At 41.0% G+C, this 72,089-nt stretch overlaps 1 long non-coding RNA gene across 1 annotated transcript; it reads right to left on the bottom strand.

The window, feature by feature from the left end:
• Positions 1-19,899: 19,899 nt before the first annotated feature.
• On the bottom strand, positions 19,900-29,868 carry LOC109276589 (uncharacterized). The gene is made up of 3 exons (XR_002084744.2): positions 29,749-29,868; positions 29,583-29,637; positions 19,900-20,978 (listed from the first exon to the last, which is right to left on the bottom strand). It is a non-coding gene; the product is annotated as an uncharacterized LOC109276589 (long non-coding RNA).
• Between the last annotated feature and the right edge of the window lie 42,221 nt (positions 29,869-72,089).

Here is a 72,089-nt window from a genome sequence, read left to right as displayed (position 1 = left end):
TTTATGTGCCCCCAGACGCTGCCGAGCTCCCTACGGAAGAAAGGACGTACACAACAGGGTGTGGGGAAGGTCCTCCCTAGAATGGCAGGGCCCCCTTATCGGGCCTTCCCATTTCTTCCACTATCACTGCATTTCAGGTCTATTGTTACTCCTCAGGTTTGCAATAAATGCCAATATTCGATTTTAGCTTTCCTCTTCTCAGGCACCCCATGCTACATGAGTTTAAGTGATACAGTCCCCAAATGCTTGTGCTGTTTAGAGGGTCTAGCCCTGGAGAAAAAGGCATCAGTTGGGTACACGCCAGTGCCTTGGCACCCAACTGGCACAGAATGGAGCCTCGAAAATATTTGTTACAGATGAAAACATGGGGACTCACATTCCAGTGCTGCCATTTCCTAACTGTTGTCAAAACAGTTATCTGAGCCTTACTTTGTCCAGCCGTAATGTGGGCTAACACCCATTTTAGGAGACGGTGATCAGCTTTCTTCCCTGCCGGCGGAAGTAAATTTCTCTTTACCTTTGTGGAATAATTTCACCTGAGGCTTAGATAACTCCTCCTTCCATCTCTCCTACTGTTTTTGTTTTCAATGTTTATTTATTTTGTGAGAGAGAGAGAGTGGGGGAGGGGCAGAGAGCCAGGGGGCAGAGGATCTGAAGCAGGTGACAGCAGAGAGCCCCGTCTGGGGCTCAGACTCATGAACCTTGAGATCATGACCTGAGCCTAAATCGAGAGTCAGATGCTTAACCAACTGAGCCACCCGGATGCCCCATTTCTCCTATTTTTTTTTTTTTTTTTTTAATACAGATACTGGTTAGGTCACTTTTTCCTAGGAGGACTTTGCTATTTTTCATATACTTGTCATCACCCAAGCATATAGAGATATCTGAAGGGCCAGTTCAAAGGCCATTACAGTCCTTCCTTTCTTTATTCTTTCGCGTATTCGATAATGATTTGAGGGCTAAGTATACTGAAGCTCTGTGCAGGGCGCTGAGGATATAGCAGACGAGGGTGAACAACAACAGCAAAAGAGACCCCTGAAATCCAGTTGGTCCCCATGTCTCTTTAGGCTCCTCTTGGCTGTGAGTTTCTCGGTCTTTCCTCGTTTTTGTTGGCCTTGACAGTTTTGAGGAAGCCTGGTCGGGTATTTTGTAGAACGTCCCTCAATTGGGATTTGGCTGATGTTTTTCTCACGATTAGACTGGGGTTACAGGATTTTAGGAGGGAGAATACAGAGGTAAAGTAACATTGTTAGCACACCATACCACGGGTATATACTATTGATGTGATTTGTCCGTATTAATGTTAACCTGCTCACATGGCTGACATAGTGCTTGTCCACTTTCGCCACTGGGAAGTCACTCTCTTTCCCCCTTTCAAAGCCTTGCTTCCTGAAAGGAAGCCACTGTGGACATTTAAGGGGTGGGGGATCATGTTCCCCCTCCTTAAGGGCCATGTATTCACATAAATGATTGGGAGTTCCTCTGCATGAGAGACGTGTCTCTTCTATTACGTTGTGTTTGTTTTATGAGACGGCGGCCGCGTGAGCGTAACCACGGTGACGATTCACATCATTATTTCCGGACGGCGCCGATACTCTAAGACTTCAAAACTTTGTTGGGAAAAATAGAAACCTGCGAGAAAAACCCATGCAGAAGCTGAAAACAGTTTTCTCAATGGCAAGCCGTGGAGACCCGGTCTTTGGTGCTCCTTTTCTTGAACAAACCAGTGAAATGGGCCTATTGGTTATGCGTGCGTAGCAAAGACCATCCCTTGCGATGGAGATATTTGAGGGCTGCCGTGCTCGGGAAATGCCGTGTGTCACATTTCACAAAAGGTTGTCCAAGGTATGGGCAGATGTTTTGAGCAAGAATCTGCAAACAGAACCTTTAGTGTGCTGTAAACGGTGTGTTTATGCAAATCTGACGTGGAGTCTATTTAATCTCAGCTACTATTGGGTGTGACAGAAGCCCTGGAATTTCAGGCACTCCTTCCTCCCTGGGCACGACTAACGTGAATTCTTTGTCCCATTCCCACCTGGACTCTTCACGTCTGCTGGCTCGGCTGCCTGCATCCCATACTGGGGTGGAGGGCTCTTCCCCATGCAGTCATGTGCCAGAGCTCAGCTTTCTGAGGCATGCCGTGCAGTGATCCCTTGGGGGCCTCGCCCTGCACCCAGGGACCACCATGGTGCCCAAGCTGGCAGCCCCGGATGCTGTCACGAGGTGGGTGCGACTTTTGCCTTCTAGAATCAGGGATCACATGTGCAGCTGGTTCTTGCATGCTCTGCCCTAATTTCCCTTCTGCTCGGGACACTTCACAGGCTTCATTAATTAACCACAGTTGACAAAACAAACAGAATCCTGACTTCGCCAGCTCCTGCATTCTCCCCTGCAAAACATTTTGGGGTATGGGAATCCAAAATGCCCGCCTGCATCCGGGGGAATCAGGAAAGAAGGCAACAGGAGGGAGCTGCAAACTAAAATCTCAAAAGCCAGTTCTCCCGCCACATTCTCTGCTTATGAATCTATCTGGTTCAGCCGAGTGCGTGCTTCCCATTCCAATGTCCCCCACTGAGAGGCTGGACCCTAGGTCCTCCATCCAGAGTTGGTCAACTCCGCTCACAAATGAAAGATAGAGGAGAGCAATTCCCACGCACGAAGACCCCAGACTGTCTGGGTGCTATCTCCCTCAGGGTCTCCAGGCCCAGTGAGAATCAAACTTCCCCAGCCCTCCCAGCACTGGCTCCAGCCCAGCCTGGGGGCTCTGGCTTAGCCTTTGCTTAAGGATCGTTTGAGTATGTTTTCTAACAGTTTTTAGTTTTAGACAGTTTTAGGTTCACTGTAAAACTGAGCGAAAGATACGGAGATTTCCCATATACCTCCTGCCCCTACCCATGCGCAGGCTTCCCCACTATCAACACCCCCTGCCTGAGTGGCACGCTTGCTAAAAGAGATGAACGTATACTGCCACGTCACAATCGCCCCAAGTCCACACTTTACCTTAGGGTTCACTCTCAGCATCGTGCATTCTATCGGTTTTGACAAATGTTTATAATGACATGTGTCCACCGGAATATTTTCACTGCCCTAAAAATCCTCTGTATTCCGCCCATTCATCTCTCCCTCCTCCCGATCCCTGGCCACCACTGATCTTTTTACTGTCTTCAGTTTTGGCTTTTCTATAATGTCATATAATTCGAATCAAACAGTACGTAGCCTTCTCACATTGGTTTCTTTCACTTAATATGTACGTAAGGTTCCTCCGTGTCTTTTCGTGGCTTGATAGCTCGTTTCCTTTTTTTTAAAAAAATGTTTATTTCTTTTTGAGAGAGTGAAAGTGGGGGAGGGGCAGAGAGAGGGGGACGGAGGATCTGAAATGGGCTCTGCGCTGACAAGCTGACAGCAGCAAGCTGGATATGGGGCTCAAACCCACAACCCGTGAGATCATGACCCGAGCCGAAGTTGGGCGGTCAGAAAACTGAGCCACCCAGGTGCTCCAGATAGCTCATTTCTTTTCGGTGCTGTATAGTATTCCACCATCTGGATATAGCACAGTTTACACATTCACCTGCTGAAGGACATCTTTGTTCCTTCTAAGTGTGGGCAAGTGTGCAGAAAGCTTCTAAAATATCCATGTGCAGGTTTTTGTGTGAACATAAGTTTTCAGCTCATTTGGGTAAATACCAACACAATTGCTGGATTGTATGGTAATGGTATGTTTCGTTTTTTAAGAAGAATCTACCAAACTGTCTTCCAATTGTTTGAGGCCTGCAATCATGGCAGAAAGTCCAGCTGGTCTTCAACCAAATCTCCGGCCATATCTCTGCAATCCTTGGAGTCCCTCCCGCAGACGTTAAGAGTTAGTTCTCAGAATGTAAGAGGGAGAGCCAGTGAGTAGCTGCCTTGTGAGTGGCCAGCCACATGAGAGCCAGGCATTCATCACTCATGGAGTGTTCTGGCCTTGCTATCTTATCTTCCTGATTATTGGGAGAACAGAATGTTAATGACGGGGCCTGTGTTCATAAGAGACCAGAGTTGGTCTATACTCTGGTTCTCCTTTGGGCTTCTGAGCCCGCCATCCCAAATACGCACCCACATACACACAACTATGCTTTGGTTTCCACTTCCTTATCTTACACATTGTTAGATGACCCAGAAGGGTGCGTACAGACATTTCCCCTCTGAGGCTGGACCGTGGTCTCTCCAGTTACGCAACAGGATATGAAGTCCAGCCCCTGCACATGAGCTTCCACATGCATGGCAAGAAAGGTGACATATACGCAAATGACATGCAGTGTCTCTGTCATACGATTAGGGAGTCTCTGAAAGGACATATGTACACAGCCAGCTTCCCGAAGTCTAAAACGCAGTAACCAGGCCTCTTAATTATTTAGCCAAGTCTTCATGATACCCACCTGATAGTGTCAAAGCTGGTGCCAGAACCCGAAAAGCCAGGTCCCCTTACTTGGGGGAAGGAACGAGTTACCCCCAGTTCTTCCTCAGGCTTTCACATCTATAGTCGTGGTACAAGGTTCACAGGGGAGGGAGAGTCATTTTCGGCACAGACAGGAGTGTGGACCTGAGCAGGGACACTTGGGGTAAAGACCCCATGAGGAAAGATGCTGACCTGTGAACTCCAAGAACGACCATGTGAAGTAACAGATGTGAGTCACTCGCAGTGTTGAAATTTCATTTGTTACCCCAAAGGCTTCAGACAGGTCTTGTTAAACTTCAGAAAATCCAGAATTACAGTATTCAAGATTTAATTTCACCAAATAAAAAATTTGAGAAGATGTTGCCGTGCCAGCCAAGGTTATAATTTAAACATGTGCCCTCATAATTTGCACTCTATTTTCATTGCGTCTTCTACTTTTTCGTAATCCTGAGAAAAGACAATAGTCGTATTGCAAAATCAAGAATATTCTCAATTTCCATATGCTCCTAAAGTGGAGTTGGAAGCTGTTCATAGAAAGTAGAAATCACCCCCACCCCACCCCCTTAAAATTGTAATCTATAGTTTAGTTCAGAGCAGTTCAAATGTTGACGATGTTGTAAACCCCATGAGGAGCCTACCCATAGCCTAATTTTTCTTCTCCAGTGACTTGCTTTATAATTTGGTAATGTTGGCTTTGTAGGAGTAGGTTTGCCAATTGTTAATAAAATTGCTGACCACCTGCAAAAGAAATATTGAAGTGTCATGGAAAAACATATCTCAGAAAAGAAAAAAAAAAAGCACAATAATTAGAACCATGTATTTTTCCTTACTGTGGCATCTCATTTTATAACAACAAAACCCCACTAGAATAAATTCTGGGTTTCTAAAAGCTGGGAATTAATTGCAATGGTGGCTTGTATATAAATAGACGTAGCACGCTTTTTCAAAACAGTCAGAGGACTCTCAAGTTACTCTGAAATGTTGATTTTTTTTTCAGATTAATTTTTTTTAATTTAGGAACATATCACGTATTTCTAGAAGGAATCCACTTTGAGCAAACACTGCCTGGGAAATCTGTACTGGTTGTGAAATTTGGATTTTTAAATAAAAATTCAAGGGAGAAGTAAACAATTTGCCTGGCCATTTGACATGGCCAACAAAACAGAAAGACTTCCCAATACAATCTGAACTATTTCACAATTTTTGTGAATAAAGTGTAACCTTTTAGTATTAATTTTAAAATAAAGGATTAAGCCCAGTTATGAACATCTCAGTCGCCTAGTCAATCAGAGCTGAATGGCATGAACACAAAATGGACTTTCAGCTATTCAATGCAGTGGCATAGAATGTTTTTCAGGGTGAAAGTCAATGATATCACTGTAAGGAAATCAAAACATACGCAAACAAAATGAGGATCCTACCAGAGAACCCTGGGGAAAAGCACCATGGCAGCTGGAGCTACATTCATAGTCAATCCTACCATCGGCAGGCATTTGAGGAAGCCACCCAAGGTCCTAAGATCTCACGTAGATAACTTCACAAGGCTGGTGTGTTGTAAGACATTTTTCCTATTGAAAGTGAAGAATATATAAGCTAGCTTATATTAATTACATCATATTCTCAGGATAAAACCCGGACTTGGCCCCATCCTAAAGGCTTGTATTCAATTCCCAAGGCCATCAAAACACATTTAGAGATTCTAGTGAGCCGAAAGACAAATAAATATTGTTTGCCATAAGATGTATGCATGACAGAACAGAAGATGAGGAGGAATAATTGGAGGATGGGAGAAGAAAGGCAGGGTGAAATTTCAAGATGAGTTTATTTCTTGACAAAAAGATTTGGCTGATGATGCAAAACAATGTAATTAGGGGGCGCCTGGGTGGCTCAGTCGGTTAAGCACCCGGCTTCGGCTCAGGTCATGATCTCATGGTTCGTAAGCTCAAGCCCTGCGTCAAGCTCTGTGCTGACAGCTCAGAGCTTGGAACGTTGCTTCGATTCTGTATCTCCCTCTCGCTTTGCCCCTTCCCTGCCTCTCTCTCTCTCTCTCTCTCTCTCTCAAAAATAAACATTAAAAAAATCCAAAACAATGTAATGAGAAAGAATAGGAAACCCCTGAAAAGTTAAAGAATTACTAATTTTAAGTGGGTACATTTTATTATTATTCATCAAATAATCACTTACATTTTGTGTACTTCTGTTTCACCTACAAAGATCTGATTGTGCCCTTTCAAGATGAAAGTGACTCGTAAAATAATCTTTCCTAATGTGATCGGATTTGCTCAGTGAATTATCACAACCTGCTCTGATTCACTTCTTAGATATGCCCATATCGTATTTTTCTCCCCAAAATGAGCTATGAGATTTCCCTTTGGGAAATAGCTTCACTCTTAAGATCTGGACCAGGGGTCAGAAGATATTTTCTGTAAAGGGACAAAAAGTAAAATGTTAAGGCTTCTGGGACTTTGGTGCAACTCAACTCTGTCATTATAGTACAAAAGCAGACTTAGATCATATACAAAAAATAGGCATGGCTGTGTCCCAATGAAACTTTATTTATAAACACAGCAGACCAGATCTGACCCATGGGTCATAATTAGCCAGCTCCTGGTCAACATAATCAGGAATTTTACATTGTACCTTTACATTGTCTTCTTTCCTAAAAGCCAACAAGATTTGTCCAAAGGCAGCAGGACAGGGTGGTAAAACAAATGTTGTATACAGGGTAGGAGAGATATATTAGGTCAGGACAGAAGACATGTGGTCCCATCTCTATCACTTATTTCCTTTGTCCAAAAGAAAAGAACTTGGTGATAAAGCATATAGAAAAATCTCAATAGTTATCAAAATGGTAAAAGCCCAGCAATGATTCATGGTTCAAAAAATAAAACAAGAGGGGACGCCTGAATGGCTCAGTCAGTTAAGTGTCCAACTTCAGCTCAGGTCGTGATCTCATGGTTCATGGGTTCGAGCCCCACATTGGACTCTGTGCTGACAGCTGAGAGCCTGGAGCGTTGCTTCAGATTCTATGTCTCCTTCTCTCTCCTCCTCCCCTGCTGGTGCTCTATCCCTCTCTCAAAAATAAGTAAACATTAACAAAAAAATTTTAAATAAATAAAATAAAATAAAACAAGAGTAAACCTAAAAAGAATTTGTAAATAAAACCCAAAAATTGAAAGTGATGATCAACTTACGTTAGCACCTAAAATACACAAATAACAATTTCACCTCTGGAGATGACTGAGGGATAGCAGCGGGTAGGGGGGCATCCAACTATCTGGGTGTCTACGAAGACAGCATAAACTTGATCTCGGCACTCAGACTCTTCAGTAGGATAGAGTCATAGACCTAAGGAAATTCTAGTAACTTACAAATTTTGGTGTATATATAGCAAATATTAGTCATCTTTAGTCATACAGTTATTCAGTCGGTAATAATTTGCTTTTAGTCATAAAAATGAAAATCTGGGAGTTTGCACATCATCCCTCTTTCCCCCAAGAACTCATAAAGGAACACGCACATTGTTCATCAGTTCACAAATCAGGAAACCCCCAGATTGTACTTTGAAAAGGAGCGATGTAAAATGTTCCCGCTCACAGAGCTGATTTCTCCTAGAACACTGTTCTCTACTCACCCCTTTCTCTTTTCATTCCTCATGTCCAATACCCACACGTCATACCACTGCCCCTGGGATCCAGGCAAGCTCTTCTTCTTTGCACAGTACAGCTGGACATTTTCATTTTTCACTCTTACCAACTGGAAATAATTTGCTGGCCCCCATCCCCACCCAAAATAGCACTTCATAGTATTTTTTATGTTCAACTTTGTATTATGGTTATATATGCCCATGTTTTTCTTCTGTGATCCTTGAAGAGGGTGGTTGTATATTGTTTTGCTACAGTGGGTCATTGGGTTTGGGGCCATGGTTTCAGCATAGGCAACTATCAGATGCATAAGTGAATGCCTTATTGGAACATGTAAAGGTATTCCATGTCAATACTTACTGACATCAAAGGTATATGTTCTTTTCCAAAGGCTAAGATTGAACCCCAATAGCCCAACTAGGCAAATTCATTCCATGTATATAATTATTTACTAGACACATATGAACAATTGTAATTCTTTTATAATTATATAGAGTTTATGAAGAAATTTTTAGATATTATCTATTTGGAGTCTCACTATAACCCTGAAAGGATATCAGAGAAAATTACAGTTGAAAAACTGAAGCTCAGAGAGTTTAAATGGCATCACTAAGACACTATACTTAGTAACTGGTGGAAAATAAAACTGAGGCACTATAGAAAATAGAAATTCTCTCATACCTCTCTGTCTCCTTCCCTCTCTCTCTCTCCCCTTCTCCCTCACACACCTTTAAGAAGAAGACAAATACTGCCCTAATAAAACCTGTCCTAAGACTAATGTATTCTAAAGTTATTTTATTATACTGAAAATAATTAGGATTACTACATAATGCACTAGATTTACTGGAAGAAATTACATGAAGGAAATTTTTATTTCTGAAAATTTGGGAGTAAAGATAGACTCCTATGAAAGAATTTCCTTCCAGACAATTTTTACTTAAATTCTTATCTCATTTAATAAGAATATAAACTTGGCATTGAGAATCTAGACTGGCCAATCACATTATTCTGAAAGAAAAGTCAAATGTACTAGGTTCTGATACAAAACTTTCTACAATAAATTTCGAAGCATTTAAGAACATCTAGTTTTGACCAAGACAGTAGTCATTCAACATGGAGACTTTTAGGGAGTCCATGTTGGAGGGCTGAAGACCATATCACATGAGCCATCTGCCTGTCAAACCAACTGCTCATAATCATGGAGAGCTGGGCGCATTTGTGCCCCCGAGTGTTTCGTATGGTCAAGGCCAAGAGTGGAACAATGCAGGGGTTGTCAGAGGATGGTGAAGAGCCAGAGGAAGACATCTTCCCTGCCTGTCCAGGTGACATCTACATACTGACACTATCAATCCCTCCATTCTTACAACAGAAAACAGCAAGAGTTGTGACATTCTACCCATGCTCCTGCTTCATCTCATGGCCCCTACTTCCCACTTTGTCCAGAAGGACCTCCTCTCCCCTTGGTTACGGCTGATGCTTAGGGAGGAGCCTAACTAAGAGAGTAGGCCTTGGAATCTGACATGGACAGATTCTAGCTTTCCTTCCCAATAAGTAATGAGACCTTGGCAAAATTACTTGACCTCTCTACCCTTGTTTTCTTATATGTCAGAGAGGAATTATAGCGGGCTTAACATATATTGAGGGCTCATTGTAGGCCAGGTAATTCTCTAAGCACAAAAAGTATATTCACTCATTTAATCCACACAACTGTCACCATTAGTATCCCACTTTATAGGCAAGAAAACTGAGGCACAGACAGTGTAAGCGATTTGCCCAAAGTTCACCACTAGTAAGTGGCAGCGCTAGGATTCAAACATAAGCAGTGAGTTGCCAGACTCCTGCCTGATTCTTTACCTCTGTGCTTCACTGGCTCCGGTTGTAAAGTTAACACAGTTTACAATCATATATTTGTCTGTGTGATTATTGGTCTAATATCTGTCTCCCTTGCTAGATTTAAGTCACCTAATGTGCTAATCCACAATCACCTCATTCATAAAATGGGGACAATAACAATCGTGCCACCTCATTGACTTGTTTGTAGGATTCAGGGAGGAAGTGTATGTAAAGCCTTTAGCATGGGGCCTGGCCACAGGGAGAGCTGAATTCAACGTAGCTAATGGAATTCGTACTTTTTTTTTTTTTTTTTAATTTTTTTTTTTCAACGTTTTTTTATTTACTTTTGGGACAGAGAGAGACAGAGCATGAATGGGGGAGGGGCAGAGAGAGAGGGAGACACAGAATCGGAAACAGGCTCCAGGCTCCGAGCCATCAGCCCAGAGCCTGACGCGGGGCTCGAACTCACGGACCGCGAGATCGTGACCTGGCTGAAGTCGGACGCTTAACCGACTGCGCCACCCAGGCGCCCCTGGAATTCGTACTTTTAGTGATCAGATGCATGTTTTATCCTATGGTTGTTTCCTCTGCCGCTGTAATTATATACATAAAAAAGAAGCCATCTCCTGTTTAAATATGTCACTGTGCTTCAGCCATCTTGTATTGCTTACAATGAGAAAAAAAAGGTTTCTGAGACAAAGAAAATGCTTACCATTTCAGAAGAGTTCTGTAGCTCCTGAGGTCCACTCATGGAAGAGGTTTTCTCTGCTGATCAGACCATTCTTATTTTGTCTTCCTCATGCTGGCAACTTACAACTCGGTCTCTCACAAAGTCATTACTCACCTTAGAGAAGATCTATTGTCAGGGAAAAAAAAAATGTGTGGGGCACCTGAGTGGCTTAGTTGATTAGGCGTCCAACTTCGGCTCAGGTCATGATCTCAGGGTTCGTGGGTTCGAGCCCCACATCGGGCTCTGTGCTGAATGCTTGCTCGGAACCTGGAGCTTGCTTCGAATTCTGTGTCTCCCTCTCTCTCTCTGCCCCTCCCCTGCTGGTGTTCTCTCTCTCTCTCTCTCTCTCAAAAATAAACATAAAAATTTTTTTTTAAATGTGTGACTTGATATTTTTCCTCTTGTCCTATTCTTTTCAGTAGCAGCTGTCATCGTTAAAAAAGCAGCAACAAGAGGATTGTTGATATCAAAAGCAGTACGAACCAACATTTACTAACAGAAGCATGTTTTTAAGTTCCCTTCATATATTATCTCACGTAATTACCACAGTGACTCCATCAGGTAGGTCCTTTTAGAACAATTCCCCTTATCCACGGCGGATGTACAATCAGAGACTCCCAGTGGGCGTCTGAAACTGTGGATAGTACTGAACTCTCTATACTATGGTTTTTCTTTTACATACATACCTATGAAAAAGTTTAGGTACTTTTTAAGTTTTTTAATGCTTAATGTTTATTTAATTTATTTAATTTTTTAATGTTTAATGTTTATTTTAATGTTTTTAATGTTTGCAACTGTGGATAGTACTGAACTCTCTCTATACTATGGTTTTTCCTTTACATACATACCTATGAAAAAGTTGAGTTACTTTTTAAATTTTTTAATGTTTATTTATTTATTTTGAGGGGTGGGGCAGAGAGAGAGGGAGAGAGAATCCCAAGCAGGCTCCACGCTGTCAGCACAGAGCCCACCGCAGGGATCGATCTCATGACCGCGAGATCATGAACTGAGCCGAAATCAAGCATCGGACACTTAACCAACTGAGCCACCCAGGCACCCTGAAAAAATTTAGTTTTTAAAATAGGCACAGTAAGAGATTAACTACAATAACTTATGATCAAATAGAACAACTCTGCCAACACACTATAAAAAAAGTGATGTGAATGTGGTCTCTCTCTCTCTCTCTCTCTCTCAAAATATCTTACTATGCTGCACTCACCCTTCCTCTTGTGATGATGTGAGATGATAAATGCCTGTGTGATGAGATGAAGCGAGGTGAATGACGTGGGCCCTGTGACGTAGCATTTTAGGCTACTGTTGATCTCCTGACATATGTCAGAAAGAAGACCACCCATTCCAGAGCGTGGTTGACCGCAGGTAACTGAAACCATGGAAAGTGAAACCAAAATCGTGGCTAAGGGAGGACTCCTGTGTATCCTGATTTCATGAATGAGGAAATAAGTCTTAGAGAAGCTAATTATCTTCAAGGTAATATGGCCAGAAAGGAGCCAAACTATGAGTTGGATCACATTACTCTATTACCTCCCAATCTCATTTGAAGACTATGCATCATATTTTAAATATGTGTTAGCTTTTTGAAAAGAAGTGTTGAACATCCTCAGGTCCTGCAGATTTCTGACTTGGTCCTATGGATTTTCTTAATAGTCTTTGTCCTATTAATAAAAACTCTTCATCAATGTTGCCAGTGCTGATTCATATATGGTCTCTCATAGCTTTTGCACCCATCAATTACAACGTAAAATGTTGAACCCAAATGAAAAAGTTTTGTCTCCTTTATAGATGTCAAGTGCAGGCAGATTTGAAAGATGGCACAAAGGAATAGATCTGGAGATAACATAAATATGAAATCAGTGGTCATCTCTCTTGAAAATATCAAGTCGCTTTGTGTGCGAGCTATTGAATGTTATATGCAGACACTTTGCAGAATGAATGTTGTATATGCAGCCATCCTGTGTGTGCACACTAAACATTGATTTCTGAAATGCGAAAATGCACTATTTTCACCAAAGTTGCTCTGCAACTTAAGAAGATGAAAGTTGAGGGTTGCCCAGCCTCTCTTTCACCCTCCCCACCCCCTACAACCTCCCTTCAAAAGGATGACAGTGCCTCCAATTGTCACTGTGAACTTGAAGATGTTAGAAAGGGGTGGTTGGAGGAGAGGCTCATCCACCACCAAGTCTGCTTTATTTTTTTTTCCGTGACCTTGTCTTTTCTGAGCTGCAGAACAGCCCTACAATTGTTACTTATAAGCATGAGCTCAGAAATTTTTGAGAGTCTTATTTTCTTTCTTTTTTTTAAATTCTTTTTATTTACATTTATTTTTGAGAGACAGAATGAGACAGCATGAGCAGAGGAGGGGCAGAGAAGAGACACCAAATCCGAAGCAGACTCCAGACTCCGAGCAAGCATTCAACACAGAGCCTGATGTGGGGCTCAAACCCACGAACTGTGAGATCATGACCTGAGCCGAAGTGAGACACTTAACCGACTGAGCCACCTGGGCACCCCAGGAGAGTTTTATTTTCCATTTTAATTGCAGTTTAAATTTTTGAGACAACCAGAAATGGCCAAATTTTCCATTTGCAATATCCCAGCAAAATTTGCGACCCAGGACAGTCTCTAAACACAAATTCCCAATTCATTTTCTTGTAACTTTGACCCTTAGGCTGGTACCAGCTACAAAAGGCTCTGGCCATGATGGGTCTGCCTGGGAACATGCTTTCAAAAATTTACAGATCTTCATCTTGCCATGACTGTTGGAAGACTTTTGGCTTCACTCGGAAAGCCATAAAACCATAAAGCAGATCTGAGAAAAACCCACAGCTGCATACATCTGATGACAGTCTTAAACTGATTTTCCAAAGATAGGGAGCTCAGCAAAACCCAAACTCGATGATGTCAACAACACTGGACTTTTACTCTTTAAGCCAATGGGTATTCTCTGGAAGATTTAATCCATGTGTTCCTGATCTACTTACAGTTAACTCATCAAAATGCCATTTGCCTAAGTGTTTCCAAAGTTGCCTGAGCTTTTATTTCTCAGTCCCTCAAATAGATGCTGGTGGGAATCAAGTTTTCCCAGGGTAACAACTTCCAGAGTCTAAGTTCTTTTCAAAATCAAGACTGTGTAGATTTCAAGTTGCTATTTTAACTATCACTTACAACTGCTCTTTCAGCAACAGTGTGCCTCCTCATTCAAAGTGATGTAGAAAAACAGCCTTTCACCACTCACCAGAGTTAGTGGGACCAGCACTTTGCCTGTCTTCCTACTTCCTGTGTTTTTCCACCTTAAGGAGTTTACAGTCTATGAAGGATTTGGGACATGGGGATAAATAGCTACAATACGTGGCATAATCCTGCAGTGGCTAAAGATCCTGCAGTGGCTCCCTCTTGCATCAAATTAAAACTCATCAGCTTAACATTCAGAGTCTCCAAACAACCCGTCACCTTCCCCCTTCCCCACAAGTAGCTTTTTCCACCTCAACTTCCAGACTGCAAGTTCCATTTTTATTTCACCCCACCTGGCATATTATTCTGCCAAGAGTTTTATTGTCGCCTTCCTTCTTCTGTATGTACAGATAGCTACATAAAGACTAATCTAGCAGGGTAACCATCTAGCAATTGTGTGTGTGTGTGTATCTGTGTGTGTGTGTGTGTGTGTGTGTGTGTGTGTGTGTGTGTGTGCTTCTGCTTCCACAACAAGAAATCTGGGCTTATCAGGGAGAAGGTGCTGCTGTTAGTACTGGGACTATTTCAGCTTTGGAAAAAAGTAACAGATTCTCTATCCAACTTTTCTTTATGGGCCGTCAAACACTTTGATAAGAGAGCAAAAGGAGCCAAGCGGGATTTGGGGGGGAGGGGTGTAATACCTAAAGAGATAAGGGGCAGGAGCCCTGAGGAATAGTAGGCAGTGTGGGCCTGGTTAGTGTATACTTTGGACCTCACTCCTTGATCATGGCTCAGGATGTGTGTGCCATCTCTGCACCTGAGCATCAGGACTGCATATCCACGCCTTTGGGCCATCACACCAGTCACCCTTGGAATTAAAACTCCCATGCCTATTTGGGGGTTGACTTGGGGTGCTTTTTGTACTCCAAACTGAAGCCAAGGGGTAGTATTGAATTGAGCCCATTCAATAAATATGTACGAAGTGATACAACTGGTTATCACTGTACATTTTATGAAAAATAAACTTAAATATAGTGTGGTTCCCACACTCAAGAAGCTTGCAGTCATCTGGCATTCGTAAGCATAGAACCTTAGAACTAGAAAGAACCTGAAAACTCCAAGCGTCTCATTACTTAAATAGGAAAACTGAGCCCGGAGAAGTGATGTGACTGGCTTCAGTCAAAGTTCTGTCTAGAATTCAGGGTTTCTGAATCAATTCCATGCTTTTCCAGTGTGATGCTTCAAGAACTCATCTTGTTTTGTAGGTTTTTCCCCCTCCCTAGCTAGATTATAGGTTTCTTGAAGGCAGGGACTAATGTCTCATATTTCTTTCACATTCAGCCCACCCAAGTATGTTATGCATAACTGGACAGATTTATGTATTTGGTAACTGCTTGTGGGATGGACAAGAGAGTGAGTTGATGAATGAATGGGTAATATTAACATGAATTGCTAAATGGGTGAAAAAGCTTGGAAAACCCACATTCTTTCCTCTTCTGTGCCGCCTTTATAGTGATTGTCCCTTGGTCTGTGGCTTAGCAGCCATTGGTGTGGAAAAGATTTAGAGGCTTAGTTGATGCAAGATGACTCAAAATGCTAATATAAATTTAGGTCTCATTTAAGGTGTCTGAACAAGGGAGGTCATAATTCCAGTCTAAACCGTTCTTTCTTTTATTCCTAGATTTTATTTAAATTTAAGTTAGTTAACGTAGAGTGTGGTATTGGTTTCAGGAATAGAATTTAGTGATTCATCACTGACATATAACACCCAGTAAACCCTTCTAATGGTCCACGCATACGTATGTGGTTTTAAGGGGACTATTGAAAATAGTTATTTTTTTTTTAATTTGGGAGAAAGAGAGAGGGGGGGAGAATGCATGAGTGGGGGACAGGGACAGAGAGGAATAGAGACAGAATCTTAAGCAGGCTCCATGCTCAGTGCAGAGGCTTATGTAGGGCTCTATCCCCCCACCCTGGGGTCATAACCTGAGCTGAAATCAAGAGTCGTATGTTCATCCAACTGAGCCATCCAGGCGCCCCAACAATAGTTAATTTTATACAATTATCTTTAATTGAGGCTTAAAGCCCCTAAACATGTCTTATACAACGTTATATACTTCATTTATCAAAATTCTTTCTCCAAAGTGGGATTAGAGCTGAAGTGTGCCTAAACAGAGAAAGACTAGAATGATAAATGATTCAAATCCATTTTGCATAAAGGATGGTTGAAGGAGCCGGGAGAGTGAGGCACTTTATTTTCATTTCTTTTTTACAGAAGTCCAATTGACATATAATATCCTATTAGTTTCAAGTGAACACCATAGTGATTTGATATTTTTTAAGTTTATTTATTTAAGCAATCTGTACACTCAAGATGAGGCTCAAACTCACAACCCTGAGATCAAGAGCCACATGGTCTTCTGACTGAGCCAACCAGGCACCCCACAAAGTGATTTGATATTTTTATACATTATGAAATGATCCCCTAGTTACCATCTGTCACCATATAAAGTTATTACAGTATTATTGACTACATTGACTACATTATTACTACAGTAATATTGACTACATTCCTTACATTGTATATTACATCCTTATTTATTTATAAGGAGGACTTATTTATTTTAAAGTGGAAATTTGTACTTCTTAATCCCTTTCACATATTTTAGTCACATCCCAACGTCTCCTCCCGACCCATATCCAAATCTGTTTCCTGTATCCCTGAGTCTATTTCCATTTTGCTATATTTGTTTTCTTTTTAAGATTCCGTGTATATGTGAAATTGTACGGTATTTGTCTTTCTCTGACTTATGTCACTTAGCATAATGCCCTCTAGATCCATCTGTGTTGTCACAAATGGCAAGATTGCATTATTTATAATGGCTGACTAATATTCTATTTCACGCATATACACCACTCCTTTGCTGTCCATTCATCTGTCAATGGACACGTAGATTGTTTCCATGTCTCTGCTATTATAAATAATGTTACAATGACCATAGGGGTGCATATATCTCTCCAAATTGGTGTTTTCATTTTCTTTGGATAAATACCCAGAAGGGCTGTCAGGTGGAAAAGGGGGTGGATTTATGTTACATGACGTCAGAAGATAGAGCTAGTAACAACAACTAGATTAATGCTACAGGGAAGCGGGGTTTGGATTAACACAAAGAAAAAAAAATTTTTTTTCGTTTTAGTTAAAGAGTTTTGTGAAATCAGAGCTATCTCCTGAGGTGGCTCAGGCCTTGATGCTGATGTGGGAGCAAGGCCTGAACAGCCACTTGTCTGAGGTAATCCACAGTACCTGACTTTCTGCAACCTTGACATTCAAAGATGGTGGCAGGGGTGGCTTTCCAGTGACTGTCATTCATTGCCCTGCCTATGCTGCTTATCCCTGTTTCGTCCCTGTCATTCACTTCTCTCCACCAGTTTCTTAACAATCCATGATTGTCAGTGGAAGCTAAACTGTAGTGGATTATTAAAGTATGTCTCCTCTCTTGCTCGTCCTAAAAAACAAAGTCCACTAAACCACGTCTGTTATATATCTTCCCTTCACCTCAACCGAGTGTGATTGTTAATTAAAAAATCAACATCACATAGTTCGAATTCTTGCTCCAGCACTTACAACGGGGCCAATTTTCTTAGCCTGTTTTCCCCTCATTTTTTCCTGAACTGTAAAATAGGGCTCATAATATTATCGGTCTCAGCAATTCTATGAGGATTAAATGATATAATTCCTGTAAAGGACTTAGGCACAGTGCCTGAAACATAGTAAATGCTCACCCAATGTTAGCAACTGTGTTCTATTGTTAATAAAAAAGACAAATTTCTTTGAGCTGCTTTGATTTAAGAAGACAATACCTTTTCCAGACATCTCTACCCCGGGGCTAGCTATATTAGTATTCTGTCCTGATGGGAAGGAAGAAACATCATTGGCAGTGAACCCCCAGTATAGAAACAGGATGGATATGAGGTAAGCTGAAATGTGACCCCCTGCCAGCTTTTTGAAATGCAGATTCATCAATCTCTTTGATGTCCCTAGCCACTTGCAATGAACATCTTTCAGCATATTATTTGCTTTCTTAACCACATCACTTTTTCACTGAGTTCAACATTCCTGTAGGATTCAGAGGATCTTGGTGCATTCTTCCAAAATGAATTCAGAAGGTAAGTCAAAGAGAAGGGGAAACATCTTTGAACAGGACTCTGGGTTCAGCCTGGGGGCGGGAGGAGGTGGGGACAGGGGGTGCTCTGTGACTCAAAGGGCTAACAGTAAACTCAGCCTCAGGCTTTCCATGTGCCAGTCGTCTCTGCCAGTGGCCTGATGACTAATCACTGCCAAGTAACCCCCCCCAGTTCCGCCGCCTAAGTAAATTCAGATGATGGCACCGAGTGCCTCCTGAAGGGACAGGCGAGGAACCACACAAGGAGACAGAGGGCCTCCTCAGGACAGTGGGAAGCAAAGGAGGCATCAATATCTCTCCCATTCAAAGGGACCCACGTTAATAATAGAATATTTTCTCTTTAAACTGAAGCCCATTAATTTATGCATTTTCAAATATGTCAACAAAACCCAGATGCAAACGTCACTCGTCGGCCGCCCCATCAATACCTGTCTCTAACACAACACCGCCAGCTGCGTGTATGTCTCTGTCCGCGTGTCTGTCTGTTTCCTTAGACCGGAAGCTCTTCAAAGACAGGAACTGGCTCTTATTCACTTTGTATCCCAGGAGGGTAGGAATGTACATCGAATGCCATCCAATGGGCTTACTTAACTATCTTAAGTCTCTCTCTTACGGAAAAGCATGCTCCATGGCAGAGGCCAGAAAGCCAACAAGAAACGAGTTCATTTGCAGATTCTCCTAGAGTCAAGGTCCCCTCTTGAAACGGCCTCCCAATCCACCTCGCCCCAGCGAGCTTTGAAAACCACCGTGTCAGGAGGTACAGCCATGCTCTTGCTGGCCAGCCCCAACGCGAATGCACCTGGCTCCTCTGTGGCAGCCAGGGTCTCTGTTTTCAGGCTGGAGCTACGTGGTGTTGGCCTAGATTTCTGGCCTCCAGAGCCTTCTATTTTGTAAGCACTTCATTTCTTGTGTTAAACAGCTTTCTGGTGAAATTAGTTCAGTGGTTTCTGTCATCTGCAACCGAACTCTGATTTGGTGTTCATCAAATGTTTGTGGAACGAATGCACTGAGGAAACACTGGTTTTGCATTTTATTTATTTATTTATTTATTTGAGAGAGAGAGAGAGAGAGAGAGAGAGAGAGAGACAGAGCACAGGTGGGGGAGAGGCGGAGGGAGAGGGAGACACAGACTCCGAAGCAGGCTCCAGGATCCGAGCTGCACAGAGCCCGACGTGGGGCTTGAACTCACAAACTCTGAGATCATGACCCGAGCCGAAGCCGGATGCCCAACCGACTGAGCCACCCGGGCGTCCCAGGAAACACTGGTTTTAAATCAGTTGCTCACACCTGGGCCCCTGAAATCACCCGTTTTTTTCTCAAAGTGGATGAATCATTAACAAGTTTTAAAAAATTTCCAGACATGCCTCTATTAGAATTCTAAAATGCAGTGTAAAGGGAAAAAAAAAATACTGCAAAATACCACTCAGAGAGGCATGCTGTTTGTTTGTTTGTTTGTTTGTTTGTTTAGGTCTGACCATTATCTAGAAAACCCATAAGGGGCTTATTCTTGTCACTCAGTTCTAATTAAAATGGGGTGCTACTGTATTTTCTAAATGACCGCAGAACTTCAGGTGATAAAATATTCAAGTTTTACATTCTAAAATAAATGGTTTGTGCGAAGTTAGGGAACTGTCCAGAATTATTAGAGAGGCAGCTCCTTCGATCCTCAGATTTGGGTCCGAGGCTTGACCTCTGAGAACATATGTTGAAGATGTTGTTTATCCTTGTGAATCCCATAAAAGGCCTTCAGAACCCTTGAGCTTCCCAGGATAAACTGGAGGCTTGGCCCAGTAAACACCAGCCTAAGCTCTCGGAGGCACAGCTTCCCTTCTACCTGTGTGGATGGGAAAGAAGCAAGGCGCTCTCCTCTGAATTTCTTCGGGGCAAGAGCAGCAGTTGGACTGCTTGAGCTAACACTTTTGTGAGAAATTATCTTCTTGTAACTGAAGTGTCCTGGCTGAGGCTTATGCCTCTCACCCTGTCTGAAAAAAAATGTCCTCTCCTTCAGCAGGGCTGGTTTTTTCAACTCTCGAGGCCGACTTATCAGCCCTGTCCCAGTTTAGCCGAGGATTAACTTGGCTTGCCAGATGTTTCTGTGATGGATCGATGTGCTGACTGAGGAGAAGGGCTGAAGTCTAAGAGGGTATTTGGAAGAGAGCTGATTGCCTTACAAGAGCAGGGAGGATTAACGAGCCCTTTCTACAATCATGAAATTATCAGTGGTGCTTTTAGGACATCCATTCTGTTGTAACCGAATGTGATACGGTACTAGAATAAACAAGCAGAGTGCTCGGCCTGAAGTAATGGTCCAGCTTGTCTGGATACCGTGTCCCATTGTCTTGGGAGAAAGCATTCCCTCCTTCTTACTTTCAATCATTGCTACAAGAGATATTTAGTGAGCGCCTATTAGGTGCCAGGCTCTACATGGTAAGCATTGGATATTCCTCGGTGAACAAAAGACTCACAGCCATTGCCAACAGGGTGATTACAACCAAGTGGGGTGAAGCAGACAATGAACAAAATAAACAAATATATGTAACATTACTAACCCTGGGCAGTGCCTATGGGGAAAGAAGAGGTTCCTTTGGGAGGGAAGAATGGAGGCGGGGGTACATTTACCACTGCTGTTCTAGTTGAGAGTGTCACTTTCATCTGGCTGTCGAGAGACAGCAGTGGTGGAAGGGGGAGAGATGAGGGCTTGTGCTATTATTGGATGAAGCTAGAAGACGAGATGTAGAATGGTTCATGGGCCTGCGACACAATCCTTCTTGATGCAAGAAAGAAAAACTCCAACCAAACGTATCTTAAACAGTAAGGGAGTTTAACAGTCAAGGTACGGGGCGATTCCGAGAGTGGTCCAGCGACTGAGTGATGTCATTGAGGACCCAAGAGCTTGCCATCTTCTTGCCTCCACATTCACCATGTTAGACCTTTCTACTTCAATGGCTTTTTGAGATCTTTTCCTAAATAAAGACAAGAGAAAATAAAGTTAGATAGCTATGAGGTAAAATTCAGCACTAGATTATTTACCAAAAAATTATTAGCCTTAGTTGAACTTACGTCTATTTCATGAGTTTGGTTTACAGTGTTATCTTCTTAATGATCAATGATACTTCCTACATTCGTTCAAAGTCTATCACACTATCACACAGCTCTGCTCAAGTATTGCTGAGCCAGAACGCGATACTGCGGGGAGAACGGCCACAGCCCTCATCTGCCCCGTTCCATGCTGCCCCCAATACCATATGTCGCCGGGAACCCCACGCACAGCTGCACGGACATATTAGCCCACACATCCAAACTCCAGCCACAGGTTATATTAAGAGTGGCCCGTGGTCACAGCTGTGCCTTGAGGTGCTCATGCCAATGGTGCAAACTTCTCTTGAAAGAAGAGATGGGGAGGGGCGCCTGGGTGGCTCAGTCAGTTGAGTGTCTGACTCTCGATTTCGGCTCAGGTCACGCTTCCAGGGTCGTGGGATTCAAGCCCCCATTGATCTCTGTGCCAAGTGTAGAACCTGCTTAAGGTTCTTTCTCTCCACCTCCTGCCCCTCTCCCCTGCTCATATTCTCTCTCTCTAAAAAAAACTTTTTAAAAAATTAAAGAAGAAGAAAAAGAAGAAGAAGAAGGAGGAGGAGGAGGAGGAGGATGGGGAAGAGAACCACACAGACCCTGGAAGCATGTTGGGCCATTTGGTCCTGGAAATACGGGGTCCTGGGTACCCAGGGGCAGGGCCACTTTATGTCTTCAGTAAGTCCTGAGCACTCTTGTCTTTATGCTCGTCCTTCTCCCATAAGAAAACAAAAAGGGGCGCCTGGGTGGCTCAGTTGGTTAAGTGTCTGACTTCGGCTCAGGTCATGATCTCACGGTCTGTGGATTCCAGCCCCTCTGTGCTGACAGCTCGGAGCCTGGAGCCTGCTTTGGATTCTGTGCCTGCCTCTTTCTCTGCCTCTCCCCAGCTTGTGCTCCCTCTCTCTCAATAATAAATAAATGAACTTTAAAAAAAATGTTTAAAAAAACCCCAAAACTTAAAAATTATATCTTACAAATTATATTTTAGCTCTGTGCATTGACACAGAGACAAATATATCAATATTATATAAAACACATTTTCTTTCTTTTTTAAAAAAATTTTAAAGTTCATTTTGAGAGAGAGAGTGCTGAAGGGGCAGAGAGAGAGGGAGAGAGAGAGAGAGAGAGAGAGAGAGAATCACAAGTAGGCTCTGTACCATCAACACAGAGGCGGACACGGGGCTCAAACTCACAAACCAGGAGACCATGACCTGAGCCGAAATGGAGAGTCGGGTGCTTAACCATCTGAGCCACCCAAGCTCCCCATCTTTTTTTTTTTTAATTTTTTAGATGTTTATTTATTTTTGAGAGAGAGAAGACAGAGTGCAAGCAAGGGAGGGACAGAGAGAGGAGACACAGAATCCGAAGCAGGCTCCAGGCTCTGAGCTGTCAGCGCAGAGACCCCCATGGGGCTCAGACTCGTGAACTGCAAGATCATGACATGAGTCGAAGTGGGGCACTTAACTGACTGAGCCACCCAGGGACGCCTAAAACACATTTTCAACTTAAAAGTTCATTTTTTTCCTTCTTATTTTAAAAGAACTTAAAACGCTTTTGCAGCCCCTAAGCGTGTCATGGGCCCTCAGCACTGTGCCTACAGTGCCAAATGCATAAATCGGCCTGCCTGGTGCCTAGTCTTTAAGGGGTTGGGGGGATGTGCTCCGGGTGGACACATCCACTTGGCTTAGAAATTCATTGCCTCGTGGGGAGAGGCATGTCCAGAGCAGAGCTGGATCATTGGACCATGTAAAACTCGGGGCCCACATTTGGTTTCTTCATCCCCAAGCTATGACATTGCTGTTTTATATAATAAACCAGGTTCATTCAGGTAAATGGTGCATTTATATTATTCTAAAGAGCTTTGAGCTGATACCTTTGAATTTGTATGACTAAAGGACCCATTCTAGTGGCACTTCCGCCACAAGACAACAGGTGACCCTGAAAAATGAAACAACTTCTAGGGAGTCAAAACAACAGCTTGCAACTTTTAAGTGGTAGTTTCTTGAGCTTCCATGCATAAATGCTTTGAATGAGCAAAAAAACAAACAAACCCAAACCCCTCAGGGTTCAGTTTGGGGTTGGGAACACTGCTCTACTCTTTTTTTTTTGATCAATTAGATGCACAGCATTGACCAACAAGGCCTCGAGAACACATGAGCATCTCTGGAGCCCCGTAGTCCATTTCTCACCTCCAGCGGACTCAGGGTAGGCTGAACATTTAGCGTCGTCCACGACACTGGCTGTGGTTTGAGTCTTCTCTCATTCCTTTGAAACGCTCAGTTTTTCTTCCTGGAAAGGCATTGAAATAGTCTTCCCTTGGTTTCCGTGGATTCCAAGTTCCTGGGCCTGTCTCCTCATTGCACTTTTGGAGATGTATGCCAGCCCATGAGTCAGTAAGAGTAGGAGTATCCCAGGGCCAGGTGAGCTCAGGTCAGATCTCTGCCACTATGAGTTTCTGGGACTTTCATCTCTTTCCTCCATCTTTCCAAATCCTATCCATCATCACACATTTAAAGCCTCTTCTTCCTTCTCTGCCCCCATTCCACTCCATCCTTCCTCAATGGATCTCAAATCCACCACCTGGCCTCCCTAACTGTGATCTCCTCTCTCCCCACACTTCCATATCCAGATGGCTGGGAGAGTAGTCTTACCCAGAAAGCGTGATTTGTGCTGGCAGGTCCCTCTTCCAAAATGAAGTTTGGGGAAATATTTCAGTATATACAGATATATATTTCCCCTTGTTCCCTTCATATAGTCTTTTATCTAACCCTTTGTGGTTAGGGTATGTGACTCTAGAGAGTCCCTTCTCTCCCTGCTACAGAAGATACTTTGATTCTTTCGGTCTCAATGAGAAGAAGAAAAAGGATGGGGTTCTCTTAGATAGAGGCCCATTGAAGAGCTTCACGTGTCCTTTATTCCCTATCAAATACAATGACAAATAATATTTTAATACCACCAGCACAATGTCCAGCTCTGACCTGAAAAGGTGAGACTTTGATAGTCATACCTCTAGAGCAGACATCCAAGGTAGCCCAAAGCTATGGTTATTCTAAGAAAATGAAGTACACTATCTGACTCTTTTTATTATCTTTCTCATGGCAGAGTTTTGGGAAAGAGGATGGGATTTATAATCTTCGTCCATCAGAAAAGCTTGTAAAACCATTTTTTATTTCCTTTGGGACCTAGTATAAAGTCCTTGTATATTTTGTTCATTCCTCTTATTTAAGATGCAAATAACTTATAGGAAAGGCCTAAGAGAAACCTTTTACTCTCATCTGCCCTGAACCATGAGAAAGGAAAAATGATCACATGGTCCTACGAGGTTATCATCAGGACCTATTTGAGAATGTTCTTGGGGATTCCTACATGCCAGTTATAAAGAGAATTATGACTTTGCATCTAAATGTCTTTTTTCAAACACATAAACCAGAGGGTAAAATTATTCATATCACCAAAAAATCCTCATAACACCAAAAGATAACAAGGACCCTTTGTATGGCATTTACTCAAGGGTTATTTCCAGATCATTAAATACTCAACAGAAGAAATAAAAAGGGAAATCATCTAAGCCACTGTTGATTAAATATCCACCAGAAATGAAATTATAATGATCAAAGGACATGAGTATGTCAATGCTTATTGTTTAGAGTTTAAATTTTGCAACCTTTATTTCTTTAGACAAAAGGCTAAGCACCGGTAACCCTATGAAGATTTCTGTCATGTAATATTGCCTACCTGACATGTAAGGCTATGAATTTTGCACTTTCGTCTGACTTTGTTTCTCTTTGCTCTCAGACTCCCTCAAACTCTGTTTTACCTCCAAACTCATGTCTGAACCATGGATTGTTCTGCACCCCAGTCCTGCCCACCCTCACTCCACCCTATGGGCTCACTTGACCAACTCCTACTCCTGCAAGACTAGACCAGACAACAGCTGCCCTGTGGGTACTTTTCTGACCTTCTTCAGGTTTACTGGACTCCGCTTCTTTCATATCCTTTATATACCTCCACATAACTTTCACATACCACACAAATAACATGAGAGTGTTATTAATCTCTTCATTAGACCACAACTTACTTGAGGACCAGAGTTGCCTTCCTCATTTTTACAACTAGTGCCTATGTCCTCAACACTGTCCTGTTGCATGAATCCCTCGGTTTCAACTTCTACCTCTTCCATAAGAACCATCATCATCCATACCAGCCCAGGATGCTCCCTTAATCCCTGCTGTTCTATAACACGTTGACCTCTGCTGCGTTTATCTATATTCTGCTTTGTGAACATCGCTCTTCAAGGAAACACGCAATACGTGGCTCATGTTTTTCAAACATCGTGTTAGATATGCCACGATGCTTAGAACAGGATGAACTCTGGTAGGATTAGATCCCACTAACTAGCAGCTATTTAGTAAATGTGTAATGGAACTTCTGTGATCGAAGGAATAGGGAGGTCTGGTATTATGGACATAATATTGTTTGAATAGTACCCTTGCTGTTGAGAGAAGCATTCCTTTGGGAGCTTATGGTCCAATGGCTTGTGCAGGGCTTTCTGCATTACCTGATTCCACAAATGGGCATGTGATCCATACGTACCAGAGTACCCCACTCTAGGGCATATTGATTGGGTTCAGGGAGAGCATGCGACCCAAGCTGCATCAATCAGTTTCACCTGAAACTTTCCTATGGGAGCCAGTCCCGACTATCTTTTCCCCAAGAGAGAAACCATAAGGAAGTGTGAACTGAAGCTGTTATAGCCATATTCCCAATCACAATGGTGAAAGCCATTTGAAATACAAAAACAAGAGACTGACATACAAAGATAAGCACCAAGAGACAGAAAAATAGAGGCCTTAATATAATCATTTGATCACCTAGGCCTTGCTTTGAGCCAGGTCTACTGGATTTTCCATCACATGAGCCAAAAATATCACCCTTTTGCTTAAATTGTGTTGGCTTTCTGTCTCATGTGGTTTTCTTTATAGATGTCATCAAGGGGAAGGTAAGAGGAAGCTTGAGTTCAGGGAAGTAGATGTTCTTTTGGAATCTGTTTTTATCACTTTCTAGATTTTTGATCTTTGATATTATAAAGAGTTCTTGGCTGCAGGCAAGGCAATAAAATTCTGGATGGTTGAGTCAAAAGAGGAGTTTGTTAAAAGGATGTTGAAGAGAAAGGTAAAATTATCTCTATTCACAGATGATACGATTTTGGGAAAGTCAAAATAATAAAGAGAAAAGCTACAACAAACACTAAGAGAATTTAATTTTTAAAAAGAAGTTTATAAAATCAACATCTCCTACTGAAATAATGTACCTAAATAAGGCTCATCAATGGCTGCTGACATCACAGAGACAACCAGGTATTATATGGCTTCATAGAGGTTCACACTCCCCCCTATGAAGTAGGTTGACAAACAAAAATGAATCTGATCGAGCCTCTAGATCTAACTAAAACCAACTGACAGAAAATGCATGGGACAAAGGGCAGGATACATGATACCACAGGGATCCAACTAGTAAAGCTTAACTGTGGAAAATGCTACAGGCAAACAACTTGGCTTCCTCGCTGCAAATTAAAAAAGAAAGAGTAGGCAAGAGATTGAATTTATACGTTAAAAGACACTGAAAACAATTTGTTTTGATCCTGATTTGAAGATTTTTTTTTAAAGTTTAAAAATTGTGAGATAATCAGAGAACTTTGAATTTAATACTAAGCTGCTGTTCTTATTAAGTGGGATAATGATACTGTAGTCATTTTTAAAATAATATTTACATTTTAGAAATAAAGATCGAAAATGCTATGGAAGAAATAACGTGAGGTCTGAGATTTGTTTGAAATAATCCAGGTCACGATTCCACCGTTCATGGGTTCGAGCCCCGCGTCGGGCTCTGTGCTGACAGCTCGGAGCCTGGAGCCTGCTTTGGATTCGGGGTCTCCCTCTCTCTATCTGCCCCTCCCTCCCTCACACTCTGTCTCTCTCTCTCTCTCTCTCTCAAAAATAAATAAACATTAAAAAAAATTTTAATAAATAAATAAAAAGAAAAAGATATTAGAAAGCTAAAAACTTACGATAAGGCCACAGAACAAAGACACAGGATCCAGCTTCTAGGAACAACCCAAAATCAAGTCTTAGAAAAATGTTGGTAAGGAATACCCTGCAGCCACCACCATGCATTGATTTTTCTCCTCTCTTCGTCGAGCCACTGGCAGAGAGAGAGAAAGTCAGAGACACACAGAGAGACAGAGAGAAGAGTCACTTCCAGGAGGAAGAGCTCGCGTCCACTCTTTCCCTTTCAGGAACTTCTGGCACAGATTCCTCTGGTTATTAGAGTTTTGGTCATGGCTTCAAAGGAGGCTGGGGAAATGGGGAAAGTGAACATCTAGTAGTTTCCGTTCCAATAGTAAAAGGGGCTTACCTGCCCCATCTCCATTACTAAGAATTTAGCAGTAAACAATTCCCAGGGCCCTTAGGTGGTTCAGCTGGTTGAGCAATGGCTGTTGACTTCAGCTCAGGTCATGAGTTCAGGGTTTGTGGGATCTCGTCCCGAGTCAGGCTCTGTGCTGACAGTGTGGGTCCTACTCGGGAGGCTCTCTTTCTCCCTCTCTTTGCCCCTCCCCCTGCTTGCACTCTGTGTCTCTCAAAATAAATAAACTTAAACAAACAGACAGACAAACAGTGAGCAATTCCAAAAATAATAGAAAGAAAGAAATTCAGACACTGGCCACGAAAATAAATAATGTTTACCTCACCAGGCAAGTAACAATCCCCCTGAGTTTCACCTTCCTTATCAGTCAGATTTTTAAACAACTGCTGTGAGGACCTAAAAGGGACGATGTGTCTGTGAAACAGCACAAAAAGTTACTCACCAATCTTTCTTTCCTCCCTCTCTCTCTCCCCTTCCTTGCTTCTTTCCTTCCTTCCTTCCTTCCTTCCTTCCTTCCATCCTTTCTTCAATTGCTACCTCTTTATTTCCTGAGGATAATATAATAGTCTGTTCACTTGAGGGATACAAAATGAATAACTATTTTTGAAATTGTAATGGATTGACTGAATCCATACTTTCATAGGAAAAACAAGGTTCTCTTCCCCCCTTAGCTCTTCTTGTACACCTGGCTTCACAGGAAAAGGAATCAGCATTTAGAAATGCACGTCTGCTTCAGCCACAGGTGAGATATTGAAGCATTCCCACAAGTACCAAATTCTCAACCTTTGATCAGCATGTTGGGAATGTTCATTGTCCAGTAAAGCAATGGGCAGGCTCTCTGACTCAGTGCCCCTCCCTAATGAAAACGCTCCCCAAGGAGAAAACAGCCCTGCGTTTTCAGTAGTCTCCTCAGGTCAGGGGGCCCTTCAGTCTTCACATGCTGTGGGCTGGATTGACTCAGCAATGGTTAGCTGACTTTTAATTCTGTTCTTCCTGCCTGTTCATTCATAACATCGGCCAGAGGGAAGGAGCTCTGTGTCATAAAGGTAACCATGTCTGGGTCGGTCTCTCCCACTGCCAGTCAGTGTGGTCATTTTGGAAGGGGGCGGGAATATCTGACCTCATGACTATAGGAAAGTTTTGTGATTAATGATGATTTTTATCTTTGGACTTCAGAGATTGACTCACGCAGAGAATGAACAATCTATAGGTCAGATATCCTACATCCTAGTCATTTTCTTCCTTCAGTCAGGAATTCAGAGAACTAAACGCCGACCAGCTGTAAAAGACATCTCTCCTGTCGGCAGAAAAGCCTGCTTCCTGGGCCCCTAAGAGGAATTGTTTAAAATAACGCTATGTGACTGTCCCAAGGATTTGTGTTGAAAAATGAGCAGCTAGAAAACTTAACACCTAAATGATCTCTACTTGATTCATAAAGCAAGGCTGTTCTCTTACTTTTTCCTTCTGTGGTTCAGGTGTTTTGCAGCCCCTCTACAATGTGTGGCTACCTTTTGTTTAATAATTGGTCAAATGTTTATTGAGGGTTTTCTACGTGTAAGAAGCTGTACAGAGCCACAGGGTTACAAGGATAAAAAGGACAAATCCTTGGCGCCAGCACTCAAGGATTTTAATAGCAATAATGTCGATGCTATTACTAATCTCTAATATACCTATCAATCTTTACTTTTCACAGTGCTATTTAGCATATTCGAAGTCATTTTTAATACTTCTTATAATTCAGTGTGATGGCCCTAACTTTTTTCAAAATCAAAGTGGTAAACTTTACATCCGTTCATCCTATCTTCTAGGAGATCATGTGCTTAAGATGCTTAACCCATAAAGCACGATAAATTTAAAACGGCATTTGTATGTTCACACCAGACATGTGTCCCATATTTGTTTTCCATCTTGTTTAGCTAGGAGGATGCCATAACTTAGTGGAAAATTCTCACAGCACCCTCCTGTTTCTCCTTGACCTGGGTTCTGGGACCTGCACAGGTGGAAAGAGCTTGGACTACATACTTCATATGAAGTTTGTAAATCTCAGTCATTCACCAGCCATCAAAAATACTCACCTCACTCCCTCTTTCCACGATCTTCTAAGCGGCCCTCTCGAATTGACTCCCACACCTGCTCATCATATATAGAACAAAACAAAAGCAAATGTTATTTAAAATCCCTCTTCTTCAACAAGGTCTTCTGTTTTGAAATTGTGAAATGGTCCCCGGTCTGTTCTCTCACCAGCTGTGGTCTTGTATCTCCTCAGGAGAATAGCTGACATCATACAAGGCAAAGCCATTGTGCTTACAGGCACCATAAATATCTCCCCTAAATCCTACATGATAAATTTCCCTCTGATTAGTAAAGCAGATACTGTAATGTGCAAGGGGGAGGGAAGAGGCTTTGATGATGTTAAACTAAGCCTCTGGAGATATCTCATCCCTCCCTCCTGAATTTCATCGTCCAACAACTGGAGTCACGAAAACGATAGAAAATGCAGGCTGGACTATCCACTCCCATTGCCTTCTTGATTTCTTTTTTAAACTGGTTTTCAATTATAGACAACTAAAATTCACTTATACAGAATGAAAAGCAAGTTGAATTTGTTAAAGGTACAAATGGGAGCACGCTTCTTATACAAATCACAGTATGCCTTTTGGACCACAACCTAAACAGAGAGGAAAATCCTTTGAATGTAAAATAAAACAAGGGCTTTCAGTTTTGTACGTGAATTTGAAATTACTTAATCCTTGACTCACGTTCTATTTTATTTTTCATTTCTTGGGAAGACCTGTCCCTATACTGTGACTTTTTTTTTTTTTGTAATAGCAAGCTTCTATTTATAACTATTAGTTGGTCTTTCCACAAAATTAGCTTGCTGGAAGGACTGAGGAGAGGCAGAATATTCTTGGATCAAATGGAACTGGTGAGTATGGAAATCCAAGGATTTGAGAAAGTGTTATCAATTCTTATAGTCTGACTAGTGGAAGACTAGATAATTCTGTATATTTTTCTTGGTCTTCCTAATGTATGTTTATTCAAATGGGAAAAAAATAGAGTAGACTATTACTGGGGGTAAAAGGTGAAAAAAAAGTCATTTTCATGTTTTTTGCTACTTGGACCTTCCTTTGTTGTAGGATATAGTCTTTTGGTTTTGTTTTTATTTATTTTTTTAATTTTTTTTTTTTTTTTTTTTTTGGTAACGTTTATTTATTTTTGAGACAGAGAGAGACAGAGCGTGAACGGGGGAGGGTCACAGAGAGAGGGAGACACAGAATCTGAAACAGGCTCCAGGCTCTGAGCTGTCAGCACAGAGCCCGACGCGGGGCTCGAACCCACGGACCGTGAGATCATGACCTGAGCTGAAGTCGGACGCCTAACCGACCGAGCCACCCAGGCGCCCCTTGTTTTTATTTTTTTTATTTTTTTTTTTATTTTTTTTTTCCCTTGTTTTTATTTTTTTTAAGCAACACCCCTTTATGATCTGCTGAAGAGGGGTGAAATGTAAATAACAAAATAACCAAAAGACACCCACCTAGACCCTCATTCCTCCGCTATGAAGCCTACTTCACGGAGAGCCGAGGAGCATTTGAACAATGGAGAGAAAGCATCTGATCCTGGCAGATTGGTGAAAGATAAAGGGCAGCTTTAGGGCCAGCACAACAAAGAAGCTGACAACTTTTACTCATTTATCCTGTGGTCTGAGTTATCCATTTCTGCATGTAAGCCAAACCCCGTTACCAGCTCAACTCCTCTTCTCCATACGCCTTCTCCTTCCCCATCACACTTTAAACAGCACATAACAGGGTACTATGCATTTTACTAAAAGCATTTGAATGTGTTCAATCCACACTTTGCTCAGATGAAGGGTTTGGGGGCCGGGGAGTCTTGCCCACTGCCCAGCTGGAGTTTGGTTGGGTTGATTACTTATCATTGTATATTCTCCGCATGCTCTCCATTAACAGCTAGATACTGTTTCCCTTGGCCAAAGGGGCTGAGCTTTATTCATTGACTTAAGTACTCAAAGGTACTGCATGGAACATTTCATGTGTGTTGGCTCTTCGTGCACTACTACTGAGGACTGAGGGAAGCAATTATAAGATGCTCCTGCCCAGTCCAACCTCCTTGGAGGAGACAGAATCCCCTGGCGAACGCTGCCACCCTGCTGATTCAACCGTCACTCAGACGGCCATCAGAGGTTACTGGCTTTAGGCTGTAAGTTACAGGAAATCTTTCAGCCTGTACTTGGTTATTTATAGAGGAGTTTATAGGATTCTTCCACAACTCAAAGGAGGAAAATCAAACAAATGTCACCTCCTATTATCGTGGCAACTAAGTTCCACTCTGAAAATAGAAGCTGGAACATTAACCCATTAACTAGTAAACCAATCCACTGACGTATTTAAATTTTAGTAACACTTTTACATTAAAAAAAAAATTCTTTCAAACTTTACCCACTGTAGGGAATTTTTCCTGATTAAGCCCACACCTCTTTGCACAGGACTAATGTTTTAATAATGGACTTCAAAATTAGATTATTTATAATACTTTCCAAACTTCCTGTATTCCTTCCTTTTTTTCTCCTTCCTTCCTTCTTTGCTTCCTTCTTCCTTCCTTCCTTCCATCCTTCTCGTCTCCACTCTTTCCTTTCTATCTTTCACAAATACTAATATAAAACTTACTTTATGCCAGGAACTGTTTTAAGAGTTTTAATCCCCATAACAATCCTAAGGGGAAGGAACCATTATCAATCCCATTTCACGATGAGAAGACTTAATTTATGAGGCATTGTTATTACTGGTATTTTATTTCTTCATTTACGAATTCTTCTTTTCATTTGTTCATTGCTTTGATGGCAATAAAAACCAACCACACAATCCAAGAATTAGGACACAAGCCAGACTTACATCTACCTACGTGATTCTCCTCTATCCCATTACCTGACTGCGTTGCTCTCACATGCTGAATTTTTATGCTTTTATTGTTTCCTTGCTTGTTTGTAAAAATGTATTGCTTAGTTTTAGTAATTTTGAACATTATAAAGAGCACCATGCTGTGGTCACCTGACAACTTGCTGGCACTTGCCATCACATTGTCACATGTAGCTGTAGCTCATTCATTTCCAGCGGCCAAATGTATTCCACAATACACTGTAATATATTGATTTGTTTCCCTGTTGATAGTCATTTGTTATCTGCTCTTGCTATTACAAACATGGCTATTATGAATATTTTTTGTGTTTTCTTGCGGTGCACAAAAGTACCAAATACATCTTTGGTATATAGCTGGCAGATTGTTGGGTCACAAAACATGTGGATGTTCAACTTTAAAAGAAAATGCCAAATAGCTTTCCAAAGTGATTAAGCAATTTACAGCAGCAATATTTAGGAAGTCTAGTTGGTCCATACCCTCTCCAACTTGGGTATAGTTTCAATTCTTAAGTCTTGCCAATAAATTGAGCATGAAGCGGTAGCTGCTGTAGTCTCGATTTGCTATTCTATATCTTGATTTGCTGGTCTACACTGTTGTAGACAGGGCGAGCATCCTTCCATATGTTTTCAGCTGTATATTTTTGTCCTTCGGTGAATGTCTATTTGTGTATTTTGGTCTTTCATTTTTAATTTTTTTTTCTATTGAGCTGTTTGTACTTCCCTTAGTGTGTTATAGAAGTTGTTACATATTCTTGTTACTAAACCTTTGCTAGTTACATCATTTGTTAGCAAATGATTTCTCCTAGTTTGTAGCTTGCTTCTTTTTTTTTTTTACCTTCTTTAAGAATTCTTCTGATGAACAGCATTTCTTAATTTTAATAAAGTCAAAATCATAAATCTTTCCTTTTATGGTTTATATGCTTTGTGCCTGTTTAAGAAATCCTTCCCTACCCCAAGGTCGGAAAGATATCCACCTATATTTTTATACTGAGTGTTTTAAAGTTTGCTTTTGACATTTAAGTCCCTAATCCATCTGGAGTTGATTTTGGGGTATGGTGTAAGGGTGGGATCCAAATTCATTTTTTTCCAAGTGGACAACCAATTTTTCCAGCTCCTTTTATTAAATAATCCCTCTTTTCTCCACTGAAATGCCAGGCCACCTCTGCCCTCATTAAAGCTCCACATATGCATGGATCTATTTCTGGGCTCTCTATTCTATTCCAAAGGTTCGTGTGTCTACACCTGCAATGTGGTATTTTGGTAAGAGCACGGGACTTGGAGGCAAAAGATCAGGTCAATTACGACCAAGGGAACTTGAACAAGTCGCCCGACTATTCTGTTCAGTTTTCTTGTTTGTAACACATGATTAACAATTCCTACCAGAAGGATGCTGTGAAGATTAAACACATACCTGGGGAAATGTTTTGTAACCCATCAAATTCTATAAAATATTCTACATCGTTCTTTGGTTCATAAATGTTCTCAGAGTGTTTCTTTTTCTTTTTCTTTTTCTTTTTTTGGCCTTGTAGACATTTTGGGTTGTGAATAACAGAAAACCTGACTTACACTAGCTTTAAAAATAAAACTTAATGGCCCACATAACTTAACTATTCCAGTGGTAGGACTGGTCTTAGGTGATGCTTTAGATGGTGACTCTTGAGAGACTCAGAAACTCCAGAGAAGCATTTTCCCATCTCTCCTCTCTGAATCCTGCAGTTGTCTTCATTCTGAGGCCTATGGTCATAATGCGGCCCTCAGCGGCTTTTGGGGCCCCATATGTCCTTGTTCAACTCTCGCCTTAAGATGGCCTCTCTCTAGGTGGCTCTGAAAAAGAGAGAGGAAATTTCTTCCCCAAACATGGTGGGCAAAGTTCCCTGTCTCAGGTCTCATGGACCTCCCATGGGGCATGTGCTGAGTCCCCATCCAGGCACTGAGAGCACAAGAGGAATGTGAGGGTGGGGCCCTTCCCCTCCAGAACAGCAGCCATGTGCAAGGGTTGAAAATCTGGTCACTGTTACTAAAAGAAAGCAGAAATGAATACTGGGGGTGGGACACCCATAGCAAATGGTCATTACATTTTTATTTTAACATTTAAACAAAATAACACATTTACATGGTCACACAGCAGGTAGCGAAGGAGCTGAGAGTGAAAACCAGCAGGGACCGCAGCCTCTCCTCCCAGAGAGAAGGTCTCCCAACTCTGTCTGCACCGGATTCCCCTGGTGACCGCTGTCCTGACTCCAAACCTCTTTGAAAGTTCCATTTCTTTATGAAGTGAGCTTTTATACACTCCAATGCATTTATCCTTCCCCATCCTTACTACTCACTCATTTCAAAGTTTGATAGAACTATTATTTTTTTATGTTAATTTATTTCTTTGAGAGGGAGAGAGAGACAGAGTGCAAGCAGAGGCGCAGGGAGAGAGGGAGACACAGAATCTGAAGAAGGCTCCAGGCTCCAGCTGTCAGCGCAGAGCCCAAGAGGGGGCTCAAACCCACCAACCGTGAGGTCATGACCTGAGCCAAAGTCGGATGCTTAACTGACTGAGCCACCCAGGCGCCCCAAGAACTATTATAATTTTTAAATATTTTCTTGTTTACCTTTGTGACTTTATACGATATATCTATATTTCTTTTTCCACCAATTTTAAGTAGTATCTCAACTCCCTTCTCTGAAGAACTGTAACCCTCTTCCCTCCCCTCCAGCCCCTTCCCCCTCCCTTCTCCTTCTCTCAGATATATTTTGCCCTTAGCATTGTCAGGATAGTGAACCTTCATATTCTGTCCTTCAACAGTAAATAGGACCTTCCTGCTCTGTATGTATTACAAGTTGAATTTGCAAAACTGTTTCACCACCAGTCCAATTTTGTGCTAGAATAATATTTATTTTCCTGTGTGGCCAGTTTGACTCAAAGTAGACCCCTAGGCCAATTCAAGTAACACATTCACTTGCAGCAAGGTTACATAGAATCTGTTTTCTTGTATTTTAATTTGTGTATAATTGGGGTCATAACTTCCTACTCCAGATTTCATTTTTCTCAGAGTTTCTAATTATCCTTTTATTTGGTTGTTTTTATCCCTCCATCTATAGTTTCTATTGCGTGGAGTTCCTTTGATCTTTTCCCCACATGGGTTCTTTCATGGGTTTCTCTGTCCTTTTACACCAAATGGGGATGTTTTCACGACCTTGTCATGGTGGTCATGGGGGGATTCCCCCCTTCTCTTCTGTCCTGTGCTGGTGTCTCTTTCTCTGAATCCCATGTCCTCTATTTCTAGTATTTTTCCTCCTTTTGCTCGACTAAAGTCACAACTTCAACTAAACCCTAAAAGTGCATCATTAAAAGGTAAACATCACCCTTCCTTGCCGTCAGAGAATATCTTTATTCTGTTCTCACACTTGATTGATATATTGGCTTAGAACATTGAGGGAACATTGCTTCACTTTCCTGTAATACTCAGTTGCTTATGAGAAATCTGATATCAGGCTGATCCTTATTCCTTTACATATGCTTGTTTTTACCTTCCAGAATATTCTATGAACGTTCCTTTCTCCTTGATGCACTATAATTTAATCAGAACATTATAAATATTTCTTTTAAACTTATCTTGCTTAACAGTTGGAGAGCCCCTTTAATCTGAATATTCTTAGAAATCTCTTGTGACATTTGAGAATAATCTTCTCCCATTTTCTCCATTCATTTTTTTAGGTGTCATATGTGATTCTGTCAGGACTACCTGAATTGGTCTCTTAGTTTTGTTTGTTTTAATGTTTATTTATGTATTTTGAGAGAGAGAGAGAGAGAGAGAGCACAGCATGCAAACAGGGGATGGGGCAGAAAGAGTGGAAGAGAGAGAATCCCAAGCAGGCAGAGCCTGATGCAGGGCTTGATCCTATGAACCTGAGCCAAAATCAAGAATTGGACATTTAGCCAATTGAGCCACTCAGTCACCCATTTTTGTTTGTTTTTTTTAATTTCTACTTTGTTTAACCCTACACATAATAATTGAACTACTTTTAAGCATATATGCATGTATACATTCATATAACCTCCTCCCAGACAGAGACAGACAATGCTTCCAGCATCTCAGAAGTCAGTCAATACCCAAATAACTCAAGGTATCATCAATCAGTTTTGCCTGTTCTTGAACTTTATATAAATTGAATCATACAACATATACTCTTATTTGTCTGGCTTCTTTTATTGAACATAATGCTGCAAGGTTTATCCATGTGATTTGGAATATCAACATTTGGCTCTCTTTTTAACTTCTGTAGAATATTTCGTATTCCACAATTTATTTAGTAGCCTTCCTGTTGATGCACATGTGGGTTGTTTCCAGTTTGAGGCTATTATGAAAAATACAAACATGATCATTCTTGTACACGTGATCATTCTTGCGCATTCTTTTTATTTTTGTAATCTTTTTTAAGGTTTATTTATTTTCAGAGAGACAGAGACAGTACGAGACGGGGAGGAGCAGACAGAGAGGGAGAGACAGAACCCCAAGCAGGCTCTGCACTGTCAGCACAGAACCTGAAACGCAGCTCAAACTCACAAATTGTGAGATCATGACATGAACTGAAACCAAGAGTCAGACAACGAACCGACAGAGCCGCCCAGGCGCCCCTCATTCTTGTGCATTCTTGATGGACATTACGTACTAACTTATTTCAGGTATATATCTAGAAATTAAATTGCTGGGTCACTGTATTTAATTTTATGAGAAACTATTAGACTTTTTTCCCAAGTGGCTGGACCAATGTACAGTCCCACCAGCAATGTATGAGGATGCCAGTGAGCCCACAACCTCACCAATACCCAGCACTGTCAGCCCTTTTCATTTTAGCCATTCTGGTGGATGTAAAATGGAATTTCATCATGGTTTCAAATTGCATTTTTCCGACAAGTAATGATATTGACCACTTTTCCATATGCTTGAGGTCCTTTGGATAGCCTCTTTTATAAAATGTTCATCAAGTGTTTTGTCCATTTTAAAATCAAGTTATATGCATTTTCTCTTTGTTGTGTAGAAGACTGCAAATACTCTGGACTCAAGTACTATTCAGATATACGTATCATGAATATCTTCTTGCATTCTGAGACTTGCCATCTAACTCTCTTACGGTGTATTTGCATGAACAGAAGCTTCTGCTTTTAATGAAATCCAATTCTCAAATTTTTCATTTATGATTAGTGCTTTTTATATCCTGTTTTCCTGTTTAGGAAATCTTAATCTACTCTCAAGTTTATGAAGATATTTCCCTATAGTTTCATCTAAAATCTTCACTCTTTTGCCTTTAATACTTAAAGTTTACAATCTGTTGCAAATCAATTTTTGTGTGTGATGTGAGACAAGGTTCATTTTTCCCCCATTGAAAACAGGCAATTGTTCCAGCACCATTTTTACTGAAAAGGCCACGTTCTCCACTGAGTTACAGGAACACTTCTGTTGTAAATCAGAGTGACTCTATAGGTGTGAGTCTTTTTCAGGATTCTATTCTGCTCTAATTATCTACCTACTAGTCTAGTGTTACACTGATAGCACACTGCCTTAATTACTGTTTCTCCTATGAATCTTAACATCTGATAAGTTAAGTGTTTCAATTCTGTCCTTTTATTTTTTTCTCCAAAATTGTTTGGGGATTCTAAGTCTTTTATATTTCCCCATACATTTTAGGACCCACTTGTCAGTTTCCACAAACTATCTTGCTGTTATTTGCCTGGGATTGCATTAAATCTATTGTTCAATTTGGGTAGACTTAAGATCTTAACAAAACCTAATTCCCAATCCATTAATATGATATAGGTCTCTATTAAAACTCCAATTATTTAAACATATTTATTTTCTCTTAGCAATGCTTTATAATCTTAAGCCTTGTAAAATTTGCATTGGATTTATTCCTAGGTATTTGACAATTGCTTTGCTGCTTTTGAAATGGTATTGAAAATTGTACTTCCCATTTATTTCTCTCTAGGACATAGAAATACTTTAATTCATATATTGATCATGTGTCTAGTGCTCACGCTAGCTTCGCCTGTTATTCCTAATAGTTTGTTTATAGTTTCTTTTGGATTTTCTATATTTCCAATTATTTCATCTGAGACTAACAATGTTTTTTAATGTTTCTTTATATTTTTGTCATGTTTTTTCCTTTTTCTGCTTCTTTTGTTTAGGTACTGGGTGATTTCCTTGGCTTTATTTTCCACAAATTTTAGCTCTTGTTTTTAATTTTGGGATTTATATTACTAGCCTTTAATTGCTCTTTCTAATCCTCTGATTTTTTTTAGAGTATCTTGTACTTATTTTGTGGATGCAATACAATTTCCAATTACTCAAATTATATCATTTTTGTTGTTTTTGTTTCTTTTTTTCTCTATGATCAGATTTGCTGTTGTTTTGGTTTCTTAATATTTCTCTCTATATAGTTTGTTCTCATATATCTATTGGCCTTTGCTTATCCATTCGTATCTAAGAAATAACTGCTTAGCTAATAAGGATTTTCTCTGATATTATGTCTCTTTTCCCTTCACTATCTCTGTTGAATGAGAATATGCCTGGATACTCAACATGAAACAGAACAAAATGCACAGCTGTTCAGCTTTCCTTTACATGAGAGGAAAGGAAACACTCTCAATTATGATCCCTCCTATTATAAGAATATAAGGAAGAGGACTTAAATCCTTGATGTCAATGTCTACACAGTCATTTTCTTAAATGGCTCTTTGCATTTCTTTAAGGGAGAAGCCTCCGTGTTTGGATAAGAAATGACAGCCTGGATGCCTATGGCAGGGGAGGGAGGTTGAGGGCAACTATTTATAGTTTGATCCTACAAACATATGTATTGTCATTTCTCTGAAATCCTCTTGAAGTATATTTTGGGCAACAGCTTTACCATGCACTATTTCCCTCAAAATGTATCTATGCACTGCTCTTTCATAGGTGTGTTTGTTACCTAGTAATCCCTACCCTCCCTAACTGCCTTATTTGTTTTGTTTTTGAATGTACAAATATGTATGCGTATATATGCATCTGTAATACATATGTATATACATGCATATATAATGAATATAAAATTATACGTACACAAGAATATATAATATGCAGGTTTTATATGTGTGTATGTATAATTTTTTTTTTAATTGGGATCTTGAGAGGAGCACAAGTCCAGTATCTTGAACTAGATACTTGAATTTTTTTTCATACTACATAGTCAACCTACAAGTTTAAACTTCTTAGAATTGGAATACTAGTTTTAAAAAATTATTTTTGAATTATGTCATTGTTGGAAGACCACTCTCCATTGATTTCTTACATTTCTGCACATCTTGCCTGACAGCCTTTTGTTCAGGACTATCTTTTCAAGGATGTTTGTATAGTGAACAGCCTTGGAAAATAGAGATAATGTCTCCTTTGGGAGGAGTGGACAGGCTTGTTTACCGTCCAAAATAATGATAATGCCTATTTCCAGGATAAAGGTTGGAACAGTTTGCTAACCACTCATGATAAAAGATTGGGGTTTCCTCAACTCAGTCCCGCAGCTGTGATGATAACCTCCAAGTGTACAGAATCCACCTGGACTGGTCTGAATCTCCCTGTAGGGCTTCAGAGACAAATGGGATCACACAAATATAAAGCTCTACTAATCTGTTGCATCGTGAGGAATAGAGTCCTTTGTCTCTTTGACCCAGAATTCTTGTGTCTCCTGCCATAATCCATAAAATTGTGGCAGACTAATCCGCTAGCTTGCAAATAAAGTCAAATCTCAGGACCACATATGGGATACCGCAAAGGTCTAAAAGTGGAATTTCAAACTAAGCAAGATACCAAGCGTTGGTATAATGCAAGTTGACGCCATTAGTTCCACCATCTCAAATTTGGTTGCTATCACTCTATTTAACTATGAGGGGTTTTGACATTTATTTTAAATTCCATTGACAGTCATTTTAAACATGTTTCTGGAGGGATTAGAACTAACATAATCTACTACTGTTAACTGTAATACTACATAAATGCTATAAAGTTAACATATTAAACATGAGAAAACTAGAAATAAGACCTGTTTTTAAAAAGTTATTATCTGACATATCAGATAAAGGGTTGCTATCCAAAAATCTATAAAGAACTTATCAACACCCAAAAAACAAATAATCACGTGAAGAAATGAGCAAAAGACATGAATAGACACTTCTCCAAAGAGGAAATCCAGATGGCTAACAGACACATGAAAAAGCGCTCACCATCACTCACCATCAGGGAAATACAAATTAAACCCACAATGAGGTACCACCTCACACCTGTCAGAATGGCTAACATTAGCAACTCAGACAACAGATGTTGGTGACGATGCGGAGAAAGAGGATCTCTTTTGCATTGTTGGTGGGAATGCAAATTGGTGCAGCCACTCTGGAAAACAATATGGAGGTTCCTCAAAAAATTAAAAATAGAAATACCCCATGACCCAGCAATTGCACTACTAGGTATTTATCCAAGGGATACAGGTGTGCTGTTTCGAAGGGACACATGCACCCCCATGTTTATAGCAGCACTATCAACAATAGCCAAAGTATGGAAAGAGCCCAAATGTCCATCGGTGGATGAATGGATAAAGAAGATGTGGTATATATACATGTGTATATATATATATATATATATATACACACACACACACAATGGAGTATTACTGGACAATCAAAAAGAATGAAATCTTGCCATTTGCAACTACGTGGATGAAACTGGAGGGTATTATGCTAAGTGAAATTAGTCAGAGAAAAACAAATATCGTATGACTTCACTCATATGAGGAATTTAAGATACAAAACAGATGAACATAAGGGAAGAGAAGCAAAATAATATAAAAACAAGGAGGGGGACAAAACATAAGAAACCCTTAAATACAGAGAACAACACGAGGGTTTCTGGAGGGGTTGGGGTGAGAGGATGGGCTAAATGGGTAAAGGGCATTAAGGAAGACACTTATGGGGATGAGCACTGGGGGTTATACATAGGGGATGAGTGACTGGAATCTACTCCTGAAATCATTATTGCACTATATGCTAACTAACTTGGATGTAAGTTTAAAAATTAATTAATTAATTAGCTAATTAATTAAAAATAAAAGTAAAAAAGTTATTATCTTGGGACACTAAGGCTAAAGAGGTGTGCAGAGAGAGGCTTTTTAAATTTTTTTTAAATTTTTTTTAACATTTGTTTATTTTTGAGAGACAGAAAGAGACAGAGTGCAAGCAGGGTGGGAAAGAGAGAAAGGGAGACACAGGATCCGAAGCAGGCTCCGGGCTCTGAGCTGTCAGCACAGAGTCCGACGCAGGGCTCAAACTCACGAGCCAGCCGTGAGATCATGACCTGAGCCGAAGACAGATGCTTAACCGACTGAGCCACCCAGGCGCCCTGAGAGAGGCTTTTTTTTAAATGATATGTTTTTTATTCTGCTGTGAAACTTCAGTGTTTTGTTGCTTGCGGATATTTAGTCTATATGATGATGCTAGGTTAGTTTAAAATTTTACTGCACAGTAAAACCTGGGTTTGCAAGCATAATTTGTTCTGGAAACATGTTTGTCATCCAAAGCACTTGCATATGGAAGCAAATTTCAAGAACCATTGGCTCAGTTGTGATCATGTGACATTCGGTGTCACCTACTACTCGTATCACAAGACATCACTCGTTTCTCAAGTTAAATTTATTAGAAATGTTTGCTCATCTTGCAGAACACACGCAGAACAAATTACTCACAATCCGAGGTTTTACTGTGGAGGGGAAAAAAAAAACATCACTGGAAGCATCAAAACAAAGGAAACCAAAATACCTAAATATGTTTTGGGTTTTTTTAAAGGTTATATCTCAGTAGAGGGAAAAATTGGGGGTGATATTTTCCTATATGTAAAGATTTTGATTACAAAAATATTACAGACCTAATTTTGAGAGTGAGATAATGAGGGGAAAGAATCATAAAAAAAAATCCATCTGAGATCAAGATTTATCTAAATCAACACCTAGGGAATATGTAGTGGCCTGTTCAGGCAAAGGCTAGTGTCCTGTATTATCTTGCCCTTTGACACACAAATGAAATTTGATGTTTCTAATATTGACCTAACGGCTCTCAACATCCCCAGACATCAAAGAATGACACAGCTATGTGTGCTACATGGGACTCTGCTAAAGGCATTTTATAAGGGTTATTCAAAAAGTGTTGAAATAAGAATGATTTTCTGACTAACCTGCAATTAACCATATCATTAGGTGACCCCGGTTGTTTCAGTCCCTTAAATTCTGTGTAATTACAATCTTCCCAGTGTCTCATGCTCACCTCTCTGGGACTCTTTGCTACTGTGTTATTCTGTATATTAAACCACCAGAATACAGTGCAGTTATTCAAAGCTGAAGAAGAAAACCCAACTTCTGTCTATACTTTAAGTAACACTGCAAGATCTGATTCTTTGGGACTCTGATAGGTGACACACTCCAGTGTTTTGAGCACACTGAGTTATTGAGCCCAAGAAGGTAAAATTATTTTACTGTCCAAAAGCATCAGTGATATTCTTGGATATCGCTGTCCCAGTCAAAATCCCAATATATGAACAGCACTTTGCAGGACATGACAGAGGATACAACAGAAGAAAACAGTGTCTGTCTTTGAGAAGGTTACCACTCGGAAGGAAAGACCAGGTATAAACACAGCAAACCACAAAGAAGCATGTTAACAAGTTGCATTAGGACCCCCACACGGGATGATCTATGTGGGAAGGTAGAGCATAAATGCTCAAGGGAATCAGAGAGTACAGTCAGGACTTTGAACGATATCCAGCTTTTTATGAAACTATAATAAAGGCCTCAGCTTGAAACTAAAAGAGATTCAGATGTGTCTGGGGACATCTGGCAAAAGGGCAGTGTCAGCCTCTAGAAATGTATTTGCATGAAGCCTGACAAATCTTTTGGGAGAGAAGTGGTCCTCAGGGAGGAAGGATCCATGCATGATGAAGTGACTCAGTAAAAAAGCCTTAGTCATTGGATGAAGAAAATGATTTTGAACACAGCAAGTCTGAGATTTATCCCCCACATAACCCCAACTGGGCTTAATCTGACATTGTGGAAAACAAACAGTTCTAAGTAAATGCTGAAATAGTTGTTTTATGTTGTGACATAAGGAACTCTTCTTTGGGAATCCCCTCTAAGCAGAACTTAACAGAAAGGGATAGTCTCTCCCCACCACTTTTCCATAGGTCATCACAAAGCCCTGAGGACACCAGCATGGTGCTGTGCTTACCATGCCTCATCAGTGGCCAGTCAGGAGGACATGGAATGATTTGGGATCAGTAACAGAGACAAGGTACCGAGTCGTGGAATAAAGGCAGCATCTGAGATGGGCTTTTATACCCAGCTCAGCATCAGCGGCCGCTAACAAGAAACTCTGAACCAGCAGAACCACAAGTGAGTACGCCACATTTGCAGGAGCAGAAATACCCCTTCATGCCCAGTAAATCAGCCAAAGCTCAGCTTAAGAACAACTGCTCCCAGGACCATGACATCTGACTTATTTGTAGCCGAGACTGCAGAGCAAGAACTTCCAGGCGTCTAGGGGGCCTGTGTCAGTATAACAAGGCACAAGATAATGATATTTAAGTCTTTGATGTTAGCATACCTTAGGGATATCTGCAGGAATGAGTCTTCTTGAGAAATCTATTTAGATCGAGTTATTTCTCAAAGTATGGAAGACTGTCGTCAGCTGTGATGTTCAAGATGAGGTTTCTAGTAAAGCCAAAAATGGCATTAAGCATGTATAAAGAAATGGCATCTAAATACTAAATGCCATAGTGGTTATCTATTCTTAGAAGCCTTAGAGAATCACAATCCTAGGATGTTACAGTGGTAGAAATCAAGGAGACCAATCCTCCATTATTCAAGTAAGAGAGTGAGACCCAATAAGGCAGCCACTGACGACGAGTGGTGGAACACAGTAGAACAGAAATCTGTTTTTCAGTCCAGGGCTCTTTGAATGACACCATAAAGACTCAGGGAAACCAAATGAGAAATAATAAGCCTGACCTTTGATTCCTAGAAAGTGTCAGCAAATTACCTATAGCCATTCTGCACAAATAAAAATCAGGCTGGGAATTTGTTTAAGAACTGTCAAATGTCCTCTCCTTGAAAGTGAACTTGTTTATGTAGGTTTCTGTCAGTTTGCAAATGTAAATTCCTGAGTTGATTTCTGATGTAACTCCTTAAAAATTAAACACAGCATTACAATTAGCTTCAGCGGAGAAAAAGTGCACAGAGTTTTTCTGTTTCCTCTTAGGAATGGATGAAGAAAGCATGGTGGGAAATGGAGAATGAAGGATTGCAAGCGAAAGTGAGAACAAGAATGAGGAATAAAAACAGAGGAGAAAGTTGAAAAGAAAGAGCCAAGTGAGAAGTTTGGAGTCTCCACACAAATGAGATGGGCGGATAGGACATCACCAAGAGCGTATTGAACATGAAGTTCATCTGTTTTAACTGGTGTGATTTACTTGACATAGTGACAGACCGAAACGAAAATAATAATCATCTGTCAAACAATCAGTTCGCCTATGTCTTGACTGTCCTGGCTGTTGTTTTCTTTCTTTTAACCTAACCTGCCTGTTTCCTTGACCAGTCAAGTCAAAACAGACACCCAATTTGTACATGTCAACACAGGCTTTCTCTCGAGTTAATGGCTCAGAGTGTGAGTCACTGCCCTGAGAACCCCAGATCCTAACTTTTCTCCTCTTCTAAATTAGAATGGGATGGCCTCTGTTTATACTTTCATTAAATAGAACCACATGATTACAACCTTTCCACTGGGGGTTTTTAGCAAAGAATTTATTAGCATGAGCCAGTATCCTTGACTGCAGGGCTGCATTGGTTGTGAGCCATGAGTGGCTGAAATACACTTGATTTGCTATTTTTCCTCTGAGCTCTGGTTTAGCGGGTTGTTTTCAGGAGCTTCTCGGGGCTTGTGTTCCAGCTATATCTGTTACTTCTACGTTATCAGAAATTTTTATTTAAAGCCCGAAGGTCCTCTTTCACTTGTCATGGGGAGAAATGATGGACAGATTCCTGGGAAGTGATAGTGGCTTATTAATCTGTGCTGTTTTATTACATGTGATTATCAAACTGGAATTTCCTTAAGGGTGTCTTCCTTTTAGTTAAAAGGTCGTCTCCCCTTTGAACTCGTCCATATCCCTGGAGACCCAGCCTCCATGGTGGCCATCTTGATTGGCCCCACCCCACCTGAAAATTCACATACTCTTTGGAATTGATCTTTGCCTCCCCTGTGTCCTTAGCACTTGACTTCTGCATTCCCTGCCATATATCACGTTGCATCTACAAATGCGACAGTTCCCTGATGACAGGAGATATGTTTTAACATCATCAGATTCTAATACAACGATGGGTACTTGCTGAATTAAATTAACACGCAGAAGGCTAATGCCTGAAGAAGAGGTGAGGAGGAGAGTAGAATGAGGTTGATGGTAACTGAGGGGGATGCAGAGAGAGAAAGAGGTGCTTTGGCATCATCATGGAAGAGGGCACAAGGTGGTGGGAGGTGCGTGCAGGAAAGACGAAGGATGCTCAGAAGGTGGACCATCAGGATGCAGACAGAACAGGAAGTGGCCGGAAATGAGTCAAGCGCTGCAACCGTAAGAAATGCCCCAATGGATGTTCTTGATGGCATCTCCTTCCTTGTGGGAAGATAAGGAAGACTAGGAGAGCAAGGAAAGGTGACCATCCCACCCCAGGGATACCTCTTCTTTCTCCTTCTTCCATGCAGTCCACCTTGTTTCTCAGGCTTTCCAGCCTCAGTGATATCTCGCTGGTTTTGTTCCCAGTGCCTACATAGAAGTTCAAGCCTGTTCTTCTTCCCATAACTCCATGCCCAGGTCTGAGATGAAATCCCCTGGGTCTATAACTCCTTTTCAATATAGATGAAACAGAATTGTTCTAAGATTACAAAAATATGCGTTTAGCATGTATGTGTGGCCTTATTTTTCATCTATCACTTAGGGAAGATGATTGATTGGTAGATGAAAAATAGAGAGATAAAGATGGCAGAGGTGAGAGTTTTTTGATTTTCTCTTTCTCTTCTCTTACGATCAAGTAACCAAATTCATTATGAGACATTAAAAAAACATTAAGTCCCCAATAAAATTGAGAAGAACAATGTGTTGTTCAGAAGAAAGTATTGACAATAAAACTAACAGGCCAATCCCTAGGGCCCTAGAATGAAAATACAGGGATAACAGAGAACATCCTGAACCAAAAAATAATCTTCGGGGATTTATATGGAATAGAAAGTCTTCTGTCCTAAGGAGCCAGCCCCTTGGTCCCATCTCTCGGTAACCTCTGTTCCTACTGCCTCGTGGCCTCCCAGACTCCCCATCCCTTCTTCCGAATGGGAACCCCAAAGAGTAGTGTGGATAGGCAGCAGTCCCTGACACACCCCTGCTGACAAGGTTTAGGAAGGAAACACAGAGAGACCTGTGGTTCTGTTATTTCAGGACAGGATGAAACAGTTTTCAAATGGCTTTGTATAACTTATTTGGTCCTTGCCGTAACAGCCCAGTGAGAGATGAAAAGCAACTTTCATTATCTACCCTCTTCCTCTCATTCAGTTAAAGAAACTTAGAGCTAAAAAGACTTCTGGGAATTGTCCAAGATCACACAGTTGGTAAGAGTACAGCCTGGCTTTTTGTCACCAAAGGTCATGCTGGTTTTACCGTTTCTTCCGATCTCTTGGTTTTCCCATGATGGTTCTATGCCATTAAGATGGAATCTATTTGGGGGGTGCATTATGGGTCAAACAGACTTTGGTGAACTGGGCTGACCTGGGGAACTAACAGGCATGACTTTGTTTCATTGGAAAAATTTGTTCTGGGTTCTAAACAACTGATTTACATACAATATTTTTGTACACAACTCATTTTAAATTGAGGACTGACTGTACTAAACTTCTAGCTTCTAAGGATAGAAAGATAGTCCTTTTTATTTTTCCTGTTCTCCTTTTGGAAACTGCCAACAAGGGTGCCAATTAGCAGCAGATGGGACAGGGACTGTGTGATGTGGAACTCCAACCACTGGGAACTGGAACGAGTCCACTAATATATTAAGCAATCGAAGAGCCAGAAATGGGCAGGATTCGAGTTTGGCACAATGTAAAGTTCTGATCTGTAAAGGCTCAACTTTATACACAGAATCTGTCCCTTCTCCTCTCACTGCTTATGAGGAACAGCAAGAGAACCAGGAATTTGAAACTCTAGCACCCTTGCGGCCATAGATCTTTATGTGCATATTGCCTCTCTCTCTCTGAGTCCTTTATCCACTTTGAACTTGAACTAATCATTCAATAATTAGTTAAAATAATTAAGTAAAAGTGGAAATGCCTATTGTCTTGGAAATTTGGATTTCTAAGTATACAATTCTTACTTAGCTTTCTTTAATTCTGGAACATCCCAATTTTTGAATTCATAACTTTACTGTGTACAGGCAAGTGTGGAATTGAAGCATCGTATAGGTAACTCAGACTTAAAGGTAATTCAGACTTAAATGGCATACGTTTATTACAAACATAGACGTGTGAAGCAACATAGGAATTTCTAACAATATTATCCAGACAAATGTCTATTTTCTTCACCTAGCTATATGTGCCTCTGATGCAAATGAACAGACTATGGCACAGCCCATTTGGCTTGCTGAGCTCTGTTACTTACCACTCACTACGTAATCCATCAGCTTTCCCACGTAGTTATCTCAGTCACCTTGAAGACCACTGAACACAACAAAACTCAAACATACTTTTGCCTCAGCTTGATATAAACCCGCATTTAATAGAAATGATCTAAGTTAGGCTTCAGCCATAAAATGAATGGGTTGGATTTGAACAGTTCCTCCCGAAATTTTTCTCATTATGGCACATGCAGAAAATGATATCATTTTATAGAGCCCACTGGGCTAAAGAGATGAGATAGCTCATGACCAGAGGGAAAAAACTGAGGGCTGGAGGCACTGAAGGCCCTGCTAAGCCAACCCAAGGGCTGAGGCAATCCGTATCTCAGCACGCCTGGAACACATCGGTAGCACACAAGTATGTCAACACCTATAACAGGGCATCCAGGGTGGGAGCTGAAGGAAAGGATATTTATGGGCCCTTTGGGGATTCCCGGACTACTTCTGAGCATAAAATTCACTGAGACTTAGCCACCGATTTGTGATTTGGTCACCATGGCCCAGAGCCTTCTCGATCAAAACCCGACCTAAGAATGTGAGTCTCTTGGTTAACAGCATTGATAAGACACTTAATACTGGGGTGACCAACCATCCCTGTTTGACCAGGACTGCAGGGTTGCTCAAGACATGTGACTTTCAGAGCTAAAACAAGGACACCCCTGGGCAAACCAGGAAGCATGGTCTTCTACTTACTATGCATTGAAATATTCTATTAGGAAAACAAAGAAAGGAGGAGACACAGTTTCCACTTTCATGGCTTGTGTCTTTGTTGTGGTCTTCCCAGGCCATTGGAGGCAGAGGCGGCAGCACCTTGAGCTGGTCATTGAGTTCAGGTCTACTGTTTATAAGGCAGAAGCCCATGATTTTTCTTATGCAATGTTTTCCTTTGTAGAGTTGTTTTTGCCAGTTCGTAGAGGAAATAGTGGGCTGAAATCAAGCAGCATGACTGCATGACTAGTACTAAGCAAATGATTCGTGCAAAGGCTTCATTGGAAACATTCAGGCTCATAACAATAGTAGTTCTGACATGACTTCCTTTTGCCTGAGAAACTCATAAACATGACCTCTAGGCTATACTTTTGCTCAGCAGCTGCTGGTCCTTTAATTTAATTAGAAGCTACAAGTAAGCTTCTTAAAGAGGCAATGTGTATACCAAACAGCGTTCAGAGGACACTCTGTTCATAAAATTTAAGACAGTCAGCACTGTTGGAATTACATGTTCTAATATGAGATGGGTGGACTGGTGTGGGAGAAATAAGAGCCACCATCCCCCCTCCTCCCCCACCCAGACTTAAACCAAAATTGTTTTTGAGGTTCAAAAATATTCACATGACAGCTTTCTATGTTTGGCTGGAAAGGACTGAACTGCAATGCCAAGAAAATGGTTTCTTCTATCTTTTATGCTAATGCAGATGTCACAAGAATTTAATAGATTCCACATCCCTGGCTCTCCATGCTCTTGCAGAGCTACTATTTCATTTTTAACATTTATTGCACACCTAGTACGTGCACAGGACCCAAAGGGAATGAGAAATGAGTGTGGGGAATTTTTTCCCTTCATGCATACACCACGTTGTGAGGAAAAAGCCACCTAAGCAAGTAACTTTCGCACAAAGCAAAACGAAATCAATACAACAGAAATGTGAAAAGAACCAGTGGCATTTGAGCTGGTGGCATTTGGTAGAGCAGAGTTCACCATGTCAGTAAAAGGGGTGAAATTTGGGGTTCTAAAAATAGACCATGGGAAGTATTTTCTCTTCCAACAGCCCACCAAGACAAGTATGCCCTTAATTCCCTGACAGCCATATCACATAGGAGCTCCCTTTTCTGAATGGACATCGACCTTGAAATCAGATAGAATTGAGTTTGAATTCCATCTCTGCTGTGTATTAGCTATGTGACTCTGAGATATATAGATATAGATATAGATATAGATATAGATATAGATATAGATATAGATATATGAGAGAGAGATTGAATTTTCAGGGTCACTTACCCATCTTTTTCTGGTTTCTTATGAAACTTATTGTGTATACTCCAAACTTAAACGTTGCCACAGTGCAATGACTTGTACTGGGTAATGTGTAAATCTCTCATTTCTTTTATTATTAGGGAAACCACAAAATACATTTAAAATGTAGAACTAGTCAACTTAGATCCACTGTTTAGTACAAATGTCTTGTTATATGGGAGATGGGGAGTTACAGATGGGTAGAGAAGATTCTGGGAAAAAAGGAAGGGAGAGGATTTTTAAGTATGTAGACAGCCCCAGACTCTAAAAAGGCAAAGCATAAGTCTTACTCCAGATGACTCAGTCTTCAGAATTAAACAGAACAGATTGCGTCCTTAATGCCCAATATTTTAATAAAAATCAGTACCTATTCCTCTTCTATGTGCCTTTTATAAGTATCTCTGGGTCCTATATTTGGTCTAATGTAAACAGAATGTTTGCTGGGCATACCAAGCACCACTTAATAGGACACAACTTTGTTCTGGTGGAGAAATTGTTGAAGGAAATTTCAGTATGGCTTTTGCAAATTGTGCAACATGTTGGCACGTGGCGGTGACATGATTGCAATACTTTCCCCCTCCTGAACATATTCCAGATCCTTACTTGAAAATCTAAGACAAGGAGTACTGAACAATGGTTCCAGCATGGCAGGTGTGATATGATATCCGTGAAAAGTCAAGTCTCTATTCCACCTCCTTTAGCCATTGTTTCCACTGCTTCATTTCTTTTTTTTTTTTTTTTACCATTAGTAATATATTTTTTTTCCAAATACCTATTTCAGCTTTCTCTTCCTCAATAAATATCCATCTTTAGCAAGGACAAAAAACCACACTCTTATTAAAACTGCAAAGGCAATATTATGCTTTCCTTTTAGACTCACGTATGGAGGAGAGCCACAGAAGAAACACAACTGGAGAGAGGAGGAAAGAGATGCCCACATGAGAAAGGGGAGGAGGAGGGCAACCATCATCCCTTCCTTTTCTTGTTCACAGTTCATTTTCTTCTCCACATCTCTGGTCAAGTACAAATCCACTGTGGGAAGCTGCTATGCCTTCCACCTGGTCTCCACTGCATTGAAAGGAGACCAGTGCCCAAAACACATTTCAGTTATGTGGATTGGAGATTTCAGGTGTTGAGACACCCCACTGGGTGATACTGGTAGATCAGTAACAAATCACATTTCTATCGAGTAATTTTTTTAAGCATCCACATAAGTCTCCTTTCTGCTGAATGAGTCAAACACTTACAATGCCGGTTCTGTCATACTTGGCAGAGTAATGCTACATTTATTGATTTTTTTTTATGGTTGAGAAGAATTCTATGATCTTCAGCAAATTTGCTTCGTTCTATTACTGGCTGCCGCTTTTTGGGATTTTTCTCTAAGTTATCACAATGCTCATTGTCATCAGTGTAAATGTTGGTTACAGTAGGTCTATTATTTTTATGAAATGCTAAAATTCCTTTTTAAAAACCTTTAAGAAATTAACCAATGAATACAACAAATATGTGGAGAAAGTAACCTACATCTGTTCATTCACTTATTTATCCATTTATACAAAAGTATACACTGAGCTCCTACTCTGCACACTGTAATAGGCATTGGGAATACAACAATGAAAAAGCAAAATGAAGAGACAAAAAAAGACAATCCTTCCTAACATGAATTTGATAATCGGCTGTGAAAAGACAGACAATAGACATAATAAATAATTGGATTACATAGCCTTTTGAGAGTTATAGCACTGTAGAGAGAAATGACTCAGCGTAAAAGAGACCGAAGGTGCTGGATGGCAAGAGTGTAATTTTAAATCGAATGATCATGGGTATCTGAGAAGATGATACTTAGCAAAGAATTACAGGAGGTAAGGGAGTTAAACCAAAGGGATATCGGAAGGAATACTACAACAGGCAAAGACCCTGAGGTGGGAGCGTGCGGTGTGCTAGTTATGAGATGTGCCGGTTAATTTTGCACATCAGCTTGACTGGGCAAAGGGTGCCCAGATCATTTCTTTTTTTAAATTTTTTTTTAACGTTTATTTATTTTTGAGACAGAGAGAGACAGAGCATGAACGGGGAAGGGTCAGAGAGAGGGAGACACAGAATCTGAAACAGGCTCCAGGCTCTGAGCTGTCACCACAGAGCCCGACACGGGGCTCGAACTCACGGACCGCGAGATCATGACCTGAGCGAAGTCGGCCGCTTAACCGACTGAGCCACCCAGGCGCCCCCCAGATCATTTCTGATGGTGTGTGTGAGAGTGTTTCTGGAAGAGATTAGTATTTGAATCGGTAGCCTGAGCAAAGAAGATCACCTCCATCGATGCACGTGGGCCTCATCCAGTCACTGAGATCCTAAATAAAAAAGGCAGAGGACAGGTGAATTGCTCTGCGTCAGCTGAAACATCCATCTCCTGCCTTTAGACACTCACACTCCTGGTCCTCAGGCCTTTGCACTTGAACTAGGATTTACGCTATCAGCTCCCCTGGTTCTCAGGCCAACCTGGACTGCTTTCCACCACCAACTTTCTTGGGTCTCTAGCTTGCAGATGGCAAATCTTGGGATTTCTCAGCCTCCTTAATCATGTGAGCCAATTTCTATTTCCTATAATAAATATCTAATAAATCTCTCTCTTTCAAATGTGTGTGTGTGTGTGTGTATATATGTGTGTGTATATATATACATATATACACACACATATATATACGAATATGTGTATTCTGGAGAATATATAGATATATATTCTGGAGAACCCTGACCAATACACAAGATAATACCAACCACATGACTGACCATATTATTTTATGCTGCATAGAAAGTCAGACCCACAATTTTACCATAGCACTTGAAAATCAAACTAATAAAACATGTTCTAGTAAAATATTACTCTTTCCTTCCTTCATGTTAGGCTCAGAAAAATTTTATGCAAAGTAGGATCGATGTTCCCTCTGTTTAGATTTATTAATTGATAGGTACAAAACACTATCACGACATAACACCATGCAGGTGTTAACATTATTCAACATCAGATTATTAGTTTTTGTTTTCCATTGTAATATAATGAATATATGCATGCAAACACTGAGATGTGTGCTTCTGGAAACAAGTAAATGTTGGAATATATTCCATAAACATTGTATAAGTTATGATATAAAGTTACATTTTATAGGCAATTTTATTGGTCTTATAGCCATCAGCCAAAAGTCTCAGGTGCTTAGGTTAGTGGAAAAATAAGCTACTGTCTGTAGAATTTTCAATAAAACAGCCAAAAAAAGAGGTTGATATTAAAGAAAAATAGAAATAAAAACTCATATTATTTTAGAGACTCAATGATTTTTTTCACTTTTACACTATATTATGCATATTAAACCACTTTTTAAGTTTATTTCCTTCAAAGGATTTCGATTTTTCCCAACTATCAATTTGGTCTTCAAAGTTGAGTTTAAATTAAGGTTTTTAAAAATACCTCAAACTCTTACAATTGGTAATTATTTTGCAGTCGTGTCTTCATTCGACATTTTGTTTATCTGCATGAAAAACCTCAAACAAGACATTAACAGTGGTAGAAAGTGATTTTCCAATCACCAGCAGAAGGAAAACGTACATTTTTAAAGGGGACTGTAAGTAAAACCAATATCATCCTCTTTTTCCAAAACAAAGAAGAATTAATTGCAAATAATTAAATTGGGTTTCTACATTGAATGATAACTTCTGAGAGCTGACATCTGATCGGCGAGTTCACCTATCCAAATAAACGTAGTATTAGTTAGTCTGTTTTTCTTTCATTATATTTGAAGCTAGGAAAATCTAGATGGAATAACCAGTCTCTCACTGACAACCCTGTTTTTTTCCACGGCAAATGAGCTAATATTCTGTACTCTTTTTTTTTTTATGTTTAAACAAAAGCCTAACTTAGTTTTATGTTTTTAAAATTTACACACACGTACCCATACATGCCTAACCCAAGAGTGGATTAAGTTTAGTGACTTCCTTAGCTTAGCATCGACTCACAGTACCCCCTTCTTCTCCCACATCAACGTCACACCAAGCTCAGGGCCTCCACAAGGACCTGCGGAGTCTTCTCTTGCCTCCCTCCATAAACATCATCCCTGTGAATATACATTCTTCAAGTCCCTCTGAGCAGCTGGTTCATCTGCCTAAAGGCAACCCATGCAAACTGGATAAGCGTGTGTTACTTCTAACATCGTGGTCATCACTAGGTAGTGTTCTAAGAGAACAAAATGAAACAGGAAGGGCTAATGAGAGGAGGAGGTCCAACAAGGCAAGTGAACATCAACAGCAAACACTCTCAATGACTTGGACCAACTATTCTGGATGCTAAAGGACCTCCCGGTTTAAAAGGACCGGAGAAAAGACTGGCAGGCACTGATCGGAGTTGCCTACTTAATCTAAACTTATAATGTTATACTAAAAGCATTAGTCTTCCTCCACCTCAATCCCCAGGCCCCATCCGCAAAAAATAACTACCATTCAGTACGACTGTTCAGTATACAGGTATTCTATGCTTATACGAAAGGAGATGTGTGTGTGAAGTGTGTGTGTATTTGTGTGTGTGCACATATAACCACACACACCTCCACCCACTGCCAGCATTATTCTAAACAATCAGACTTTGGAAGCATTCTTTTACAGGTTATGGGATCCTCTGGATTGCGCTGCGGGGACCGGCAGAGAGGGAAAAGGATTCTAGGACAAGACCAAGTTCAGAAGTGGGATTTTCTCCCATGGAAATGCGATGGAGAAACAGGATGTAGGACTTCTTAAGGGATAGAAAGCAAAGGCATATATCAGGGGAGAGGAGCAAAGCTAACAGCTGTGGCTTATTAGAGAATCCTGGCCCTCCCTGGTCTCGGTGCTGCTGAGGGATGCACACACAGCATCAAGGACAGCAGTCCCAGAGTTCCAGGAGCAGAACAATAGCGACACAAGTGGTGGCCCAGTATGACATGGCGCGGAGCACTGAGAGTCAGCTGCCAGATGGATGAACTTGGGAAAGAACTAAGACAGTCTCCCAAGTTCCCAAATATGCTAGAGGAAACCTCCTTTGGGGATAGGTTGCTACTTGGGTAATAGAAGGGATACATAGTTATTGAGTTTACAAATTGGGGACCATTCAACATTATATTTTCAAGTGTAGGAAGAAGAAATCTTTTCTCTACGTTCTTAGCTTGGTATGCTGCAGGCAGCTCACACCGGTACATGAGGGCCAATTTATTAAATTTTCAGAAATTTTATAAGCCGGTTGTTAAACATGGTCATTATTGAAAATTAAAGGACATAAACCTGCAGGGGCGCCCGGGTGGCTCAGTCTGTTAAGTGTCCAACTCTCGATTTCAGCTCAGGGCATGATCTCACGGTTTGTGAGATGGAGCCTTGTGACGGGCTCTGCGCTGACAGCGCGGAGCCTGCTTGGGATTCTCTCTCTCCCCACCCCCCTTCTCTGCCCTTCCCCTGTTCAAGCATGCTTTCTCTCTCTCAAAATACATAAATAAGCTTTAAAAAAATAAAAAATAAAGTAGACCTGCAAAGAAACAAATTACATGAAAAACAAAGATAATACATCTTCAAAACCCCAGAGTGTCTAATTATTTTACTACAGTTTGCATTATCTGTGCTCTTGAGGTTATCTCTATTGCGTCAGCCTTACGTGCTGCTGCAGATCTCTTCCCAACTTTGCTTGTAGCTACATCACATTGGTCGCTTGGAATCAGCCGGGGCGGAAGTATATACACCACAAAAATTGGCCAACACTGTAAAGCAGGGTCCGATTGGTGTTGTTGATCGTCTAGACCACAGGCTGTTGACCAGGGTCAAGTTCGCCCCTCCCATGCCCACCACTTAGCAATGTCTGGGGAAATGTTTGGACTTTACAGCTGGTGAGAGTGGGTACTACTAGTTATCTAGAGGGGGGAGAGTTAGAGGTGATGTTTAACATCCTATTACTCACAGAACAACTTCTCAGAACAAAGATTTGTTCGGCCCAAAATAACAGTGCCAAGGTTGGTCTAGTCCTAACAAAGTGATGGAGAAAATGTTGGTGCAGCTTAACTTTGAAGTATCACGTCTGTACATATTGCATTGGTTTGTGCCTCCCCCGCCCCCCAGCATCAGGGCAACGTCAGCCGCCCTCTGCCTTCCGGAGTCCCCAAACAAAAGGCAGACATCATCCCCCCCGTTCCCAAAAAAAATCCCCAAATTCTAAAGACCCCACAGCAAGTGCTCTTGAGTGATGTCCTACAGTGGTCCACTCCTGCCCCACGGTAATACCTGCCCCACAATTCCACATGTTCCTCTTGGGGCCCCATCTGACCTTCTCGGTAGAGAGAACTGTGGATACGTTCTCTTCTCCATGAAACGCCTCCAGAAGAGTCCTCCGATCAACCTCTAATTCTGTTATACAGATTCAAACTGCCTAATGGGCTATGGATTTCTGGACTAGCTCTGCTATCGCATGATAGATGAGATAAAAGGTTACATTTAGAATGTGCCTACTTTAGGTCCTTGCCCTCAGCTCTTGGGGCTCTAACTAAAACTAAATAATGGGAACATTCCCAGGCCACATTCTGTCATATGTGCCTGAAGAGTCCCGTTGCAGGATCTGGACAAAAGGAGGCCCTGTTTACACAAAAACATTTAACAAAATTGAAACACGTTTCTCGGCATTACTGTAAAACTATACAGTAGGCCCCATTCAGGGTTTCTGAGTTTGTACAGCCTAAATCGGGAGTGGTCAACGTGGCTCAAACCAACCAAGAATCGGAAAGGATTCTCTGGCTTTTAGTGTTTGGACAGAAGGATCCTGTGCAGATAGAAAAGTCAGAGATAGAAACCAACTATGTGCTGTAGGTCAATTGTCTCTGGACAATTCAGGCAAGCAGATTCAATGGTTATACCAGTAAAATCATCCTATTGAATAAGTAATTCACACTCTGGCAGAAGTTGAGTTTGGATCGCATTTCCATGTGGTTCTCTCTCCTTGGCTTCTTCCACTGATTGCCACAGGGGCACAGTCCGAGTGTCATGCCCTACGTCAGTCGCCCAGAAGTGTTCAACAGTAGTCAATGTTAGTTTCCTATGAGGAAGCAAAATAAATGGTTATTTGCACCAACTTCTTAAAATTCAACAAAACCGAACAACCCGAAGAGTAGAGAATAAAATAAATGGATTTGAGAAATCCACATTCAAAAAATAAAGAAATTCTATGAGTCAACCATCTGAGAAAATGAAAACCAGAACTAAACAAGTAAAGATGTGCTTCTTCCTTCTTTCCAAAATTTAAGTAGTTTGTTATTTTCTTTCATAAAGCACTCCATGAAGTAGCCTTTGGTAACTGCCAACTTTAGAAAGCGATTTGTTAAGCAGCAGAAAAGTTCTCGTCCCCGTCTTGCCAAAGCAGCAAATATAAGGAACTTACTTTCCATAACAATTTACTTACATATATTTTTAAATGCTTCAGTAAGAACATACACTCCAGAAATACTTAATGACAATGGGTATAAGACCCTAAGACCAGAAATAACACGTCTTGGCAAGGATGTGAAGAAAAGGGAACTTGTGCGCGCTGTTGGCGGGAACGTAAATTGGTGCAGCCAGTACACGAAACAGTATGGAGGTTCCTAAAAAAATTGCAAATAGAACTACCATTTGGTCCAGAAATTCCTCTTTGAATACATATCTGAAGGAAATGGAAACACTAAATCAAAAAGATGTCTGGGGGTTCCTGGGTGGCTCAGTTGGTTAAGCATCCAACTTTGGCTCAGGTCATGAACTCGCACTTGGTGAGTTCAAGCCCTGAGATGGGCTCTGTGCTGACAGCTCAGAGCCTGGAACCTGCTTAGGATTCTGTGTCTCCCACTCTCTCTCTTTCTCTCTCTCTCTCTCTCTCTCTCTCTCTGCCCCTCCACCACTCACATTCTGTCTCAAAAAGAAATAAACACTAAAAAAAATTTTTTTTTAATTTATCATACTCAACACAATGATGTCATTTTCATGTCCAACTGCATGCTACTTAGAAACAAATTTTGTTCATCTTCCTTTGCTACATCTTACCTACACCAATGCCTTATTCATGTCAGCATTCTCTCTAAATAAGTATGGAATGAATGAATGAATGAATGAATATTTGGTAGGCTCTCTTAGGCTTTCCAGTATGCAGCAATCCCCAAACTTGTAAGATCCTTAACGACCTATGTATTATACTTCTTTGAATCTTTCCTTGTACTTTGCAAAGTATTAAGCACACAACAGAGCTCAGAACATTTTTGAGGACGAAATGAATGATGAGCGAGTGAATGATTTCAGGAGAACTCTCCTGAAGAATTCAGCTTATTTCAAATCACCAGCTATTTCTACGAACATCAAGAATTCCCTCAAATGGAAGTCTACACAAAATCTATTTAGAAAGGCAAGCCCCAGACTGGAAGCATCTCGGAGAAGGATGATAACTGCTCTGTCACGACTGTCGCCTCGTCACAGCTGTGTCCTTGCATGTGGTGTAGTTCTGTAACCTCCGAGGGCCTGCTTGCTGCATATCTTGAAAATACCAATGGCCCCTGCCCACGACAACAGATGGCTTTTCTGTAGCTCACGGTTGCAGTTTCAACAATGGCAGTGGTTGGGGTTTGTAAGACGTCTGTGCCTTTTATCTCCACCGTTGTCCCCAGTGAGAAGCAGCAGCTACGTGACCAGGCAGCTTCCCGGTGAATCTCAGCAGGAAGAAGCCTGACATTATAGAAAGAACACGGTAGGGAGTTAGTTAGGAATCCCGGGTTCTAAGTCTGAGACATGCCCATAACAGCTCTACAGGGACTTGAGGAAACAAAAGGAAGCTAGTGGACAGCTGAGCTCTTATTCCGTTCCAGACATTTTATGTGCTCTTTACTTGATCAGTGTGACAGTTTTACCTTTTTGTAACATGGTCTCCTTTTTGCAGATTGAACAACCGAGTCATGGAGAGGCTACACGACTTGCCCCCCCCCCCCCAACCCCACCCCCAAACAGATATCTAGGGTGTAATCTAGTTAGAATTTGGGCTGGGGTTTTCTGGTAAATTTTTTTTTCCCTGGGCCTCAATTTGATCTATAAAATAAAGAAAATAAGATGCAAATGATTTCATCTGAAGGTATCTTGAGGTTTAAAATGAGTCTCTTATAAACAGCATATAGATGGATCTTGTTTTCTTATCCATTCTGCTACCCTGTGTCTTTTTTGTCTTTTTTTAAATTTTTTTTATGTTTTCATTTTATTTTTGAGAGAGAGACAGAGCACTAGTCTCGGGAGAGCAGAGAGAGAGGGAGACACAGAACCAAACACAGGCTCCAGGCTCCGAGTTGTCTGCACAGAGCCTGACACGCGCTCCAACTCATGGACTGTGAGATCAGGACCTGAGCTGAGTCATACACCCGATCAGCTGAGCCACCTGGGCGCCCCACCCTGTCTTTTGATCGAAGCATCTAGTCCATTGACATTTAGAGTGCAGCCACTCTAAAAAACAGTGTGGAGGTTCCTCAAAAAGTTAAAAATAGAACTACCCTATGACCCAGCAATTGCGCTACTAGGCATTTATCCACGGGATACAGGGGTGCTGTTTCGAAGGGACACATGCACCCCCGTGTTTATAGCAGCGCTATCGACAATAGCCAAAGTATGGAAAGAGCCCAAATGTCCATCAGTGGATGAATGGATAAAGAAGATGTGGTATATATATATATATATATATATATATATATATATACACAATGGAGTATTACTGGGCAATCAAAAAGAATGAAATCTTGCCATTTGTAACAATGTGGAGTGTATTATGCTAAGCAAAATTAGTCAGAGAAAGACAAATATATGACTTCACTCATATGTGGAATTCGAGATAAAAAAAAAAAACAGATGAACATAAGGGAAGGGAAGCAAAAATACTATAAAAACAAGGAGGGGGACAAAACTTAGAGCCTCTCAAATACAGAGAACAGTGTTGTTGGACAGGCCGTGGGTGAGGCGATGGGCTAAACGGATAAAGGGCATTAAGGAAGACACTTGTTGGGACGAGCACTGGGTGTTATACACAGGGGATGAATCACTAGAATCTACTCCTGAAATCATTATTACACTTAATGCTGACTAACTTGGATGTAAATTAAAAATAAATAAGTAAATAAAAAAATAAATAGATGTAAATGATTTAACATCTGCACAGCTTTTCAGAGAATAGGTCAACTATTCTCTAATTTGTAACATTACCACAGAAAGCAACTGTTGTGGCAGGAAGTCAAGCAGAAACCGACCAAAAAAGAGACAAAACCAGAGGTACAGTGAAGTGAGTTAATAACCTTTGAAAACTGGTCGTGCACATTCTAATAAGTTCAAACGTAACATTATAGTGACTCAACAATCATGTTCATTTTCTAAAATGTTACACCGTCCCCCCCGCTCCTGGGTGGCTCAGTCAGTTAAGCGGCCCACCTCGGCTCAGGTCATGATCTTGCAGATCATGAGTTCGAGTCCCGCGTCAGGCTCTGTGCTGACAGCTCAGAGCCTGGAGCCCGCTGCGGATTCCGTGTCTCCCTCTCTCTCTGCCCCTCCCCAGCTTGCACTCTGTCTCTCAAAAATGAATACATGTTTGGAAAAATTTTTTCTTTGATTGTTACTCTGTGCTATCATTTCATTTGCTCCAAAGACGTATGTTTCAGTTGCTGCTGTCAGTGCACAACAATCGCCTTTTCGGCCTGGATTGAAACTTAAAGGCGAAAACATTTGAGGACTAATGAATGGACACATTTCAACGCACGCCATTAACACGGAGAAAAGGAACCTTCTGCTTTGTGCTTATTACACTCCTTAGTGTAAGTCACTCTAAACAAAGGGAGATTGATGTCTTTCTCAGATGAAGGAGTTAGACAGCCTGGTAAGCTTGTTTCACTGGCACATAATAAAAACACGAAAGCCAGGGACCAGGCTGCTATGTCTCCCTAGGTGAAAGAAGTGCCCCCTTCTCCTTCAAGTCTTCCCCCAAGCAAAGGGAGGAGAACATCTTCGACCTCATCATACTTACTCTAGGGATCAAACGTCAATGTCAGCCGTCAAAGATGCCAATCCGGCATTCACAGAAGTGTTAGGATCACTTAAGGAATACATGCAATAAAAAGAAGGAAAAAAAACGACTTTGGAAAGCCATCAAAGACGTGCGAGAGGGCATTCTGTGGGCAGGCAGCAAATGATAAAGGATCCTGGGTTTTATGTGCGTGAGAGAACTGAACCTCCTCGTTATTACACAGCCATACAAAACCCTGACTCAAGGGCCATGCTCCCTGCAAGTGCAATTTCCAAGAGGGAGACTGGATTCACAAGGAACACTAGGAGTTGTTTGGGATTTTGCCCCCGAAGTGTAAGAATAGCTTAGGCATTAGGTATTCCTAATTTGTTATAACTTGTGAGCAACTGGTGAAGTTGGCAACTGTAAAGAGGCCAAGACTGCATCGGAGTCTAATAAAAGCCCTAATAAAAGTTTTAAACTAGTTCACACATCTGCAGTCTAACAGGGGGGTATTACCTAATCTGTGCCGTTGCACAGCAGCCCCACCCGCCCCGCTGGAGACTTGCTAGAGAAGGAGGGTGGGGGAGGGTATTGGTGCAACTCTCCCCCCAGGTAGAATGTACCGCTTCTTAGAGAAGCACAGCCGGCTTCACAAGAACCTCGGGGCGATTTATTTAAAGAAATACAGCTAATTCTCCTGGGCTCCCATAATTTGCGCTTGCAAAACTTCTTTGAACGAGGCTGACGCTTGCTTGCCTCTTCCGTGTAGAGATATCTTCACCAGGAGACACAAATCGATGGCTGGCATTTTAATGTCCCCACCCCACCCCTTGCAAAAATAACCAACAAGTCCCCAGGGTCCCAGCAGCCGTCCAGAGAGCACCCCCCTCCGAGTGTTAGGACGGCATGATTGCACTCCAGAGTGAAGGTAGGAGTGGGGAGGCAGTGGCAGGAGGTGGGAAGCCCAGGGTTTCTTTCCACACTTTGAAAATTAATCTAGAACCTTGGGAAAATACAAAAAGGCAGAATTTTCAAATAAAATTTTAAAGCTTCGTAACATGTTGATATTAAATGCAAAAAAAGAAAAATTTCTTGTCCCGTTCCAGAATGTTATATTTTTCTAAGAGAAAGTGTTTGCACCATGAGCTGACATTATGATATGTTTAATTAGGTGATTCTAAAGGTGAGTCTTGCTCCCTGCATAAACCTGTCCCTCACTCAGCCACATCGCTGGCTGGATCTCAAGAGGGTGAGTATGGTCCTTAACTGCTAACAGTAGCAGCCTTCAAGAGCAGTACCAACCAGGAGCACGCAGATCAAATGGGCTCTTAGAGTCTAGTCACACATTTATATTAAAAGGGAGAAAAGCCAACCTTTTGGGATTTTTCCAGCGCTTCAAATAGTCTCCCTTCTCTCAGCTCATCAAGCTTAAAATGGTTTCCTTTGTTAGCTTTCAGCCACCCTTGCCTTCCAGACTAAGGGGATTTGAAACCCCTCTCCCCAGGTTATGGAAGATACAAAGGACTTTTTAGTTCACCATATTTTCCTGAAAGAAAATCTCTCTGTCTCATAAAGGCAGCCTCAAACCACACAAAAGTGTGGGGGGCAGCGGGAAGCAGAGAGCCCAGGCCTCATGCCATTCAATCAAACTCTCAAGCAAGGCTGAGAACTGCCAGGTGCCCACCACCAACCCCCCCCCCCCCCCATCAGAGGATTAGCATCAGGTGATTCATGGTGCCAGACAATTAGCAAAATAATCCACCTTATTCTAATAAGGAGACCCATTGTAACGCATTTATTGTCCCCAAAATGAATGTGTTGATCAGGCCTTTATATTTGCGCATGCACTCTCAAAGAAAAGGAAACTTGTTTTCACTTTGATAGAGAATTTCATCCTCCACATCAAGCCCAGTCAGAACAAAAGAAAGAGAGAAAGGGAGGGAGAGAGAGGGGGTGAGGGAGAGAGGAAGGGAGGAAGGGAGGGAAAGGGAAGGGAAGGGAAGGGAAGGGAAGGGAAGGGAAGGGAAGGAAAGGAAAGGAAAGGAAAGGAAAGGAAAGGAAAGGAAAGGAAAGGAAAGGAAAGGAAAGGAAAAGAAAGGAAAGGATACAGAAAAGAAACATAAAAGCAGCACTTTAAGTCCACTAAGGAGCCACAACCAAAAGTATGTTAATTCCTCTTTAAAAGCTCGGTTCTATAGGTGTCATTTTTTTTTGTTCTGTTCTCTACTTCACAAAAACTAGAATGGCCTGGATTCGAGCTACTAAATTAGTGCCTGACAATTCCATAAAATCACAGAACATTTCTTCTTCTGTAATGTTTTCATTTGTTCTGCTTGCGCAATAGGTAGCCTAGCCCCATTTGGTTCTAACTGGTCTTAAGGATGTCTGAGGTACCGGGGAAATTGAGACTTCGGAAAGTTCTTTCACACTGATAGTGAAAGAGTTAAGATTCTGATGCAAGTCTCTCTCAGTCAGGAGCCTACAAACTCCGAAGCCCTTCAGGGTTCTGCCTAACCGATGACACAACGGCCCCAGAAGTTCCAAATGGATGCCTCAAAAGGCGAGGACGCTGTTCAAGGAAGAGAACCCCCTCATCTTCCCTAATTGCAACTTGGAAAACAGCCCGCCATCCTCCGCCCCGGGAACATTTTCTGGCTAAGAGATATGGTGACACAGGGGCGGGGCAGAGGCAGTGAGAAGGTTCTTCAGAGAAAGAGGTATCTACAGAGTCCACAGGTGGGAGTGGGGCCAGGGAGTAGAGCTGGGACAGAGGAACTAAACCAGGTAGGAAGTGGAGTCCGGTGTGGGCTCCAAGAGCTTTCTGTGCTAACTGGCCCCAGACACCAATGAGAGGAATTAACATGTCTTCAAAAACATGGCCTTTCCATAATAGAAGATATTTTGTTGCCAAGTTACCAAGAATGTTTGGTAGCGTCAGAGCTGGGCTTGGGTGGCGACTTCAGCCAAATAAAACTTTTCTTGTGGCTTGCTACTATTATTTTTCAGTGGCAATAATGACTCAGAAGACAATCTTTAAAAATATTTTTTATCACCTAGATATTTTCAGACAAGTGTCCTTGAGGTGTACTGCCTCTCTGGTGCTCTCTCGTCCTGAGTTGGACCCGTATTATTTTCAGTTTTCTGCAGCCGCTGCACTTGCCATTGAGAGGAGACACCAGACGCACGCCATTCTCTGTTCCAAGCTAGAGCTTTGACTCAGTCCTTCTAGCTGAGAGGTGTCTATAGTGGCCGCCAATGAGGACTCCTTGGAGAGTATAATCGACATGAGTACCAGAGTGAGGACTAAAACACATCTAGTGTCCTTGGTAGAGAAGTATATAAACAAAATACAACCTATTCACATATTTCAGTAGGATTAATCTCCATCCCTGTCTCCAACCTGTCTCCAAACTACTAACAATTAGTAAACCATGTGTTTTCACTGAAAAGGCAGCAATAATATAGTACAGATGAAGAATCGATGATGATCTGAGTCCGTGGCAAAAAGTAGGTAAGTGCAATTTCTTTCACCCCCTGACCTCCATACTTCTGAAATGACCAGTCAGCAGCTATAATATACATTTATAATACACATTATTATGATAATGCTGAAATAAAGGAAACATGTTAGGCAAATCATTTTTCCACTTCAGAACTCTTTTTTTTTTTTTTTTTTTTTGCTTGCTTGCTTGCTTGCGGGATATTTATATATATTTCATTAGATGTGAGAACATCCCGATTTATTCTGTTGTGCATAATTTGCTTTTATTGTACCCTGTGCAAGTAAGGAAAAGGTGACCTTTCTGGACCATTCCTTGGGAAGAAGATGCATTTTTAAGGAGAGACGGTGCCTGCCCCTTCCTCCGGGAAGCACTGAGTATGCAGTGGGTCTCGGGGCCCCCGTACTCCCTCTATTGGACATTTATGGGCAGTGTGTAAAATGTATAACCTAATTGTGCAGCCCTGAGGAATCGCCCACAAACTATTCACATTCTTTTCTTTTAATGTTTATTTATTTTTGAGAGAGAGAGAGTGCGAGCAGGGGAGAGGCAGAGAGAGACACACAGAATCCGAAGCAGACTCCAGGCTCTCGGCTGTCAGCACAGAGCCTGAACCCACCAACCTCAAGATCGTGACCTGAGCCGAAGTTGGTCGTGTAACTGACTGAGCCACCCAGGGGCCCCACAGTTATTCTTTTACCATAGTGTCATTCAATGGAAGATGTCTAAGGAACATTTCCGAAATCTGCCGTAGTGTTTTGGTTGAGACAAGGTTTGGGAAGTTTCTAGCATTTAGCGAGAAGGGACCAGGTATGTTAGATGTCTTGCAAAGTTCAGGGAAGTTCTAATATGCAGATAATGGTTCTACCTTCTGCAGATTTTTAAAAATATATTTTTAACTCGTACAATTACCTGAGGCTTGACCCTAATTCCTTTATGTATATAAATTAAGGAATTTATTTAACAGCTTCTATTAAATTTTGCAAAAATGCAACTACTGTGTGAATCAAGAGAAAACTGTATTTTGTTGCTTTGCAAAAATTTTCTCAGCGTTTTGGAAAACAGTACCAGTAAAAGAAACTCAAGTCGTAAAATTTGCGTTTCTAACACAAAACATGTGTATTACTCTATATTCGTAGTCATTCCTTCTATGATAACTAAACCTATGTATGAATATATTTCTTCATATCTTATTTCAAAATATCAGAAATAAAGGAAAATGACAACAATATCAACTTGAAATTGAGTTTTACTGCTTTGCCCATAAAAGCCACCAATGTGCCCTTAATCCCTATCTGGTCTTTTTTTTTTTTTTTTTTAAATTAAGAAACAAAATCATTAATATCTTTAAAAAAAAAAAATTACAGGGCACCTGGGTGGCTCAGTCGGTTGAACATCCAACTTCGACTCAAGTCATGATCTCATAGCTGGTGAGTTTGAGCCCCACATCGGGCTCATTGCTATCAATACAGAGCCTGCTTCAGATCGGCTGTCCCTCCCTCTCTCTGCCCCTCCCCCACTTCATGCTCCCAAAAATAAATATTAAAAAAAAAAAATTACAAAGAAACATCCTAATAAATCTGTCAAAGGTATGCTACATTTCCAAGGAATCTTGCCCTTGAAATGTTTATAGTCTTTTCATCAAAACAGAACAAATCTTAGAGAGTAGCACAAATGATTGCAAAATGTGGTAAGCTACATAATCTTGGAGGAAAGCTAATCTAACCACCTGTACACGAATTTACTAGAATGACGATGGAAAGGAAAATAAATACAGTAATTTTTTCTTTTACTTTTTCATCAAGCAATGATATTATTTCAAGAAGAATTGACAAGATGGCAAACAGTGTTAAAAAATTAGCCCCAAGTAATATGCTACGATCAGCACATTTTTAAAACCTTTTCTTAATGTTTATTTACTTTTGAGAGAGAGAGAGGGGGAGGGGCAAAAAAAAAAAAACCAGACACAGAATCTGAAGCAGGCTCCAAGCTCTGAGCTGTCAGCACAGAGCCTGATGCAGGGCTTAAACTCAAGAGCAGTGAGATCATAACCTGAGCTGCAGTCAGACCCTTAACCCACTGAGCCACCCAGGCACCCCTACAACAAGTACATTTTTATGACAAGTGTAGGAGAGCATCCTATGTGATAAAGATCTACTGTTCACATACATAAGATTTGCAAAGAAAGAAAAAGTTGTATAAAACTATTCTTTTCAAACTTACTGATAGAGGACGAATAAAATAAGGATGTCAGTCATTGAAATTCTTTTACAAAAAAAAAATCTCACTTCCAATATTATCATTTGCTCTATAGATAACGAGACCAGCTACAATTTATCAACAAGGCTTTAAAAACAACTTAAAGAATCACCACGTTTTAGCAGCTCATTCTATTTTTCACAGATAACTTGGAGACAAGTATCTGGGTGAAACATTTCACAAATCAGTAAATACTTGCATCAGTCGCTAATTAAGAGTAATTAAAATTAAGACTAATCTTTTGAATGACAGATTTGGAAACCTATAGAATAACCAAGATATTAAAAGGCTTATCTGACATAAGTAATCTTGTCCTCGGGCACCTGGGTGACTCAGTCAGTTAAGCGGTTAAGCAACCGACTCTTAATTTCTGCTCAGGTCATGATTTCACAGTTTGTGAGTTAGAACCGAACCCCATGTTGGGCTCTGCCTTGACATCACACAGCCTACTTGGGACTCTCTCTCTCTCCCTCTCTTTCTGCCCCCTGCCCTGCTTACTCTCTCTAAATAAATAAATAAACCTTAAAAAAAAAAAAAAAAAAAAAAGATAATCTCGTCCTGCATTTGCGTTAGCTCTCAAAGGAAATTGCTTATAAAGATTGTGTGCACTATTTCATACTGTTGTAGAATTATTTCATTCAATGGAAAATTAGTGAATATTTAATACCAAAATTAAAATATTGAAAAATGATGTACCTACTTTTCTGAGTTATTGATAAAAAAGTAAAGACATGACCCTTGAGATCCAAGGAAATGACATTGATTGCATTAAAGTAAAAGGAATGTTCACAGGAACTATCGAGAAACAGATTTCTTTAAATAACCTTTGTCACTGAGCACTTTCAGAGTGCTTCTGTCCAACTGTTGAATAAGGTTAAATGTAATGATAATGATTTGGAGATACATTACTCATTTGGCTTTTAGAAAAGATGAGATGTAAAGATATGAATGAATGGGGCGCCTGGGTGGCTCAGTGAGTTAAGCATCTGACTTTAGCTCGGGTCATGATCTCACAGCTCTTGAGCTCCAGCCCTGCATGCAGCTCAGTGCTAACAACGCAGAGTGTTGAGCCTGCTTTGGATTCTGTCTCCTTCTCCCTCTGCCCCTCAGCTCCCCCCACTTGTTCTCTGTCTCTCTCAAAAATAAATCAACTTTTTTTTAAAAAAGGTTGAAGATCTGAATGAATTTCCGTTAGCGATTCAGTGGGATTCATTTATCTGAAATGGAAAAAGGACATGAGCCAGTATTGGCAGTTTCCTGATTAAGAAAGTATGGAGGGGCCAAAGATTTGGGGTTTGAAGTGGTTGGTATCTTTCTCCTTTAGACGTGAGAACATCCTTTAACAATTTCTTGTAATACCTGGTGAACAAATTCAGCTTGTGTTTGCTGTGAAAATGTTATTTTTGAAGGATGTTCTTGCTGAATGTTCTTCTTGATAAACAGAAGGAGTTTTGTTCTTGCTACCACATTTTGGAATTGTTTTTGTTTTTGTTTGTTTTTTCCAGTATTTTTTTTTAGTTTTTTTTTTTTAACGCTTATTTATTTTTGAGACAGAGAGAGACAGAACATGAACGGGGGAGGGTCAGAGAGAGAGGGAGACACAGAATCTGAAACAGGCTCCAGGTTCTGAGCTGTCAGCACAGAGCCCGACGCGGGGCTCGAACCCACGGACCGCGAGATCATGACCTGAGCCGCTCAACTGACTGAGCCACCCAGGCGCCCCTTCCAGTATTTTTAAAGGCCATTTCTTGTCTTCTGATAGTCAGTGGTAATTGTTATCTCTGTTTCCTGGCAATAATGTGTCTTTTTTTCTTTTTTAGATTCCTCTCTTTGTCACCACTTTTGAGAAATCTGATAATAACGTGCCGCTTTGTGTTTCTGTGTGAATTTCTCCTGTTTGGAATTCAGTAGGCTTTTTGGACCCGTGTGTTTATAATTTTCATCAAGTTGTGAAAATTTTTGAACGTTCTTAAAATATTTTTCTATCCTCCTCCTGTCTTCTCCCGGGATCCCAGTTTACACATTTGTTACACCTTTTACAAAATGGTTAACAAGGAATCCACTTTTGCATGATGAGCATGCTGGATCAGATTCCGAATAGTGAATGTTATAATGTTGATGTTCTCGATTTTGTTGTCTTCCTTTAAAGAGCATTGAGGTTTGCTCCAGCAGTTGTTAAACTACCTGTAGATTAATTTCTCTTGAGTCTTGTTATTAAGCTTTATGAGGACAAGACTTGAGTTAACTAGTTTGGCCCTACTGCCAAGGCATGGCTTTTTCAGGGGTCTCTAGTGCTCCAGAGGTTTAATGAGGTCTTTCCATTCTGGATTGAATTCAAACCCTTCTCAGGACCATGTGTGGTCCAGAGTTGTTTACCTTATGACTCCCCAATAACTGTTTTTCCTCAGCCTCACAGAATCCCATCCTAGATCTAAGGGGACGTGTGTGCAGATTTCTGGAACTTTCTCTGTATTTCTTCTTTCTCTCTGGGGCTCTGTCCTGCAAATTCTAGCTCTCTCAGCCTCCTTAGGCTCTATTCTGTTTCTCTAGTTCATTAAGATGGTTGTGCTCTGTGTAGGCTCCTGCTCACGGTGCTGTGATCCGGAACACGGCTTTGGACTGAAAACCAGAGCAATTATATGACACGCTTCTTTCCCATCTCTCGGGAATCCCATTCTGGTGCTGGCTCCTGTCCAACATCAGAACCCATTTGTTTCCTGTATATTGTGCAGATACGTGTTGTTTACGGCAGGAAGGCTATCCCAATGCTAGTTCCTCAGTCGTGACCGGAAGCAGAAGTGAGTTGCCTATTAATTTTAATTTTCCTCTTATACTTCCCCCAGAAACATATCGTAAAACAGTTTTCTACAGCCTCCTGAGTGTATTACTCTTTTTTTTTCTCTTAATCCACCTTCTGCCCCCTACCACCTGCCAAAATATTTGGCCTTGAAAGTCTTAATAAATACCAGAAACTGAAAGTATTTCCCAACACGTGGCAGGAATTTAAAATAGGAGATATGTTTTCTGTGCTACTCTGTCACTACTCTGCCCTAGGTCATTCCATATGAATTATTTTGACCCTCCCCTTACAAGTAAGATACAGCTCATTTGTCGGAGTGTCTTGCTTCATTTCTCCACTTTGTTAGTTTGCAAGTTTTCTTTGGCATGTTTTCCCAACTTCAATTAAGGTCATTTCTCTCTTTATTTTACATGAATGAGTCTAGGTTAGAACCTATCCAAACCCTAGTTTCTATTTTAGCATCGCTCATATTGCTACAATTTCATTGCCCTGCTTTTCACATAGGGAATGGTCTCTTCTCTTTTTGTTTGTTGAGAATCCAAACGAACTCATGGGACCACTTCATCACATCTTCCAAGTAGTCAAGCCCAAGCATTTAAATAAGTGAAATGCATATTATTTTGTTACAAATTGCTGTTCTTTAACTGCCTTTTTTAAGGGTGTTAAATTTATTGATTATGATTCTTTATTTATTCTTAATTATTTAGAGATATTAACTTTTCTCAAATGATGTGTGTAGATAGATGATCCTATTTGTTACTTTTCTTTCTGCATTATAAAGGCATATTGCAAACTATTGCCTAGAAGAGGGCCACTGGGGCCTTTAGGGTTGGAAAGCACTGATTTAGTTATTTAATACAAATTAGTCATTTCTTTCCGTGTTCAAAGCATTGTCGTATGTAAAATATAAAGCTGAATTGGATGTCCTTGAAGAATTTACAATTTAATCAAAGAGATACCCTGGCGCTATAGGGCGCACATTTATTTTGTTTCTATGGTATCCCTTGTTCCCAGAACACTTAAGGATATGCACAGGACGGTCAATAAATGCACCTTGAACTAGCGCAGGTGGGTTTGCAAATAGTTTAATAAAGGGCAATAAGTAAAGAATACCCTAAGAGGGGCACAAATGGAAGAGTGGCACAAGTTTAGAAGGGGAAAATATCAGACCTGCAGCGACCACAACAGGCCTCTTCCAGGAAGGCCACAATACATGAACTAGATTGACACACGGGCAGACGATACGAGTGTTCCAGAGGAGACCAGCAAACGAGCACAAATGGAGTGTTGAAAGAATGATTGGTAACCAAATTTGTCTGGACCTTCATAATCAAATTCAAGCAAAAGCGTGAGGAGAGACGAGACTTGAAAGTCAGGAGTGGCCAGGTTACAGAAGGATTGCACCATGGACAAGAGGAACCAGGGCTCAGTTCTGACACAACAAAGATAATGCTTTTGGAGATTAATCTAGCTTCACGGTGAGGGAAATCATGGTGACGAGGGACAGGACTTAACCTGGACGACCTTCTCCCAATCAAATGCCCACCAAATATGTGAGCTGCAGAACTTCCTTTTTGGAACCAGTAAGCCTCAGGATGACATTATTATTTTTCATATCCTGTGCCTGCAATGAGGAGATAAAGAGAAATTAGATGATGTTTATATGATGCTCAGGTTTAGGGAGAAAGGTAGTCCTGGTGTTGGAAAGAAAAGAATAACAAAATGGTGTATTAAAGGGCCTTCCCAGTAACTCGAGCATTTTTCTGCCTCTTGTCCTTCACTACAGAAGATGTTAATATCCTGGGCACAAGGGGTCCGGATCTATGCCATGTCACAGTGGGTTAAGCTTCGGGAAGGCTGTCCTCAAAGAGTTTGTTCTATCAGAGAGGACACACTCAGATATCTTGGCTTTTGTTACTAATAAAAAACATCTGAAAATACATGATCGGCCCAAGAAGAATGTAACTGACTGAAGTCTGCTATTTTTTTTTTTTAATTTTTGATCTTTCTGGATGCTTTATAATTTCTTCTCATAAATGGAAACTCGGTGGGGGGGGGGGGGGCAGGTTTCATCGGTTTTGGCTAATTAATCCCATACACTTCGAGGTACCTGAGAGAGACAGACTTTAGACTACGAAGGCATCCCATGTATACTTCCTCAAGAGCCATGAATTCATCTAACCTCTAAGACGATGGCTAATACCATTTTATTTATCCAAAGCCCAGGCAGCGAGATGACGTCCCCTTCCGCAGACTCCAGCTGGGATGACACATTAAGGCT

The sequence above is a fragment of the Panthera pardus genome, unplaced genomic scaffold, assembly GCF_024362965.1.
Source record: "Panthera pardus isolate Hobbes unplaced genomic scaffold, ASM2436296v1 HiC_scaffold_21, whole genome shotgun sequence".
In the NCBI taxonomy this organism is placed as follows: domain Eukaryota; kingdom Metazoa; phylum Chordata; class Mammalia; order Carnivora; family Felidae; genus Panthera; species Panthera pardus.
Note: the sequence above shows the minus strand (reverse complement) of the source record. Positions and strands in the feature narration are given on the sequence as shown.